Genomic DNA, 72,089 nt, shown 5'->3' on the forward strand with positions numbered 1-72,089 from the left:
TATGACTTTCTTTAGAATAGTAGCTCTTATGTATCTCTAGTATATGAGTACTTTATTTAATCTACACATTTTAGATGAATATTCAGCTTCATATTTTTAAAGTGTTTTGCAGTCATTAAGTAGGTTGACTTAAGTGACTTCTAACCCACGCTTCCATTACATAGGCTTGTTTGTTCTTATTCTGTAAAGTGAAGTCATACACTTTGCAGTTTGGGGTCTTGCATTCTTTTATCTTCCAATTATTTTAATACATAAATTCTGGTCAAACAGCCAATTTGATCATTGTAATCCAGTAGATTAATTCATTGAGTCTACTAATAATGCACAGATTAACTTGTATATACTATTATACTCCCATGTAAAGACAAAACAAGTTAGTCATGTAGAAATTAAATTGTTTATTCTCATAAAATATAAAATCATTATAGTAGAATAATTTCAGTACAATAGAATTAGGGTTGGGTTACAAAAATAGAACTTGTTGCCTACTATCAGATAATCCTCAGAATCATAAAGATACACCTTGAGTCAACACTGTTTTTCCACATGCTTCTTATTCCCCCACATACCACCTACCTTCACAGTTCCGAAATAAGTAAAGGTTGAAAAGAGGACTATTCAATGAGATATTCGAAAGACATCAATGAGCAGTTAAATTCAACAAACACTTATGTGGCTGTCGTGTATCCATCATTATGGTAAATATTAGGGATATAAAAATGATTTACACAGTAGCGACACAAAAATGATTCAGACATAGCCCCTACTCTTAAGGAACTAGAAAGGAAGGAAAGAAAGGAAACGAATATTTGTTTAACACCTACCATGTATAGTACAGTATCTCATTTAGTGCTAACAATATTACCTCAATGTAGCTATTATTTAAGCCCACTTGTGTGTCAGAGGAGACAGCTACCTTAGTTAGTGTGTGATCTTAAGACAATTAAATTCTAGCTCTATTAAACCTATGCTTAACATTACTTAGAAAATAATGGCAGGGTTAATGGAATTTTGGGGAAAGATAAGACAGTCTTTTAAATGTTTTTAAAATAAGGTGAAGCAAACAAGAAAGAAATTGAAGATATTTAGGAGAAAGAGGTAAATCATAAAGCAAAACCTTATTGTAAATGAGAGGAGATGGGCTTAAGTTAAGTACAAATGGAGAATATGATCCCAACTGAGGGGTCAAATCACACCCTGAAATAAAAGATAAGAAGGCAAGAATGAGGGATTTCCCTGGTGGTCCAGTGGTTAAAACTCTGCCTCCTAATGCAGGGGGTGCAGGTTTGATCCCTGGTTGGGGAACTAAGATCCTACATGCCACACAGTATGGCCAAAAAACTTAAAAATAAATAAAAATTTAAAAAATAAAAGAAGGCAAGAATGAGGTATAGGTATAGATTTTAAAAGAAAAGAAGTTTGTCTTATGTTGGGCGTAGAAGCAGACTAGGATCAGAAATTGCAAGAAAGTTCTTGCATCAATTTCCTCAGTAAGATATGATACCATATTCTTAGAAGGAGATGACCAGATTTGAAGAGATTGGCAAAGCTGTGGGATAGCTCTTTAGGTTTATAGAGAATGAATTAAACAAACAAACAAACAAACAAAAAAAGGAAATGGGACTGATGAATAGTGCCCTGTAGTTCAACTGATGTTAGAGTTTATGAATTTGCATTCATGTCGTATTTTCGAAGATAGGTAGATTTTATCCAGAAGCCTCGGTATAGAAGGTTGCTGTATAATTGACTCAGGACTGAGGGGTTGGTAAGGCTCATAGAAAAGTGAGCTATAGAGTTGAAAGTGAGAGTTGAAAGCTCTGAGAGTAAAAGTTGTTCTGAGAGGTATTCTCAGTACTGAGAGAGGAGCTAAGAGTAAAAGTAGTTCAAGCTACAGATCCTGGTGTCTATCCGGCATATGTTGGAGGATAGAAGGATACTGATAACCTGCGTAAAGTGCAGGGCTCAAGTGGCTGGATACCTGGAAGAAGCTAAACAGCAGGTTTAATGGGAGTCAACATATAAGAAAGTGAGAAGGCCAAGCAGCTCCAGTCAGAAATTAAGATATTAAAAGTGGAGAGAGAGAGAGAAAGTTCTGGTAATTTAGAAAGCTAAACTGTGACCATCAAAGAGGTAGTAAGTGTGAAGCAGAAATGAAAGTCACAGGAGTTGAAAGTCAAAGAAACGTGAGCCTAGTTGATAGAGTACATGGTCCAGCTGTGCCTCACAATTACTTGAGAATGATGGCAGGAATTGGGATGGAGAAGAAAACTCTCACATAGATGGCAATGTCTTCAATGAACATGGGAAAATGACATGGACATATTTGCTATTACTAACAATAAAAGGGGTATAGAGGATGGGTAGTCATATGAAATGATCCTGACCTAGAAGAGATTTTGCAAGGCAGGGATGATCATTACCCAAAAATGGAAGTGAAGGTTTAGGGGGAAATAGTAATCCTACTGGTCAATAAATATGGTGCATGTCAGTGGGAGAGGTATTGGAATGACTATCCTAGAATTCGTGTAGGGAAGCTGTAACCTATGGAGAGAGCCATGTTTCATTTAAGGCAAGAAGTAGAGGGAATTTTCCATGAAGACTTTAAAGATCTAAGAGGGTTTGTTTATAACTGAACAGAGGGCAGAGGAGATGCCAGCAAGCTACATGAAGCAAGGAGCATGGAACAATGAGCAGACAAATTTGCTACCAATCTTGCACTACCTGCATTGTGTCCCATCTTTTTAATATTTCTCAATTCTGATTAACAGACCTGTATTGTTGCCAAGCAACAGTTAAGTTTTTCCTTAATCACTCTGAGACTACCCCATCTCTCCTTCTGGTAATCAGACATGAATAGGGCAAACTTGTAGCAAAAGCCAGCTGGGGAAGGACTTACCCTGAAAAGGGAAAAAGTGACTTTAGTGAAGGAGCTGCAGAACCTCACCAACATGTACCAGCAGAAACAAGGAGAGTGCTTATCAGACTATATTCTGAGAATGCTAAACAAAGAGCAGATGGAAAATAATTTTGGATAAGGGAGAGTTTATTGATTTGATAACACTCTCTAGGGAAAGAGAATTTAATACTGGCAAGGACCTGAGGAAATATGTCTATCATTCTTCCATGATGGCTCTTAGAAGCTTGAAGAAAGTGGTGGACCACACTAAGAGAAGTAGAAATGTCAGAATTGTCATAGCAGATGGTAGATGTCAGGAGCAAAATGCTCAGAGAAGCATGCATGCTAGTGTGCTATACCATGTAAGACTGGAAACTCCACCAGTTAACAAAATTCCAATACAGATGCTCCATTTATCAAAGTGACTAGGAATTCTCTCGTGAGAGGGGCAACAACATCACTGAGAAGCTCAGTGGTGGCTCTCCTCGTAGGTCATGGTTAATGATAAAAGATGTATTTACAGAAGTGGGTTCATAGATAAGTAACAAGGCCAACAGAATCCTGAAACAATACAAGCCAGGTGGCAGCATTTAACCATCAGAAAGGTACAAGCACAGGTTTCCAAAGGAGTGGCAAATAGGAGTGACAGAGATCCTGACCTCTGAAGATGATTAATAGAATATTGCATTGGGGGAAAGATAGAGGCTAGCCAACAAGGGCATGCTCAATCTATATAATGACAAGAAATCAAGAATGGGTGACATAAGGCTGAGAACAGCAGTCTCAATAAAAAGTCAGTCTCTAATCCTGGTTTTCTAACTTGAGCCAATTTACCAACCCAGAACCCAGTTACTGAAGGAGAGGCAGGATTGCCAGGAAGGGGGACTCTGCAACACCTTGGTGAGAATATATGGTAGTGATTTTCCCAACCATGCCCACCCCACCTTCAGTCTTTCACTAAAAGGACCTATGCCCATTCCCTTGGGAAATCATACATTGAGGAAAAAGGAATGCTCAAATATTTTGAGGATTGTTGGACACATGATCATTGATACCCAGGAACCCAAAGTATTACTATGGCCTGCTATTAGAGGTATATAGGAGCCAGATAATAAATGGAATTTTTGCCCAGGTGTGGAAGAAGCAGGTCCACTGAGCACAGAGACCTATCTAGTGGTCATTTCCCCAGTTCCCTAATGTATAATTGAAAAGGACATATTTGGTAGTTGGTACAACACCCACATTAGTACAGTTCTTTGGCCTATGGAGTAAGAGCTATTAAAGTGGGAAAGGACAATATGGAGCCTCTGAAATTGCACAGGCAAGATAGTAAATAAAGAACAATATAGAAATTTCCAGTTGTAATGTACAACATGACTATAGCTAACAATACTGTTTCGTATATTTGAAAGTTCGTATGTGTGTGAAGTATAGGGTCAGTCTTCATATCTTCTGCAGAGTTAATTAATAACCCTAGGACCATTTATTGAAAAAAGAACTTTCTTCCATTGCTCTGTAATATCACTTCTGAAAAATCAAATTACATGTACAGATCAACATGGTTGACCTAAAACAGGTTAGGTCTATTTTGACACATTTGCCTATTTTCTAACCTTGTGTCAACAGAACACTGACAATAACTATAACTTTATAATACATCTTGATACTTGGTAGTTGTAAGTAATCCAGCTTTATTCTTCTTCAAAATTTCCTCGGCTGTTCTAGCCTTTGCATTTCCATATAGATTTTAGAAACTGCTTATCAATTTCCACTCAAAAAAATTATCTGGAGCATTGTATTAATTTCATTGACTGTAAAGGTCAATTTGGGGGAGAAATGGCATCTTAACAATCCATGAACATGGTATATTATCCTGCATTTGTTCAGAACTTACTTTAATTTCTGTCAGTGATTTTTTTTGCAGTCAATGTTTTGTATCACAACTTTTGGTAGATTTATTATAAGATATTTGATGACTGTTGGTGCTATTATAATTATCTATTTAAATGCCATATTCTGGAATAAAGGTATACAACTGAATTTTTAAGACATTGTGTTCAGCAAACTTATTAAATACACTTTTCAATTTTTTTAGATTTTCAATGTACATAGTCATGTCATTTGTGAATAGTGACTTTTATTTCTTCCTTTCCAATCCATATGCCTTTTCTTTATCCCCTTTACTGCATTGGTTAGAACATCCAAGACCATGTTTAAAATAAGTGTTAAGAGCCAATATGTCCTTATTTCATTCCTGATGTCAGGGGGAAACATTCAATAATTTACCTTAAGTATAATGTAAGCAGCAGTTTTTTGATAGATGCCTTTTATCAGATCAAGAATGTTCCCTTCATTCCAATTTTTCTGAGAATAAATGCACAGATGTGGAATTTTATCAAATGATTTTACTGCCACTACTAAGATGATCATTATTTTTCTCCCTTTTTCCTGTTATTCTGGTGAATTACATTTATTTTTTCCCAACCCTTCTATTTCTGGAATAAGCCGCATTTAGTCATGATTATCCTTTTTATATACCACCTGATTTAATTCGCTAATTTTGTGTATAGGATTTTTGCATCTATATTCATAAAAAAGCGTTTCATAAACCAGCCTTTTAAAGTGACATTTTTTTTCCTTCTCATTTCAGAACGCTTTTGAAAACCAGAAATTATATAATCAGAAGTGTACTCAGGGTGTTTACTTTGTAGTGTGTAGACTATAGAATGGATTAGTGCAGGAGGTGGGTGGTGAAGGAGTAGGAGGCTACTGGAGTATTAAGAGAAGAGCTTGTACTAGCTCGGTACAAGCAGATATGGAAAGGATGGATAAACTCTCCAGTATTCAGCTCCTGATTAGATGAAAGCGCAACATTATGAAACAGAGAAGTTAGGAGAAGTTGATTTTGGCTTGGAGAAGAGTAAACATGATGAGTTTACTTGGGGTGAAATCCTTATCTTCACCGTAATTATCACCATCATTAGGATCCGTACAAAGGAATGACAGCAACTTAAATTGAAAATTCATGGAAATACATAACGTTATGTCTTTAATCAGAGACTTTCCTTACGTTGCTTTGAAGCTGATTTTTAAAATCATTTCCATTCACAATTAGAAAAAAATTTGTAATGTTCTGTATCCGTCGTATTCTTGTACTCGTTTAGCACCTTGAAACGAGATCTTTCTAAAACTGCGCGTTTCCGTACAGACCCCGCCCTTCCTCCCCCGGCCGCCGGGCGGCCTCCAGGCGCCGACGTGGCATTCGCGTCCATCCCTCCGCTCTGCGGGCAGGCGCGGCTTCCGGGAGCGCGCACGTCCCAGAGTCCGGGCCGATCGCCGGGGCTGCGGCCGCGCACGTCGGCCCGCGCTGGTTACTCTTCCGCGCGTCGGCCCGACCCTGGGGACCCAGGCCCATGTGGAAGTTGCTCCCCACTGCGGGCCCGGCCCGAGGTAAGGGCGTGAGGGAGGTGTCCGGGGGCCGGTTTCCCGGCAGGAGCTGCGGTGGGCACAGGGTTTGCGGAGCGTTACTTCCGGCCCGTTTTCGCTTCTTTCGCCGCCTTCCGGCGCGGTCTTCGTCCTCGCCCCGGGAGGCTGCAGGAGCAGCCGCGGGAGCGCTGCCGCGAGAGCCGAGCGTGGGGTGTGTGGGGAGCGCGTGGTCGTCCTCGGCAGGGGCGCAGCGCTTGCGAACCAGGCTCTGGCTGGGCGGGTGGGGTGGGCGCGTGGAGTAGGTGAGCGCCGCTGGCGGGACCGGCCCTGACCCTGGCCTAGGTGGTCTGCCGGATGGAGTCTTGGCCCGGGTACCTGTTGTGACACCTAGTGTTTTAAGCTCTCGAGGAAACACCCAGAAAAAGTGAGCACAGTCTAGACGACACGGTGGCGATCTTGCGCTACGTGTAAATGGCAACTACGGGGAAGCATTATTTCGGTTTTGTTTTTGTTTTGTTTTATTTTTCTTTTTGTCATCACAACAAATGAAAAAGTGCTTTTTTCCCCCTTTATTTCTAGCAATGGAAAATGGTAATTGCATGTAAATTGGTTGCCTAGTGTATGTAAGCACTTATTAGTTTGTTTTTGCCCTCAGGAAAGTTTACATTGTGATTGAAAAAAGGATCTATGTGGAGGGTAAATCGACTGCCAGTGTAAGGAAGTACGGAGAGGGCCAAACGAAGGAAAATAAATACTAATACTGTAGATACTAAACAATATTAGGAAGACTCAAAGATCAAGGCTCACTGTGGACCTGTAGCATTGCGAGATCAAACAGTAGGAAGAGTTTCCGGAAACGGTTGTAGCTGTGGCTGGCTCTTTGAGTTCCCTTAAGGTGTAGCAGAAGAAAAACGCCCCTAGCGCCCTTGGGTGGCCTCCTTAACTTTTGGGGGTTTTGAACTCTTTTCAGAATCTAATGGAAGCTGTGAGGTGCCGTCCTTCTAGGAAAAATGTAAGGAAACCAACACAAAAGCTTTTCGTTGAAAGAATCCACTCTAGGTTAAGAATCTGGTTAATATAATGATATAATCCAGGTCTGGTCAAGGCTTACCTGGACTCCTTTCTACTTGTCTAGTTTATCTGCCCTAATCACTCTACCAGTCCATTGGTCCCAGACTAAACTGTAAGTCTCCAGCATACATGCTGTTCCTCCAACAATTGGTGATTTCCAACATTTTTTAAAAACTAATATCCCTTTCCCATTGTTCTAAAAGCTACCTACCTTTAACATAAAAAAATTCCCCAAATTATGCACTTGAACCTGCTCTGGACTTTTCTTGCATTGATATATTTTTTTTTACTCTTGATCCAATACCATACTTTTAACTGCTATTGCTTTGTGGCATAGCTTACTACCTGGAAGAGGAAGTTCCCATAATATCCACATTTTTCTGGACAGTTTTTCACATTATATTTTCCTGATAGAATTTTGAATTTGTTTATCAAGCTCCAAATATAAGTGTTGTGATTTTATTTGGTAATGCATTAAATGTGTAAGTTAATTTGTGCAAGCGACAAAATTGTTTTCCCTTTAGGAAGATGGTGGAGCTTTCTGTCTGTTTAGATTTGCCTCCTTCGGTGAGGCTTTCCTAGAAAATACAAGTTTGATTTACATAAAGTTGATTATTAGCATTTAAATAGCAGAATAAAAATATTTAAATATTTGCCATACCTATATCTTAGATACATGTTTATGTATGTGTGTACCTGTTAATTTACTTCTTAAAAAAATTCTCTTAGAACCATACAGACTTTTGGTTGGTGTTGAGTACATTGTTGGAAGGAAAAACTGTGGCATTCTAATTGAAGATGATCAGTCAATCAGTCGAAATCATGCTGTATTAACTGCTGACTTTTCTGTAACCAACCTGGTAAGTTACTAATTTTATTTCTCTAGCTGACAGTGAGGGGGTTGAAATCACAAAAGTTTACCTTGGTGTATGTGTTAGAGTTTGGGAGACTTTTCATAGGGCTGTTAGTTCTCTTTAAATGTTAACAAAATTAAGTACATTTTGGCAGTGGTACTGGTGGTATTTGTTTATTTCGAGATTTGATGTTTCTGTTTCAGTATTTTACTGTTTTAGTGATTTAGAAACTCAGAGGAAGTAGAACATATTTGTATTTATTTACTTGAACATTTGTTGAGTGCTGTGTGTCAGTCACTGTGCCAAAGCCTGGGAATAGAGCAGTCAATAGACCATCATGAATCCTGCCTTAATGAGTTTGTGTAGCCATATGAACACTGGTATTTTCCTGTATATCTTAGGTTTTCACAAGGGAAATTGATTTGCTTTACTAGGGAAAATAGCTGTTGTATATGCCCCACAGATCCTTTAATGGCTTTGAGTTTGTTTTGGTGTGTGGGTTGTTTTAATAATAAAGGTGGATTATAAAAGTAATATAAATGTATACAAATAGCTGTGCTCATGGTAATGCTGGTGGCAATTAAGAAAGAAAAGCCATTGTTTTGAGCAAAGACTGCATATTGGCAAATGCTGGATTTGTTCAGTAATATTTAGATTGTGTGTCTGTATTCTTTTGGAAAAACGTTGTTGAAAATCCTAAAGAAAAAATAAAGTTGTTACTGCAAGTCAGACACTCTGGCCTTTTCTCATTGGACTGATTTTTACTATGTGATTTTGATAATGTAAAAAATATAAACCCTTAGGAATGAAGCTGTCATGTTATACATGAAACAGACTGTACAGAAGCAAATAATTCTCAAATTAAGGGGTCAGAAAAATCTCCACTGACTTACAAAAATAAAGAAAATGTATCTTCTAAGAGGAGTGATTCTGGAATTAAGACATTTTTCTCTTAATTGCTAGTTGAGTGATCATTCTTTGCATACAACCAAAACAATAACTGTATTGCCTGCTGTGTTTGGAGTTAACCACCTATTGCCTATTTCAAAAATTATCAACCATTTCTTTTGAAACTTTTCCCCTTAGGAATTGTATTTACTGAGTGGTAAGAGACTTTAGATTATTTATTGATCTTTTTTTTTTTTTTCAGAGCCAAACAGATGAAATCCCTATATTGACAATAAAAGATAATTCTAAGTATGGTACCTTTGTTAATGATGAAAAAATGCAGAATGGCCTTTCCCGAATTTTGAAAACAGGAGATAGAGTTACCTTTGGAGTGTTTGAAAGTAAATTCAGGTAAGAATTTTTAAATTGATATTAAAATGGACAGCTTTATTTTGCACTAGTCATATTCTAAAGGAAAAGAATATTTATGGATAATAAATTGAAAGTAGTCTGTTTAATTCCTACTTAGCACAGTAGTGAACTTTGCACCACACGTGGTTAGTGCATTTTATTAATCACTTTATTAATCATAGATAGTGACAAGAGTGAATGAGAGTTTGGGTCCTGAGAACCTTGGCAGGAGCTACTTTTGTTTGATTCTGCATAGGTCAAAGTATAATGTTAAATTTTGATCATTGTTATTTTCTTAATTGCAATTTAAGACATAGGAAGTGGTAATTTCGTAAGTTAGAAGGTTTAGTAATACATGAAAATCAAAATAACAGCATGTGATGTGAGCTTAAAGTTTAAAGTACCGTAAGTTGCATCTCTATAACTATGATAATTTTGTATATCTTATTCTTATTTACAGAGTAGAGTATGAACCTTTGGTTGCATGCTCTTCTTGTTTAGATGTCTCTGGGAAAACTGCTCTAAGTCAAGCTATATTGCAACTTGGAGGACTTACTGTAAACAATTGGACAGAGGAATGTACTCACCTTGTCATGGTATCAGTTAAAGTTACCATTAAAGTAAGTTAAATACCTTGTTATTATGTTAAAATAAGTTCTCTGAATTTAGGTTTATTCAGTTAGCCACTATACACAGATGTTTTAAAAGTCATTTACTTTAAAACTGTCAGAAGTGTTAGTTGTAGATATATATGTATGCCAACCAATGCCGTATCTACCATGTAAGCTAGAATGGTTTTTCAGAAACACTGTTTATTATCTGGGGCAAGCAAAAGCAAAAGCAAAAGCAGGTTTTGATTTAGCATGTAAATGATTTATATTATCTTTTCACCAAGAAGTTCATTACAGTGCATAGTTTGTGTTTCAGTCTAAAAGCAAAGCAGTTAGAGATCAACTGCCAGTCTTCAGAGTTAGCAGCTCATGTCTTTTCTTCCTCCAGTCTCTGGTATCATCCCATGGTTTCATGCTTTTTTTATATAGTTTTTAGCTGGCGTTAGGCCCTAATCATGAAGACTTTAAGTTCTTACGGTTTAATGTTACCTTAATGTATTGTCACAATCTGGAGATATGTAGATATATGCCTTTAGAAGATGCTGTTTGTTGAAACTGATATATTTTGGCATGTTTTCAGATTTTGCGTCTTCTTCAGATTTGGTTAATCCAAAGCTAATTGAAGAATGACATTAGGGGGTAATTTGTCTCCTTTCAGCAGGTTGACTATAAAACAACAAATGTTTAGAATCCTTTATTAGATGATACAAAAATCCTTTAATATATAATTAATTAAATTAGAATATGTGTATTATAGCTAAATAGTTGTCATAGAGAAAGGCTTGCTGTTCAGATTGTATCTCATGTTAAACTTGTATCTTAGTGGGGTTATCTCTGATCAAAGATCGTTTCGTCTTTGTAAGTTTATGAAATTGATTTATAAATTCAACAGAGTGATTAGCCTCCTGAGTCCTAATTTATACTAATAAATCCAGATAATAGATTCATAAATCAAAATGTCCATTTATTAGTTTACAGTAGGGATGTACCTTTATAGTGACCAGAATATTTATGTGTGGACTCCAACATGATCCCCTTAAAGATATCAAGGTACCTTAGAAATGGGATAGGTAATCATGCCGTTGCTTGATGGGTATGAAATAAAGTGCTTAGATGGACTTGAAAGATATTTTGCTGAGTCTGTGACAGACCTGGAAACTAGCATCCGTTTTACAATAGTACACACTATTCCAGTTACTAGGATACTAATGGCTACTCAGTCCCTGGATGTTAGAGAGTACTGTATATACACCAACAGAGGCTTGCAGAGCAATACTCCTTTTTCAGTATTTCTGATCATGTGCCAAAACATTTTGTCATTATATTATTTTTTTAGTAAATTTTCCAAAAATACAAGTTCGTTTATGTTTAAAAATTGTTGAATGTTAGAACCAAAAGGGAACCTAAAGAGCATTCAGTTGTTTTTATTTTCCAAAGAGGAAACTGAGGCATGGAGCAGTTGACTCCTTTGTCCAGGATCACATGTATTGGAGCTTACTCAGTCCAATGTTGAATTGCACATTACTGCTTCTTGGAGGAAGTCAGTTATTTCATTCATGTTTGAGGTTCTATTTCATTCATGTTTGAGGTTCATAACTTTCAGATTCCATTCTCAAGAGATACCCTAAATTGCTTGCTCACATTTAGGTAATCCCCCATGTTTATGAGAAGCATACTTACAGATTCTTTAGTTGAATTATTTCCTAGAATTGTGCTGAATCTTCTTTATTTTCATTGCCAATGGTAGTATTTTTTAATATTTCTCAAATTTTGTGGATACATCTTATTTGAGGCTTATAGCTTAATTCCCTTGCTAGCTGGTTTCTTCCCCCCACTCCATTTGTATGTACTTATTTTTAGCTTTTATCCAACACCAAACAGTTATTCCTTTATTTACTTTCTTTAAAAGATTTTATTCCATAATTACAATCAATTTGAAAAGCAGTTAGGCTGAAAGATCTCTCTCATGTTTATCTCTTGATACTGTCTTCTCTAAGGCAGATGTTACATTGTCTTAATTCTAAGATATACATTTTAATGTTTTTAAAATGGTATACATTTTTAAATTGACTTGTATTTTATGTTATGTTGTTCTGCCCCCCCCAGCAGTTTTTAAATTAAAAACCTTATAAATTTGTTATAAATTTATTTATAATATAAAATTTCAATTATTAAGTAAGTAACAATATACTATATTATAATATAAGTTTTATATTATATTTAAGTATATTTTTAAATTTTAATTATAAATTTTAAAATTTAATTATAATATTTAAATTTATTATAATAAATTTAAAGAGAGGAAGAAAAACAGAACAGCCTCTTTGTAGTCTATAACTTAAAACTTTTCTTTAAAAAAGCTACAATATGAATATATGTATTCACATGTTTTCTTCTTTTTAGACAATATGTGCACTCATTTGTGGGCGTCCGATTGTAAAACCAGAATATTTTACTGAATTTCTTAAAGCAGTTCAGTCCAAGAAACAGCCTCCAGAAATTGAAAGGTATATTGTGTATTTTATATATAATAAAATAAGACATACAAAATATGATAGCACTGGTTTTATGTAGGTTAATTCCCTCTCTATTGACTGTTTCAGGATATAATATTACAGTTCAGTGTTATTAATGAAGTTTTTTTGTTAGTGTGTGAAGAAAGTTTCCCAGACAGTTCTTTGCTGATTGTTCCTTATCTCGGTGAAACAAATGTTACATATGTGCTGACATTTAAAGAAAAATATTGAAGGATAGTATGACTGTAGAGGTAAAATCAGTAGAGCACACATGCCAGTGCTCGGCACCATGCACGCAGGACACCAGTTGTGTGGTGCAGCAGCCCTGTTCTGGAGCCACAGAGTCCTGGGCCAGAATGTTAACAGCGCTGTGGCCTTGGGAATTGAGCTTATTTCTTCTAAGTGTCAGTTACCTCCTTTGAAAAATGAGACTAATACCTGTCCTGCTGAGTGTTTAAGTATTTAGTATTATTAGTATAAGTATTATTTATTTTAACCAGTGGTAAACCCAAGGTCTGAGCATATTGCCTGGCATCATAATAGGGGCTTATTAAAAGAAATGTAGCTAATTGTAATATCTGGGAAGATTCGTAATAGCTTTATTATTTATTTAATTTTTTGGTTGCTCTGCTAAATTTGTGAACCACCAGACTAAAGGATCTATCTACTGTGTGTATTGTATTAGTAAAGTTTGCAGTAATGTAAACTATGGTTGAGGAGGAAAATATTTGTGATTTTTCTTTTCAGGTTGCACGGTTAAAACACTAGTGACTATAAAATAGTGGGTGTTTTTAGTCAACATAAGAACATGCTTGCTTAAAATGTATGTCAGCAGCTTATAGTCTATATGGCATAATAGATTTGAGGAGGTTTTAAAAATCTTAAATTCTATGCAAATTAAGTATTTTATTACCAATTTAAGTAGTAGCTATTCAAGCTAAGTATTTTATTACTAATTTAAAATTATTACTAGGTATTATAAGCTAATTTGCCCAGTGCAGATATTTTTAGAAACTATTTATGCCTAGTAATATGTATCTGCTTCTAAAAGTAACTGAATATCAGATTTTTCTCTTTGTTTTTAATTTTCATTTGGGAAGTTTCTTGTGTTTTATAATCTGGTTAACAGATAATATGCTTTCCTTTGGAAAGAGATCATCAGAATTTATTTTATATTTTGGCCGTACCAAGCAGCTTGAGAGATCTTAGTTCCCTGATCAGGGATTGAACCCAGGCCCTTGGCGTTGAAAACACGGAGTCTTAACTGCTGGACTGCTAGAGAATTCCCGAAATTTTAAAATACGTGATTCTTAACCTTTTTTGAGTACTAGACTCCTGAGAACATGAAATACTCATTTCTCCTCTACAAACTTCAGTTACTACTAAATTGCATAGTATTTCAACAGAATTACATTTTTCCCTGAAGCCTATTTATGAACCTCCCTAGAAAAGTCGATAAATCCTATAAATAATGACTCTTGTTATAGATAATAAACCATTCTTAATTCTAGATTACTTAGGAGTAGAGGGGTCTGATAAGTTTTTACTACTGGTGGTATGTTTTATGGTCTTGGAGTTTTTACAGTTAGTCATTGATTCTTACTTATTGTTCAGATTCTCAGGTGTATGTAACCTGGGTTTTGTTTTTGTTTTTTTAACTTTAGGTTAGGCATAGTTTTTTTTTCCTGACTTCAATTTGTGACTATATTAACTTAGATGGCTATAATAAAACATCCCTACTATAAGATTGTTCAGTAACTTCTAATTCAGTGTTAACCAGGAAAGACTATTACATTAGTTCATGTTTGATGATGGCAGCTGATAATCAAGTTTTTAATTCTGTTTTAAAATACATAGTTTTTGGCCTTAATAGATTCCTATACCTATTGGGATCCATTTTGATATATTTATTGAAGACTAATTTGACTACGTACTCAATTATTAAACAGAAAAATGCTTAAGATATTAAATAGTAGGATGGATTATAAAAGGGATATGGGATACATTGTGGTGGCTCTTTTATTACATAACTACCTGTTCTTTTAGTTCTGTAAAAGCATTATCACTAGTCCTGAATTTAAATTAGGACGCATACTGTACTATTTTTACCTAACAAAAAGTGTAGTCCTTTTTGGTGCAGTTATATCTGCATCTCTGCACTGTTATCACAGAACACAGTAAGTCATGGGTAAGATAGAGTACTTGACATGGTTTGTGATATCTAATTTTCCTATAGTGTTATCAAAGTACCAACGTAGATAAAGTCATTTTTAGAAGAGTCCATTTGAAAGAAGTACTTAATTTTGATACTCTATGCTCTAATAAAGGAAGTTCATTAAAACACTGTATATGTCTGAATGTAAAAAAAAAAGATCCCTCAAGAAAAAAAAGGGAGTTTCTCTTGATTTGAAATTTTACAAAGTCTCTCATATTGTCAAGTGCTTTCTCAATTTATTTCAAACATCAGGCATCGTTTTGAGAAAACACTGTTGGGAAAAGTCCTTACGTCATACAAAACTTGCTGGACATACCAAGAATGGAAGGCCCTGACTGCCCTATACCCAGACCATTTCTCAGGGTTATGTTTGCAGTGAGAAACTTGGAGGGATGAGGTAATATCTCCTTCCCAGAACAAAGAGCAGGCCTGCGTATAGCATGTTATAAAATGGGTGAATTCTCAAGTTCAGTGTAACACTACGCATGGTATATGTCTCTCCTACAACACAACCCACAGTATGCACCTTCTGTGTCATCCTCATGAGACTTGGTATGGAAGGAGACCTACTGCAAACACAGTGAGGCTTGCTACTTGCTTTGTCTCTGACCTAGGAGTCTTGTGTCTTCTACCAGCATCCATGAAACAGGAACAGATTAACTTATTAGCTTGTAATAAAATCTCAGACCCAAGAGACGCATTAGCCTGAAACAATCTTGGTAAATGAAAGTTCAGGAAGCTTATAGAATTGACTTTAAATAATTAAAATTCAAAGCAAAGAAATGTAGCACACACTAGAAGTTTTTTTCCTGGAGGTGCAAGGTCAGTTTTACAAGTTGCAGATGCCAGTGTAACCTTTTAGAGATCACCAAAAAAACAAAACAAAACAGTGTAGTAAGTATGTAGTTCTGGATATCATAAACATATACCTTTGGGACTAATGAAATAAGCACCTGTCCAGATGTTGGTCAAATAAATACTGTGGCCTGGAATACAATTTCCAGGGCCAGAATTATACATGAATTCAGAAAAATTCTGTATTTGAAAAATCTTGGGACAGAAGTGAAGATGATGTGCTCTGAGTTGGATGAACTTTATTTAAGATCATGTGAAGAATTTAAATAAAGTTATGAAATGGCACAGGAAAAAGTCAATATTTCTAGGTTAATAGTGTATAGAATTTGTGAATAATATGTAGCAGTTAACTACATAATAAAGCATAATTATTATATTTGTAGCTCGAAGTTTCTGTGTAAGTATGGCAAAAAATATTTTAATTTTTTCATTATAGAAGTTAGAGGTCACTTTATATTTGTGGTATCCTTGTATTCAGGCAGTGTGCCTCTAACCTAGGTCTCTGCCTAGTTAATTTACTGTTTTCCAATTTTATTACTAGCTGTCAAATCACTATAGCCTTAGAAATGCTTTACAACTCATAGGGTGTAATTTTTCAGAAATATTGATTTTTTAAATGATGTTTTCTTCACATTTATCACTAGTCTCTCCTTTCTTGTTCTCATCCTTAATACTGCTAAAGAGAGAAAGATTTTTCTAGGTATATCAAGTTCCAGAACATCATCTATTATTTATATGTATGTGTATCTATGCATGACTTCAACATTTGATTTTTTCTTTCAAAATCAGCCTTATTGAGTATTGGGGCTCAAATTTACCAGTGTTTTTAAAAGAAAACCATAATACATTTTTCCAATCCTAGAATTTTAATATACAAATTTGTATTGAGGGATGTTTTTACTTTTGGTCGACTTTTAATTTAGTAGGTAAAATTTTTATTTGTTTTATACTATGAATTTATTTATTACCAAATATTTATTGAATCAAGCAAGATAGACTTGAGGGTATAATGATAAGCCAAAAAGCATTACAGTTTGTGCCATTTTGGCACTTAATAGAAGAACCAAACACGAAAGAATCACACAAATAAGTTAGAACTCTGGTCTGTGCCATTAAGGAAAGCTAACGGTACATCATTCTCACAGAATGTGACTTGGTATAACAAATGTTCACTCTTTATCAAACTAAACTGTAGTTAACTGTTGCCTGTTGTCTGCGGCAAAATTAATCATGACGGTGTGAATAACACAAAAGCTGTAGATAATTTTTAAATGCTATTTTGGTCATTGGAAAACAGTAGGAATCTCACATTTACTGAGTCATATGTATGTGTTAAACATTTACATTCTGTTTTTGTCTGACTGGCCCTGTAGTCTAGTGTTGTTACCTTACTATGTAGGCTAATTCATGAACAGCCATTTATATATATGAAGCCTTTTTCACTAAAAGAAGTATGAGATATGAAAGAATTTTCTTGAAAGGTATGTTAGGTGTTTGAGGAAGAGATAGTAAAATTTATCCTATTTATGAATTAGAACGTCTACTAATTTTTTAGCACTATTTTCTCATTGTAGATTTCATTAATAGTTAAGATTGTTTCCACCATTCTCTGTATATCTTTAAAAGTAGAATAAATAGAATTTTAAAGTTATTTAGAAAACTGCAGAAACTCCACGGATGCATTCCATCCTGCCAACTAAATCTGCTCTTACCTGCAGATAACTCACTTATTTGAGGTTGCAGATTCTAGGAATCACTACTTTAAAATAGACTTAAAACATCCATTGTAGCAGATTAAAACACATGCATTTGTGATTTAGCTATAAAAGTTTTTTAAAATTAATAAAATTTTAGTCATGACTCAGCTTACTTTATGAAATATGTATGTTTCCAAGGAGAAGTCTAGGGGGTGGGAGGAGGGAAATGTAGGGAAATTAGTTCTGAAATGCTGGATGGTGACTCTTATGACCGAAACATTTTTGTTATATTGCGCGTTGCTCTCTGTGGATAGGTAACTCTAGTGATTGACTGTTCAGATTCCCCCCATCCTACATTGTCCCTTCATCATCACCATTATGTTTTAGTAATTTTTTAAAAATCTTTTTTAAAGACTTCATTTTTCAGAGCAGTTTTAGGTTCACAGCAAAATTGAGAGGAAAGTACAGGTTTTCTATATACCCACTGCTCCCAACATTTGTAGCCCACCCCATTATTGATATCCCCCACCAGAGTGGCACATTTATTACAATTGATGAGCCTACATTGACACATCATAATCACCCGAAGTCCATTGTTTACACTAGGATTCAGTCTTGGTGTTGTACATTCTATGGGTTTAGACAAATGTAGAATGCACATATCCATCATTATAGTATCATGGAGTATTTTCACTGCCCTAAAACCCCTCTGTACTCCACCTATTCATCCCTTCCACTTCCCCAGCTCCCAGCAATCATTGATCTTTTACTGTCTCCATAGTACTGCTGTTTCTAGAATGTCATATAGTTGGAATCATACAATATGTAGCCTTTCCAAATTGGCCTTTTTCACTTAGTAGTATGCATTTAAGTTTCCTCCCTACCTTCTCATGGCTTGATAGCTCATTTCTTTTTAGCGGTGAATAATATTCCATTGTTTGAATGTACCACAGTTTATTTATTCATTAACTACTGAAGGACATCTTGGTTGCTTCCAAGTTAAGGCATAAGTTCATCTCCTCTGGGTAAATAAAGCACAATTGCTGGATCATATGGTTAAGAATGTGTTTAGTTTTGTGGGAAAGTGCCAAACTTGTCTTCCAAAGTGGCTGTACTATTTTGCATTCCCACCAGCAATGAATAAGAGTTCTACATCTTCACCAGCATTTGATGGTATCAGTGTTCTAGATTTTAGCCATTCTCATAGGTGTGTAGTGGTATCTCTTTGTTTTTATTTGCATTTCCTTGATGATATATGATATTGAGCATCTTTTCGTGTGCTTATTTCCTCTATTTCTTTGGGGGGGGTATCTTTTAAAGTCTTTGGCCCTTTTTAAAAATCAGGTTCTATATTTTTGATAACAGTCCTTTATCAGATGTGTCTCTTGCAAATGTTTTCTCGTAGTATGTGGTTTGTCTTCTCATTCTCTTGACATTATCTTTCACAGAGCAGAACTTTTTAATTTTAATGAAGTCTAGCTTGTCAATTATTTATTTCTTGGATCAAGCCATGGGTGTTATATTTAAAAAGTCATCTCCATGTCTAAGGTCATCTAGAAGAGCATAAGATCTGAGTCTAGATTAAATTTTTTTTGCATGTGAATGTCCATTTCCATCACCAGCTGTTGAAAAGACTATCTAAGCGCCATTGAACTGCCTTTGCTCCATTGTAAAAGATCAGTTGACTCTATTTATGAGTCTGTTTCTGGATTCTTTGTTCTCTTCCACTGATCTGTTTGTCTGTTTTCACCAGTACCACACTCTATCTTACTGCTGCTTTACTGCCGGTAGTATCAGCACTCCAAGCTTGTTCTTCCTCAATATTATGTTGGCTATTCTGAGTCTTTTGCCTCTCCATATAAACTTTAGAATCCATTTGTTAATATTCACAAAATTACTTGCTGGGAGTTACTGGAATTGTGTTTAATCTATAGATCAAGTTGGGAAGAACTGACATGTTGACAATATTGAGTCTTTCTATCCATGAACGTTACTAATTTTTACTAGAAGTTAGAGAGAGAAACTAAAAGGCTGGTCAGTTATGAATAGGTGTAACAAAAGATCTGATTATATAGAAAGTTGAAGTTATGGACTGATGAGAGATTTAAGAATTCTCTGTTGATTTTACTTCTCTATTTTCTTCTTTTCCCAAATCTCTATGGATGATTAAGATGTGTTTATAGTATTACATTAAAGAGCTAAAAGATTGTGTTTTTAAATCTTTGGAAATTTTTTTTAAGCTGACAAAATGTAGGTTTTAAAATTTCCTCAGCTTCTCCAAAGAGATTTATAACAAAACATAGTAGTAGTTCATAGAATTACAATATGAGCATTATTGCTAACACTTACTGGTTCCTAAGCAAGCACAACATGTTAATGGATGATGATTCAACCATTTGGTTTTTTGTTGTGGGGGTTTTTTGTTTGTTTTCACTTTTTTTATTGCTTTTTCTCTCTTAACCATTTGTAATTCACATAACTTGTTTGATTCATATGTTTAATTGTATCTTGTTATGATTGTCTACTCTTGCATTATATAGTTTTAGAAAATACAGAACAGTTCTACTGTTCTGTGTGGCACCTGCCACCATATTTCTAGAAAAAGCATTTAGGCACTTTCAGTCCTTTTGTCCCATGTAAAACTCTTAGTTTTTTAATAATATGATATTATGGAAATTAAGCTTTTCTGGTGTCTAGATTGCCATTCCATTTGCAAATTTAATGTTATACATACAGTGTAGTATATAATTAGAATGTACTTCATTTTATTTTTTATAGTTTTTACGCACCTATTGATGAACCAGCTATTGAAAGTAAAAATATTGATCTGTCAGGACGACAGGAAAGAAAACAAATCTTCAAAGGGAAAACATTTGTCTTTCTAAATGCCAAACAGGTAATGCTATAAGCTGAATTTTCCTAAAAAAAAAAGTTATAAACCAGGATAAATTATTACTGTTATCAATAGTTGTTAATGCATTTCCTTTTGAGATTTTGTATAGAAGTGTGACGTGAAATAAAAAACTGCTCAGGCACCAGAACTTGCCCAGCGTTCATGTATATGACTGTGGCATTTCTTAATATCTGTTAACTGGCTTACTAATTAAGTTTATGTAAATAAGTTCGGGAAGGAGACCAGAAACTTTGGTTTAAGTTCTGACTTGTTTGTTTAGTAAGCAGCTGTTGAATGTCTTCCATGTGCTGAAATGAGAGCTCCAGGAGTTTATGTTGTAGGTGAAAAAATCATGTGAGTAAGCCCACAGTTACAGTACTGTGTAATGAGGAACTGTAGATGATGTAAGGATTCCAGGGCTGCAGCGGTACCTGGTGAAGAAGGGATTTTCTCAGAGTGAAAGCTCAGATTGTCCTCTCAAGAAGTATTACAGAACCAATTTGACTTCAATTCTACTTATATTTTACTTCCCAGATCAAATTCTTATAATTTTAAGAATGTATTCAAGGAATTAATTATGGCTATTTCATTACTTTTTTTCTTTTTCTTTCCATATTTAGCATAAAAAATTAAGTGCAGCAGTTACATTTGGAGGAGGACATGCTAGGTTGATAACAGAAGAAAATGAAGAAGAAGATAGTTTCTTTTCAGCTCCTGGAACTTGTGTTGTTGATGTAGGAATAACAAATTCACAAACCTTAATTCCTGACTCTCAGAAAAAATGGATTCATTCAATTATGGATATACTCCAAAGGTACAGAATTATTCTTTATTAGTTAAAAAAAAAGGGGGGGGGGGCAAGTAGTTGATTTTATATGTAACTTGTTTTGCACTCCATGTAATAATGTAAAGGTATATATAAGAATTATTATAAAGATTTTATTGTGTATGATACTTGAAAATTTATTGTGACTTAGTATGCTAGAAATAGAATATATCCATGACGATTTTATATCAATATTTATTTTCTGCCTCTTTTTTTGTTACTTCTGTAGAATTTGCAGAATATACCTCTCTTAATAAAGTAGTATTTGTAGAAAATGTAGTTGAGAAAGTTAAAACTAAAATGTAAAATTTTTTCTAAAATAGCCTAGAGCTGAAATGTATTTTTCCCTTCATTATTATTACCCATTGAAAATTCGTATAAAAATTTGTATCCCTCTTATATATATATAGGCTATTATGGGAAAGCAAGAAAAAGTATCAATTATTTTAGAATAGTGTTTGTAGTTGCAGAGGGGGGCACTTTAAAAGCACTAAAGCAAAGATTTTTTTCCTGGATTCTTTATTGGTATTAATAAAATATTAGCATTTTTGAAACACAAAGTGAAAAATCAGCCTTGACAGTCTGTTGACTAAATTCCTGTTCACCTAGTAAACAGGAATTTACTGGACCATCAGGGCCGGGACTTCCCTGATGGTCCAGTGCCTAAGACTCTGTATTCCCAATGCCAGGGGGCCTGGGTTCTATCCCTGGTCAGGGAACTAGATCCCATATGCCACAACTAAAGATCCCATATGCCACAATCAAAGATCCTGCAAGCTGCAACTAAGACCCAGCACAGTCAAATAAATAAATAAATATTTTTTAAAAATTAGGGCCTATTTATATGTCTAAAAAGTCCATATAAATAAGCTGTTTATACTATTCATTTTTCCTGTCCCAGGAATCCTGACCATAAAGATTGTTTTTTTTTTAAATGGGTTTGCTGAAGTAAAAAGTAAAATTTCAGTCCTGTATCCCATAAATATTTCAGTTAATGGAGATATATTAACTGCTGTGAAAAGAAAATACTTGTGTAACAAAAATACCATATTACTACTACAACCAAAATATACTGGGATTCTATTATGTTTTAGGCACTGGGAATATAATAGTAAACAAGATAGCTATGGTCCCTGCCACCATTGGAGCTTACTGTCTAGAGGAAAAGACAGATAAAGAAAAGGAAGCAGATAATCACAAATGTGTATAAGGAAGCAGAATAACAGGGCAGAGGAGAGAAGTTTATTCTAATAGAGAAGGCTTCTTTCAGGCAATATTTTACTTATGACCAGTCTACCAGTCTTTAAAAGCCATGTGAAATAATAGCAATAATAGCTTACTTACATAATATTATATACTGTAGCAGGTCCTATTCTAAGTTTTACATATGTTAGGACATTTAATCCTCATAGAATCCTGTGTATTTTTACTGTTATGGCTCCCATTGTGCAGATAGGGCAAAAGCGGGTTTGAGTAGAACATGGGGAGTGAGCAGAGGTGCCAGGATGTGAACTCAGGCAGTCTGGTTCCAGAGTCCATGCTCTTTACCATTGCATCTTGCCATTACATCATGCCTTTCATATACAGGGACCCTGAGATAAGAAAGTAGCTATAGAGTGTAAGGTTGCTCAGAGGCTGGTGGCTTGATCATGAGGTGACATTTTGTTCTGTAGTCTTTGGCTCCTGTTTCAGTTTGGTTTTGGAGAGAGGACAGTTTTATAGTTTGAGAAAGACTATCGCTTAAAATAACACCTGTCCATTTAGTCGAAGCCATTGATAGCCATTAAAGGTGCAGTCATGTCAAACTAGTAAAGTCAGCTGTTGACTTTTCATACAACAGGCTAACATTGGGATTGGTTAGTGTCATGGTTCTATTGATTAGTTGTCAGAAATGGGTATAGAATATCAGTGATTAAAATTAAATATTTCTGAAAAAGATTAGCAGTCTAGGGCAACAATATAACCCTGATTTTTGTCCTTGTTAAGATATTTTCCCAATATCTTAGCCCAAATTTGGGAATTCTTCCTGTTACTAATTTAATTATTTTCTCTTTATCCTCTCCTCCTTTGCCTTGTCCTTCTCACCTCTTCCAGAGCTTTGCATAAAATTTGAATGAATCATAATCTTTGGATCGTGATAACTGTCATCATTGAACTATGAATAATACACATTCATTTTGTTCACTAATTACTTAGTTATTTTAAATAAATTTTTATTATTGTAAACTGCTACTGAGATTATCTTTGTATGTTTCCTATTGGTACTTGTGCAGGATTTTCTTGGGATATATTTCTACATTAGTAGGGTTAGAACACTCAACAGTATCAAACTGTTTTCCACTTTACACTCCCACCTACAGTACGTAAGAGATCGTTAGATGCATATCATTTTCAACACTCGGTATTTTCAGACTGTCATTTTTGCCAATTTAATGGATCTATAATCATACCTTGTGATTTTGATTTGTGTTTCCCTGATCATCAGTGATGGTTAACATTTCTTCAAATGTTTATTAGATGTTAATTTTTCCTCCTTTGTGAAATACATGTCTCTTGCCCAGTTTTCTATTGGGATAATTGTATTTTTTTTTAATACAATTTTCCCTAGTTTTATGTGTTCTTATGTGTGGTCTGTGTGTATTCAGTTCTGTATAATTTTATTCCAGGGTAGGTTCGTGTATTCACTATACTTAAGATACAGAACAATTCCATCACCACTAGAATCTCTCATGTTGTTCTTTTATAACCACATACCCCTCCCCGCCTCCCACTCCCTGTCCCTAAATTCTGGCAACCACTAATTCTCCCATTTCTAAAATTTTATTATTAAAAAAGTGATACATAAATGAAATCATACAGCATGTAACCTTTTAGAACTTTTTTTGTCACTCACCATAATTCCTTAGAGATTCATCTAGATTTTGTGTATCAGTAGTTCATCCTTTTTTATTGCTGAGTAGTGTTTCATGGTATGGATAACCATGGTATGGATGTTGTCTCTTTAATTACATTTTCTAGTTTACTGCTGATACATAGAAATTCAGGTGACATGGATTTTTTTTTTTTTTAATTTTTTGGCTGCGTTGGGTCTTCATTGCTGCACACGGGCTTTCTCTAGTTATGGCGAGCAGGGGCTACTCTTCATTGCAGTGTGAGGACTTCTCAGTGAGGTGGTTTCTCTTACTGCAGAGCATGGGCTCAAGGCGCATAGTAGTTGCAATATGCAGGTTCAGTAGTTGTGGCACGTGGGCTTTAGGGTGCTCAAGCTCAGTAGTTGTGGCACATGTGCTTAGTTGCTGCATGGCATGTGGGATCTTCCCAGACCAGGTAGCGAACCTGTGTCCCCTGTATTGGCAGGTGGATCCTTAACCACTGTGCCACCAGGGGAGTCCTGACATTGATATTAATTACATATCCCACCACCTTGTCAGACTCCCTTTTATTTCTAATAATTTATCTGTAGTCTTTTTTGTATAAACCATATCATCTGTAAATAATATATCTCTCCACCTTTTTAATCCTTATGCCTCTGGTACTGCTCTCTCTCTCTTTTATTCTCTTTCTCTCTTGGTTTTGGACCAACTGGGACATCCAAAGCTGTTGGATAGAGGTGGTGATAGTAGCCACATTTATCTCACTATTGACTTTAAAAGGAATGTTTCTAGTGTTTCCTCATTTAACATGATGTATGTCTGTATAACATTATTAAATGTGTATTTTGTTTTATATAGCCAATCTTTATAACTAACTTTCATGATATATTTATAGTTTCAAAACTGTCAGTAGAGTAGTAAAATAACAGTTTTGAATTGTCTGAAGATAGGTATATGTGATCACTAGATGATACTTTTTAAAATCCTTTTTTAGTGTTATTATAATTGAACAATGAATGTTAAGCATTTGAAAAATACCTTTTAAACTACTACAGCCACTTAAAATATATGTATATATTACATATTCTGTGGTATGGGTATATTATGGTTTGTTGAGTCATCCAACCATTGAAGGACGTCTGCATTTTTTCAGCTTTTATTACAAATAAAGCTGCTGTGAACATTCATGTACAAGTTTCTATGTGAACATAAGTTTTCATTTCTCTGGAAAAAATGCCCAAAAGTGCAGTTTCTGGATTGTATGGTAATTGCATATTTGTGTGCCTTTTATTTTTTAATTTGTAGGAGTTCTTTATATATTCTTGACATTCATCCTTTTTTCACTTTCATGTGATTACATAAAAGGTTACAGAATCTATCACCACTTTGTAAATTATCTTTTTATTGTGTTTATGAATGAAAGCCCTTAGTTTTAATATCCTAAAAATTAACAGTCTTCCGTAGTCAGTACTTTCTGTATTTTGTTTAAAAAATCTTTTTCTACTCATAGATTAAAAAAACATTCACCTACATTTTTTACTAATTTTTACTAGTATTTTGATATTTTGTTTTTGAAATTTATTTTTAATAAATTTATTTATTTATTGGCTGTATTGTGTCTTCGTTGCTGCGTGGAGGCTTTCTCTAGTTGTGGCGAGCAGGGGCTGCTCTTTGTTGTGGTGCACAGACTTCTCATTGCAATGGCTTTTCTAGTTGCAGAGCATGGGCTCTCACATGGGCTTCAGTAGTTGCAGGATGTGGGCCCAATAGCTGTGGCTCGTGGGCTCTACAGAATAGGCTCAGTAGTTGTGGCGCATGGGCTTAGTTGCTGCACGGCATGTGGGATCGTCCCAGCCCAGGACTCGAACCCAGGTCCCCTGCATTGGCAGGCAGATTCTTAACCACTGTGCCACCAGGGAAGTCCCTGAAATGTATTTTTAATCTATCTGGAATTGATTCTGTTTTATACCAAGGGACCTTACATGTATGGGAATGTTTTTGGCTTTCTTTCGTTCCATTGAGCAACATGTCTGTTCTTATACCAATACCACATTTACCATATTGTCTTAATTACTATAACAATTTAAATCCTCATATCTAGTAGGAGAAATATTTTCTTTCTGCTCTTCTTCAAAAGCATCCTGGCTATTCTTGGCTTTTTAGTTTTCCATATACATGGTAGAATCATCTTTTTAAAAACTTAACAAAAAACCAAATGTTAAGCATTTGAAAAAGACCTGTCAAGCTACTACAACCACTTAAATTATCTCTACAATAACTATTAAAAAGAGTTTTAAAGCTCTTAAAATTTGAGGTGTAGTTTCTATATAGCATTATTGTTATGTTAAATTATCTTTGTCTTATAAAATCATTCATTATTCACATTACAGAATAACAGAAGATAGGTTTGCCATAAGATTCCTTTAATAAGATTCATTAATACATGTAAATTTGGTAAAATGATTTGATTTACTAAACTTAAATTATAACACATATATAGATGTAGCTTATTTATAGTTCTTTGTACTTTTCTCTCTCCTTCTCCCCTTTTTCTTTCTTTCTTTCTTTCAAATTTTATCTTAGGATTCTAGTAATCATAGATTTGCTTTAAAAATCTATTTTATTGCTTAATCTGGGAATTACTATTCTTATTCTGAAAATTATAGAGTTTTAAAACTGGAAAGATCTGTATCCTTTACTCTAGACTTTTATTTTACAGGTGAAATGACTGAATTACTAATAGGTGGTGAACTTGCCCAATATAGCATTGCTCCAGGAAATAAGCTAGCACTATAGGTATTTGCAATTCCCTCTGTACCATAAAATTGTGATATCACTTTGGGGGAAAAAAAGATAGATTCAGTTTGACATCATCTTAATAAAAGTTGTTAGTTTTAATATATTATCATACTTAAACTATTTTATTCTAACAGGCAGGGTCTTAGACCTATTCCTGAAGCAGAAATTGGATTGGCAGTTATTTTCATTACTACAGAGAATTACTGTGATCCTCAGGGCCAGCCCAGTACAGGTAATTAAAACATTATTTTATTGATTCTTTAGGAGCTTTATTATGTAAATTGATGATAGGCTGTATGCACATTATACTTGCCAGGGGTGACCATTTTCACCATCTTTTAAAAGTAATATGTTTATCCATTCATTTATTCTTTTGATAAATATTTGTGGCTGCCAAGTACTAGGCACAGTTGTAAGTACTGAAGATACAGTGGTGAATAAAGTAAAAACAAAATACCTGTTGTTGTGAACTTTATATTCTGCAAGTCAGGAATCAGACAGTTAACAAGCAAACAAACACATCTGATAAGTTCTGTTAAGGCCAAGTACAAAGATAAAGCTAAAACAAGATGATGTGATAGGAGTAGGCTATTTTAGATTGGTAGTCAGGGATAGTCTCACTTAGGATGTCATATTTGAGCCTCATGTGACCTGAATGATGAAAAAAGGCAGCCATGGGAGGATCTGGATAGCAGAATTCCAGGTAGAAGGAACAGATCACAATCATGTCTGTGTGGAGAATGGATTCCAGGGGTCCAGAATGAAAGTGGGGAGATGAGTAGAAGCTATTTTGGAGGTCCAGGTCAGAGAGAGCCTGGTGCCTTGGACCATGGTGTTAGTAGTAGAGATGCAGAAAAACAAATTCAGGCCAACTTTTGAAACTAAACCCAGCACATCTTGCCTGTGGAGGATTTAGAAACAACTCCTAGTCTTTTGGCATGAATAACTGGTTGGATGGTGGTGCCATTTACTGAGATGAAGAATATATATTATAATCATCTCAGTGTTGACTCTCACAGAAGCCAATTTACTCAGAGCAGCTATTACCCCTTTGCTTTTTAAAACCCATTCCCCTACTTTTCTTGATAAGCTGCTGATGCCATCAAGAAGATGGTTCATTTATTCTTTCCTTCTTTTTTTTTGTTTTCAGAACTTTATTGGAATATAATTTCTTTATACTGTTGTGCCAGTTTCCTCTGTACAACAAAGTGAATCAGCTGTATTTATACATATATCCCCATAACCCTTCCCTCTTGAACCTCCCTCCTCCCTTCCCTATCCCACCCCTCTAGGTCATCATCAGTCATGGAGTTGATCTCCATGTGCTATGCAGCAGCTTCTCACTAGCTGTCAGTTTTACATTTGGTAGTGTATATATGTCATTGCTACTCTCTCTTCATCCCAGCTTCCTCTCCTCCCTTCCCATGTCCTCAAGTCCATTCTCTACATCTGCATCTTTTTTCTTGCCCCGCCACTGGATTCATCAGTACAATTTTTTTAGATTCCATATATATGCATTAGCATATGGTATTTGTTTTTCTCTTTTTGACTTACTTCACTCTATATGACAGACTCTAGGTCCATCCATCTCACTACAAATAACTCAATTTCGTTCCTTTCTATGGCTGAGTAATATTTCATTGTATATATGGGCCACATCTTTATCCATTCATCTGTTGATCTAAATGACACATTAGACCAGATGGACTTAATTGATATTTATAGGACATTCCATCCAAAAACGACAGAATACACTTTCTTCTCAATTGCACATGGAACATTCTCCAGGAAAGATCACATCTTGGGTCACAAATCAAGTCTCAGTAAATTTAAGAAAATTGAAATTGTATCAAGCATCTTTTCTGATCACAATGCTATGAGACTAAACATCAATTACAGGAAAAAAAACTGCAAAAAATACAAACACATACAGGCTAAACAACATGCTACTAAATAACCAAGAGATCACTGAAGAAATCAAAGAGGAAATCAAAAAATGCCTAGAAACAAATGACAGTGAAAATATGACCCAAAACCTGTGGGATGCAGCAAAAGCAGTTTTAAGAGGGAAGTTCATAGCCATACAATCCTACCTCAAGAAAAGAAAAATCTCAAATAAAAAACCTAACCTTACATCTAAAGCAATTAGAGAAAGAACAAGAAGACCCCAACATTAGCAGAAGGAAAGAAATCATAAAGATCAGATCAGAAATAAATGAAAAAGAAATGAAGGAAACAGTCGCAAAGATCAGTACAACTAAAAGCTGGTTCTTTGAGAAGATAAACAAAATTGATAAATCATTAGCCAAACTCATCAGGAAAAAAAGGAAGATGCAAATCAACAGAATCAGAAATGAAAAAGGAAAAGTAACAACTGACATTGCTTCTTTACCTTAGATATTTTTACATTTACTCTCCCTCATAACTTTTCTTTGTCTAGCTATGAGTGCATCCATTCATACATTTATTTGCTTCCTAGGTTCTTTTTATAGTTATTTGTCAGTTGTTATTGGACTTTGGCTAAAAGACAAGTTAGGACAGCACTGCCTAATTATACACTCCACAGGGTATTGTTTACATTGTAGCCCACTGCATGGCACCTAAAGAACTGGACAGTGTACCTCCTGATTAGTAGTAATAGCTGCTGTCTCTTGAGTTTGCAGACACTGAAATAAGTGCTTTACGTACGGCATTACAATTTCATCTGCAAAACAATCCTTTTAAGATAGATGACATTGTTTGCATTTTATAGATGAGGGAACTGGTGTACAGAAAGGTTAAGAAATTAGCCTGAGGTCACATAGCAAATAATTTGTTTCAGACTGACTCTAACTCAAAGCTATTATATTATTGTACTGCTATTATGATTGATGGTATGGGAGTAACTGGGAGCAGATGTAAAAGGAGAGACAGGCTGGTATTTGGATTTTATGATTTGGGTAAGAATGTGTATTCACCTAATATCTCTACCATTTCCCATGAATACATTAGATCTGTTTCTGTCTGTACATGGGTAACCTGCAAATGCAGTTTTAAGAGTTTGTGAAGTCTCCATTGTAATTGTGATATGGTGGATATTTCTTCAGAATTCATGACTAACGTTCTCAGAATTTATCCTTCGAGTCAGAAGTTAAAGACCAACTCTTCAGCCTCATAGAGAGAAAACAACTTTGATGTGGATACCGGAATTGAACCGTAGTCTTAGAGAAGCTGTCCCTTAGAAAGCTCCATAACTCTTTAGAAATAGCATGTGCTGTGGATACTATTTTGTTGACAGTGGATTTCTGTTCTGTTATAGAAAAAACAAAAACCCTATGTGTAATTTCAGACTTTAACAACACAACACAAAATATGTAAAAATAAACAATCATTGGGTCTATATGAGTAGCTCCCCTTGTCCCAGTCCCTAGTTGGAACAACTATCCTTTGTTTCTCTTTTAGAAAACTAGGTCTCAATTAGATATGTGCTTCAAAAATAATTTTTTTTAAATGTAAATTCACATTCTCTATTATTCAGAATATTCTGGGATGCAGCCAAAGCATCACCTTTTTTTGGTTTGTTTTGCTTGATTTTAACCTCCTGTTTGTCATATAAACTCCCAGAAACTAGGGAAGGACTGAACTCTAGAGAGAAGCCTTCCTTTATATAAATGGAGGAGGCACTCAGACTATAAGCTTGTCATTTTTTTTTATTCCTACAGACCTGAAATTCTTCCTCTGTAGCTTCTGCTCAAGAGGTCTGCTTACCATCCCTTTTCACAGCCACTGCTCTATTTGAACCCTCCATGTCTTTATTTCCCGTGGGCTTACAACTGCCTCCATTAATTGTCCTGCCTCCATATTCATCTCTTATGTAATAAATTTTATGTTTACTCAAGTTAATATTCCACTTTGCCACTAGAATCACCTTCCCTTCTCCTAAAAACTTTTACTAGTTCTCATTATCTATAGAGTAAATCCCTAAGCCCTTTGTCTTGACTTTCATGCCTTCAACAGTTTAGCTATAGCCTGTCTCTTCCCATCCTCACCTTTTTTTTAATATACTTCCCTACAGAATACATATGCCATATTTTTATATGTGCCATTCTTGACCTTGCTCATCATGGTCCCTGTTCCTACAATGCCAACACTGCTCTTCAAAATCTGACTCATTCCACAATTGCTCACCTCCTTTGTGAAGTTTTTCTAAGTTTTTTTCCTCCCATAACTCTTCTCCAAGGCAGGTTAATTATTCTGTTTTTTATACCCCAATAACTTTTTTTTTTGGTCTTCTAGTTAGAATTTCTTCCTACTTTGAAACATAACCAGTTGTTTCCATGCCTTTTTTAGCCACTAGATTGTAAGCTCTTGTTAATTTTGGATTCTCTGACATCACCAAGCGTAATAACTTGTTTGTAGTTGGTATGAATATTTGCTTAATTGAACTAAGTTATTGGTACACAAGATTATCTTTGCTAGGGTGGAGCAACAAAAATTAATGAATGTGTTAACAGTTAGTAGAGTGATGTAAAGGATAGTATGGGAGCCAAAATGAGGGCATCTAATTCAATGTGAGAGGTTCAAGAAAACTATTCCAGAAGGGTGGCACTTGAATTAAATTGCTATTCTGATGTATAAAATGATGAAGTAATCATTATGGTTTTCTGGAGTAGCCAAAAAGTTTATGTCTAAAACTGTTTATTGCTTCTTTTCAAATAGTGTATTCCTTCTAAAAATTAAGTTCACATTGATTTTGATTTGTGACAAATAGACAGTAGAGTAGATATACTTTCTGTGGGGGGAGAAATTTTAATTTTTTGGTCTCCTGACTAAAAACATAATTTGAATTAGAATTTGAGTTTATTTTTATTTAAGTTGATAATAGTTTAACAGGAAAGATTTGATGTAGCTTTAAAATGATTTGGTTTAGATAAGCCCATCACAGATGCCAACAGGCTGCTGCTTATAGGCTATTTTGTTAAGTATTTGGAGACAACAGTGCGCTGTAGTTAATTCCCTTGATGTGGCACAGTCCTAACAATTTTAAGTGACCGAATGTCCATCTTGTGCCTAGCAGTTGTGATTCTTTCTTTCACTTCTTTGATTTATAGGATTGAAGACAACTTCAGGTCCAAGCCTTTCCCAAGTTTTACCAGCTGATGAAAACTTAATGCCAGGTGTCCCTGTGAATACCACAACATATGTAGCTGATACAGAACAAGAAGATACATGGTAAAGCTTCATTGTTAACGAACTATTGTTCTTACTCTATCAATAAATTAATAGCATATTCAAGAAGTAAAGTCAGTGCCTGTATCAAGTCATCTCTTGGATGATAAAGTCTTGGGAATGTGGGATGCCAGGGGAAATATTTTGGGATGGAGTTCAGCAGACTTTTTATAAAGCACTAGAGAATAAATATTTTTGGCTCTGTGGGCCATTGATCTCTGTTACAGCTACTCAACTCTGTATGAGTGTGGCTGTGCTCCAGTGCAACTTAATTTATAAAAGCAAGTGGCAGGCCAGATTTGTCCTGCAAGCCATAGTTTGCCAACTCCTGAAATGATAAAGTGTTTTGTTTTTTTTTTAAATGCCTTGCAAATGTACATTGAAGACCACAAAGTATTATACTGTTTTATTTGTGACTGGTAAATCAGTTTGAGATAAATTTGTTTGTGTTATATGATGTTGCCTGTATGTGAACATTACTTACAGTTTTGGAGATACTTTATATGTGTGTACCTGGCTATCTAAGTAGTCAATATTTGTTCATAAAGGTAGGGTTTTTTTAGTGGTTCTATATTTGAAGAGCATTTTTTTATATAAATTTATTTACTCATTTATTTTATTTATTTTGGGCTGCATTGGGTCTTCATTGCTGTGCGTGAGCTTTCTCTAGTTGTGGCGAGTGGGGGCCACTCTTCCCTACAGTGTGCTGGCTTCTCATTGTGTTGGCCACTCTTGCTGCAGAGCACAGGCTCTAGGCACACGGGCTCAGTAGTTGTGGCTTGCAGGCTCTAGAGCACAGGCTCAATATTTGTGGCGCACAGGTTTAGCTGCTCCATGACATGTGGGATCTTCCTGGACCAGGGATTGAACCTGCATTCCCCACATTGGTGGGTGGACTCCCAACCACTGCACCACCAGGGAAGTCCCCTGAAGAGCATTTTTTTTAAATTGTTTTTTTGATTTTTCTTTCTTTTTTTTTTTTCCTTCTTCTTTTTTTTTTCTTTTTTTTTTTTTCGAGAGCAAGGGTAGCTCAATGTATCCTGTGGCATTTGTCACTTAAGACAGTGTATTTTAAATAATCCATGATGAATTATTCATATTGAAAGATACTTATGATAGCACTATATTAGACCATATTTAAATTTTCCCTATACCTATATTTTGTATTGAAACCATTGAGACTTAACTTTTAAAAGAGAAATTATTAATTTTTTGAAAGTTAGCTGATTGACAATTTGAGGTTTTGGGGTGAAATAAAAATAGCAAAGGTAGTATATATTTAAGCACACATTTTAGAACTGTGTGTTTGTGTGTGTGTGTATTTAAAATATTTTTCTGATGATCTAGAGTTCTGTTCTGGAGACTGCCATCTGGTTGGAATATCACCATATCAGTTCATCGAAAGTTATCTAAATACCCCCTTATATTTGCTACTGGAATGATAGCTTATTCTTTTTCTGAATTTACAGTTTCTGTTAATTTTTTTACGTGAAAATAATTTAAAAACAAAGCAAAAATCCCTTAGGAATATGATCTGGTTTAATTTATAATAGGATACTATGTTACTATTCCATGTGTGTTTGGCAGTTTTTTATAAAGCATGCCTGACAGTATGTGCTACAGGGGTTGAAGAAGAGAAGGGTATCATCTCTCTTCAGAGAGCTATGATGACAAAGGAGCTACTTTCTTGGTAAAGTGAAATATATTCAGTAAACTATTGTCTCAATATAACTATGTTTTAAAGCTGTATTACATTAGTACTTGGTAAAGGACTTTGTTTCTGGATAAAAATTGCTGTAAACTTGATTGTATACCTTGCATTCTTTTCTTTTGCTACAGTATGGATTTGAATGAAAGGCCAAAAGAAATCAAAATCTTCAGAATGGAACAAAAATACAGAATACCTTCACAAGAAACATCCACTGTGAAGGAACCCCACAAAATAAGCTCTAGTAATAATAATATAGTATCTAATACTCTGGTTAGGATGAAAATCCCAAACTATCAGCTTTCACCAACTAAATTCCCAGGTGTAAATAAAAGTAGAGATCTGGCTTCTCAGCATCAGCAAACCAACTCCATCAAAAACTACTTTCAGCCAGCTACCAAAAAGAGGTATAATTTTTAATAATACCACTCTGTGTCTCTAAAAATATAAATATTTGTTATATGATTGTAGAATGCTACTAAGGTTGTGTTCTGCTTAAGTATGCTTCTGTGGAAAGCTGTGGCCCTTTGAGCTTATTCCTGCTCAGAAATGTCCACATCTTCTTCACTAAGGACCTTAGATTTTCCCTCATCTTTTTCCTTCTGTGGTTTCATTTGCTGCACTTCTCTTGAAGAAGAAGTTTCCCACACCTGAGTTTTTTTGACTTACCTGTTTCCCTTGGTCACATCTCTCATTTCTTCTAGGACCACGCTTCATCAATTATTCTTAACTTCTAGGACCTTTAAGATTATCTCCTAGGTCATTTTCTTCTATATTCAAAGGCTCTGTCTCATTTTTAGTTTTTAAATACTTCCCTTGACTTGATTTCTTCCTCTAGCTACTGCCCTTTATCTTTCACAATCACTGTTAAGCTTCTCCTAAGAGGAGATAATTGTTACTGTTCCCATTTCTGTATGAAATATTTCTTAACTCGCAATATTTCATCTTGACACAACATCCTTGAAAGTAATTGTTGACACAGTTGCCACCTCGAGTGTCCTTTTGGTAACACTCAACTCTTGAACTTTTGTTCTCCTTGTGGTCTCTTTTTGATTTTTGTGGTAGCATCCTTTCCTGGTTTTTTGTTTTGTTTTTTTGTGTGTTTTTTGTTTGTTTGTTTGCCTCTCTTTCCTTTGCTCCCTTTGAGGACTTCTTTTCCTCCTACTGTGTATACTGTACTTAGGTTATAGATGATCAGTATATTTGGTCCTGACTTATTCTTTAAGCATCACTTTTACTTTCCCACAGAAATCTCCTGCTTTTTCCTTAATCATAGGCCTAAAACTTTTTTTCCCCTGTCACTGCGTTGCATATATATTTTTGTTAGTAGTTTACTTTGTTAGAATCTTTGACTCTTTCTCCTCTGCCTCCCAGAACAGTAGTGCTGATTCTTATTTTCATTGTCTTGTAAATTCCTCTCTTTCCATCTGCTTGTGTTGCTAGCTCTCTGATTCAAACGCTGATCATTTACATTATTACAAAAACTTCTTTATTGGTTTATTTAGGACACTGACATTAGATTAGTATTATTAAAATATCACTCTGTTGCAGTTCAACATGAATCCAGTAAACTGGAGAGCAGAGACCCATGTTTTCATGCCCTCTATGGGCCTCAGTACAGTTTAAATGAGTCAGGTATTCAGTACTTATTGAATTAATGATACAGTATTGTATAGAATACCCTTAATCATATATTCACATATTCCTTGCAGTATACAGTCTATACTATATGCTGGATTTAGCCGTTTTGGGTTACCATCTTGAATCTGGCTCTCATTAACCCATCAGGTTTTAGTCCCAGGGTAATTCTTCCCTGCCCACAGGTTCCCTACATTATAAAGTAAGCTATTGTTTTCTGACAACAAGTCTTTTGTATTTTATATTTTTCTACCTTTTCCTCCACACTGATTCAACAACTACTGCAACTTCTAGCAAAGAAGGTAGACATCTTCCTGTTGTTTAAGCCATGGGATTGATCAGTCCTCTCAAAACAGTGGAGTGTGGATGAACTATGCACTGTTTTCAGATGTCTATTTTTTTATTTCTGGTTAGATTGTTAGCCAGTAAAATCAAGAATATTGTCAGTTAAATGAAGAAGGGGGTGAATATTGCTGAACTAAAAATTATTTAGCTGTGTTCATTTTCTGTTTTTGTTTTCTTCTCTCCTTTTTTGAACCTAAGGGAAAGGGATGAAGAAAATCAAGAAATGTCTTTATCCAAATCGGCAAGGATAGAAATGTCTTGTTCTCTTTTAGAACAAACACAACCTACTACATCTTCAATATGGAACAGTAAGGAGCAGCATCTGTGTCAGAATGAGCCTGTGGGGAAAAAAACAGATAATTCATATGCAGATACAGATTTCAAATCCACTGTGAAAAAATCTGCTAATAAATCTCTTTCTACAGAAAAGCTAATATCAGAAAAAAGAAAAGAAATTGATGATTTAGCTATAGAAGATGAGGTACTAGAACAGTTATTCAAGAACACAGCACCAGATTTAGAAGTTGAAGTGAAAGTTCAAAAACAAGAGGAAGATGTCAATATTAGAAAAAGGCCAAAATTGGATATAGAAACAAATGGCATTTCTAATGATGAAGCAGTACCAGAAACTAACAAAATCTCTGTAAGTAACATTTTTTTAATGAGAAGTATCGTAAATAGGAACTTAGAATGTTAAAAAAGTACTTTAGATATTTGTATTGAAAGTATGAGAGGTTGTAATGTTTACTAAAGGAAAAAAATTAGTATCTTCTACATCTAGTATTAAGTATAGGAATTTGTTGGTTGATAAGGTAAATGTTAAAAATACAGTGATTCTTTGATGATATATAATAAATGACAACAAATAAAACTATTATTCATGATTGTTTTTATAGATTTCCAGGCTGTACTATTATATCAGACATTTGGCCATGGTGGGAAGTATAAGAGGTGCTGTAAAGAGTAAACAGGCACAGAGAGATGAAGAAAGTTAGTAAAACAAAGTATCTACTAAATAAATTTTTAGGCTAGAACATGTATAGCATCACTAGGGATTTTTAATTTTCGTTTTTATCTTTTATGTTCTGTCCTCTCTTCATGGGTGTTGGTAATTTGTCTTACCCATTTTGGTCTAAGAAAACTCTTAGATTATTTCGTATTTTATGCATCAAGTCGCCTACTATTTGTAAACTAGTTACCTCAGGTGAGAGCACAGATGTGATGATTTGGTAAGTATTTGTTGAGAACCAAGTATCTATCAAGCACTGTATATAACTATAACTACTATTGAAAAATCAAAATATATGTCCTGTTTAGCCCATATGCTGTCATCTTCGTATGAGAGAGAAAATCCTCTTTGTTTGTTATTTCTTATGAGTAAGTACTTAATGCCGTTTTGTGGACCAGCTGCATCAGAATCACCTGGTGAGCTTTTTAAAAACAGGGACTCCCAGACCAGAGCCCCAGAGATCCTGATTTAGCACATCGTTTTCTTCCCAGAAAAAGTTCCCTTGTTATATTAGTTAAGAATTCCTTCTGCTGTCTTTAAAAATTCTAAAATCAGTGGCTTAAATAGGATGGGGTTGTTGTGTTTTTTCCCTATAAAAGATGCCCAGAGGTAGGTAACCAAAGCTACTTGACAGTTCCATGGTATTAGTTTCCAAGGTGTCTGTGTTTTTGCTCTGCAAGATGGCACCTCTGGCCATCAGGTCATCTTGCCTATGAGGAAGAACAGGATGGAGAGGGAACAGGGTAAAGGCCTTTCCGCTTGAGTTCCACATTCTAAGGAGCTTTCTCAGAAACCCCACTTGATAACTTTTGTCGTTGGCCAGGATTTTTAGTCATGGTCTCTGCCAACCCCAACCCTTACCCTCAATCTACAGGAGAGTCTGGGAAATGTTTTAAACTTAGTACATCGCTGTCCCTAACAAACTTATTAGAGTTATATTAATATGGAAGAAAGAGAATGGATACTGAAATATCTTTTAGCCAAATTGAGAACTTCAGAGACAGAGGAGTCCTTTATTATCAAAGATTTAAGATTGGTTATCATGGTACAGAAAAGATTAATTGAACCAAGTGGTTTATATACCTTATAAGTCACTTCTGTAGCAGTTTCCACTGTAGTGGAGAACTAGGGAAGTTAGTTTAATATGGCATTTGGTGAAATCCAAGGGATGATTTCGTAAATTTAATAAATTTGTATCTCTTTATAAAGGTACGTTTACTAGATATGTTTATTCATCTTACATTCTGGGTTTTCATTGTCATCTCAACTCCAGACTGTTCCAGAATCTGTGTGCAGGCTAGTACTTAATAAGTGTTTAGTCTTTAGAAAATTAGGCCCTATTTATATTAGTTTGGCCACGCCTTTGGAAATACCTTTGCCTTGTGGGACCCTATCCTCCTATATTATTTCTAATTTTTCCTGATGTGTTCTTTTTTTTTTTTCTCTAATCTTCTTGTCCTTTTTCATAGTTTATATCTTTTCTAAAATAGCCTTTTTTTCTTTTTCTTAAATTCTATCCCAAATTGATCCACTACTTGCAGTGGCCACAGCTCTGTCTGGCAAAGTTGTAATTTTAGTCACAGAATGCTTTGGTCATTGCTATCTGCTGCTAATTAATTCCTGAGTGCTTTTGACCACACATTCTCCCAGGGCTCGTATCACCCAAGGAATTGGGCATTAGAGCCCAGACTGGGAGAGAGAAGAAGTGAGCACCATATACCCACCAGTGGTATGAGAACCATTAAACAGTTTTTTGTGGACCTGGAAAGACCTTTCATTTAATGCCAAGGTTTATCTGTTATATAATGAAATCAGGGAATATAGTTATTTTACTTTGCTCTATGATTCTGCAGTATAATTCCTTTGTCCTTATTTTACTATTTTAGAATTCATGACATTCTGAATAAAAATATGGTACAACATAAATATGTTGTAGTAGACTTTTGGAGAGTGAATAGCAACTTGATTATGACACTTCTGGATATACTAAAGTTAAATCACTATCTTAGCACTGTACTTTTTTAGTAAGAACCTTGTTAACAAAAGTAATTTTGCTATCAGTGTAAGATAATTTTTTTTAACTTTTTATTTTGAAATAATTGCTGATTCACATGGAGTTGTAAGAAATTATGCAGAAAGATTCCATATACCTTTCACACTATTTCCCCTAATTGTAACATCTTGCAGAACTTCAGTATATTACAACCAAGAAATTGATATTGATACAATTCATCAACCTTACTCAGTGAAATTATTTTGAATTCTTTCGTTTTTACTGTTTTAAGAATTTTTTGTCTTAAAGTCCTTGTGGATTCTCATGGATTGAAAGAATTACAGTTAATTTTTCTAGCTACAAAAATGTTTATTAGAAAAAATATTTCTTAATATTTCATTTAAAAAAATTCTTTCAGTTTTAAGAAGGCAAAGATGTGATACTTCTCTTTGGCATTGGACTCCTTAGCTGTATATCAGAAGAGCATTTTCTAAAATATGTTGGTAGAACTAACTTTTTTTTTATTTGGGGATTAAACATGGATTCTAGCATGTCTGTAAGATTTTATATAAGCTGAAATAGAAAGCTATTGGCTAGATACCCCTGGCTAGGAGTTTATCCTGATGTAAATGATAGCAATGTCAGACTCTTGGCCTTACTTTCAATTTCCCAGTCTCTATAAAAGGCAAACATAACTCCACATCCTTGTCAACATTCCTCCTCTTAACAGCACCCACTATCTACAGAATATCTCTTTGTCACCTGTTTCCACTCTTCTATTCTAAGGTTTACTCTTCTCTTACAACCATAGCATCTTTGAAAGCCTGACAGTTAATACCTGCCGCTTACTGGATACCATCATGCTCTTTACAGCAACCTGCAGTGAAGTAGTCCTATACACATTGAACACATTTGGAAACTGACAGTTGGGAGTTAAGTAACTTGCCAAAGTGACTGAGCTAGGTTTTGACAACTGAGACAAAAACACAAGGTCCACCCTGTTCCTTTGGCTGTTCCTTTGTCAGATTTTTCCGACTATCCGTTTGTTTGTTTGTTTGTTTGTTTGTTTGTTTATTCTAAGCATTGGGCATGCTAACATGAAAGGCATTCTGAGAGGATGTTTGACAGGGCTTTAGGAGATAGAATCTCTAGGACTTGGTGATTGACTCAATATGAGAAATGAGGAGAGAGGAAAGAGTATAGGAAAATTCCTAAGCTTACAGTCCAAGGGTCTGGGTAGGTTGTAGTGTGATTCTCTGAGATGGGAAATGAAAACTTGCTCAAGGGGGTGAGCAACTTTGAGGGAGTAGGACAGGATGGGGAAAATGTTCTGCTTGCTGTAATAGCTTCCAGTAGGTGATGTATGTGAAAATACTCAGTAAAAGCATACATGGTAGGCTTGGAATAGAAATTTTTAATCTTACTACTGATACATAACATTAATTTTCTGTAGTCCCTAAGCAAGCACAGAGTACATTTTGGTTTTTCTTTCCAACTTCCTTATTATTAAAAAATTTCTGAATTTTTATTACTGAATCATTGAAACTTTTATGTAAAATGATGTGCCCCCCTATTGTATCCAAAGGGATTATAGTTTTTATTGAAAGTATTAGAAAGCTGTCTGTGTAAATATACTTTCATCTAGTATGTGGTCTGGATATATGAATATGAAGGATAGTATGATTTTATACAAGGCAGTCTCCATTTTATTACAGATAAATATCTTGAACAATTAAAATAACTTCTTGGATTAAGGGTGATTTAACATTCAATTCTAAATAAATTTAGACTTCTTTAAAAGTTTGTTTTTATTTTTTATCGTAGAAGTAATACATGATCATGTAGAAATATGAAAAATAAAGGAAAATATAACAGTTTGTTGATAATCATACCATCTGCAGATAACCAGTTAATATTTTGGCATTTTCTTTTTTAAATCTTATTTTTAAAATTGGACTCAAATGTTAATGCAATTTTATAACCATTTTGAATTCATTTGTATTATGATTATTTCTCATAAATATTCTTTAAGTATATAACATATTAACTTAGATTGCTTCTTGTTCTTTACTCAGTTCATACTACAGAGTCTTTTTCTACATATCTTTCTATTCTCATCTCATAGTTTCTCTAGGAAAAATTCTTGAAAGTCAAATAAGTGGGTCAAGAACATGAATATCTCTAAGGTTTTCAGAAAGGTACCATCTTAAAACTCTATGAACAATATTTTTTATTTCTTTAGCAAGAAAGTGAAATTGGGAAGAAGTGTGAGCTCAAGAAAGAATCACTCTGGTCAACTAAAGGACTATTTGTGAGGAATTTTTATTTTATTTTTGTAAAGATTTGGCTTATATGAACCATTATTTCATCAATTTCTGTCAGTCTACATTCTTAGGATTAATTGATTCTCTTTCTATAATTTTGGTCTGTTTCATAATTATGCTTCCTCTGGAAATGGATAGATCATATTATAACCATGGTATAGCAAAAAGAGTATGGACAAAGCCTCTACTCCATAGATATGTGACCTTGAATAAGTCATTTCACATTTGTGAACCTCAAGTCTTTTGTCTATAAAATCAGGTTGACACTTCTGCAACAGGAGTTGTTTATACCAATTAGAGTAATGGATATGAAATATTTGTAAACTCTAAAACAAAATACAAAAGTATTATGTCATTGTTATTTTATTAGAGTTCCTGATTATATTCTGTCACTGTCACATGAACCTTTTCTTTTGACTTTTCCCTTTTTTCTTCTCTCCCTGACTCTCTTTATCTTAGTCCTGTTAGCAACTTCCAAATGGATACATAGTAAAGCAGTTTAAAAAACTAAGATGGTCAGCCTTGAGCAGCTGTAAGAATGTGGACATGTAACTAGCTAGTTAGTTAATAGTAAATGACATAAAGAATCTCTTCCAACAACAGGAAGGAATCTTCAGGGTGATTTAATAACTATTAATTTGGAATAAAAACATGGCTTTCAGTTAGTGAGGTGGTGTGCCCAGAATAGTACTTGAGTAATTTTCTGGTTTTGAAATAGATATGATTTGATTTCAGATACAAAGTTCAGGTGCCAGAAATAAACCTTTTTTTTTTTTTTTTTTTACTGTTTTTTCAGGTATTTGAATTTTTTTCTGTAAACTCCTAAATGACAAGTAATATTCCTTTTCCTTCTGATTTCTTCTGTTCATCTTAACACCATTTAAGAACAATGATGAACTTCAGGATGATGGGGAGATGCTTCCAAGGAAGGTGTTGCTGACTGAATTTAGGTCACTGGTGGTTCGTAACTCTACCTCCAGAAATGCATCCAGTGTAAATAATGATTATGGTGAGCGAAAGAATTTCAAGAAGTTCAAAAAGGTATGTATTCTTTTAACTAAAATATCACAAGAGGCCAGTGTTTGAAACATTTTTTAAAATATGCTAAATAGTGATAGAAGCAGTTTATGTTGAAAACTGATGCTATTTCTTCTGCTTAAAATAGTTAAAAAATTACTCTAGTAAGCACATAAACTGACACTTAAGCAAATATATAAAACAAACTTTATTAAGGTTGAATTCTTTAAAGGATGCTGTTTTCTTGTTTACCTTAAGCAACAGTCTTTTGGCTATATTGACAGGGTCCTCCTAGGGGCTTTTTGTTGTTGTTGTTGTTGTTGTTGTTTTTGTCTTTTGGCTGTGCAGTACAGCTTGTGGGATCTTAGTTTGCAGACCAGGAATCAAACCCATGTCCTCTTTGGTGAATGCATGAGGTGCTAACCACTGGACTGCCAGGGTATTCCCAGGTCCTCCTACTTCTACTATTGATCTGTGACTACCTGAAGAGGTTCTTTAACTCAGGACTTTGTGAAGATAACAGATTTGTTCAAAATAACTGAGCACATTTAATAATGAAAACTAAGCATTTATTATTACATGTGTGTATAAAACAAAATATAAATATGTATACTGAATATCAGACCTGAGTTCCTCCTCCTATAGGAACTGATAAGGTATTTTATCAGTACGGTTAAAAGAATATTTCTGATCCAGTCTGTATTCTTTTTGTTGTCTATTCTGGGATGCCTGCTTCTTGCTCAGTACTGCTACTGACTGCTAGGTTTTGCTTATGCATTTGATCAGAAAATAGTAATGTTTTCAAAAGTGATTCTGTAGAAGACTCCTTTTGTCTGGAACATGATCTATATATGATACTTGCTCTGACTACAAGGTGTTGTAGCTTTTTCTCTCTAATGTGAGCTACTGTTAACACTTTTCAGTTAAATTAGTTTTCTGCCTATGACTTTAGAATCACTTAGAGTATTATAATGTTATTAAAGGGTTCTAAATTCCATTTAACAGGAAGAATCTCTTAGAGTGGACATTGGAAAATATCTCCCACTTACATGGCACCCACTTCACTCTTTTCCACCCCACAGCTGTGGCTCATGAACAGCATGGGGCATTCTTCTTACTGCATGGTTACTTCATGTTCAATATCGCATTACAAAATCTTTGTTAAGTCAAAATTCAAAAGACATACTAATTTTTTAATTAATGAAATTACCAAACAAAAAGCAATAATAGTCAATAAAAAAAAGTTTAACTGGATTGCCTCCGGTGAAAGAATTTGAGTTTTTATGTATGTATTCAAATCAGTGAAACAGCTTTGTTTCCTCTCTTACACTCATTTTCATTTATAATATATAAACATATTTATTACCTGTGTTATATGTGATTTACAATCTTTGGGGTGTTTTTAAGCTTTTGTTTTTTTTTCTTTAAATGATTGTCTTAATTTTTTAGTGCATTTAACAGGGTTTACTGTTTAACAGGTCACATTTCCTGGAGCAGGAAAACTTCCACACATCATTGGAGGATCAGATCTAATAGCTCATCATGCTCGAAAGAATACGGAATTAGAAGAGTGGTTGAGGCAGGAAATGGAGGTTAGTAGGAAGTAAGACCAAGTAACTTGTTTAGTTTGTATTTTGACCCCTTGTAATTTCCTTAGAACAGATTCTTCTTAAAACTAAACTTAAGATAAGTGACCTAAGGTTATTCACTCAGAAAAATTCTTGAGCTACAGAACATTAAGATTAATTTGTACCTTTCCCATAACACTTCTTTAAGTGGCTTCTATATTTATTTTTTTTTAAGCTCTTTATTGGAATATAATTGCTCTGCACTCTTGTACCAGCTTATGAGGTACACCAATATCCCCTCCCACGACTCCCCCCCACTCTCCCTGTCCCGGCCCTCTAAGGCATCACCCATCATCAAATTGATCTCCCTTTGTTATACAGCAACTTCCCACTAGATATCTGTTTTACAGTTGGTAGTATATATATGTCTATGCTACTCTCTCACTTCGTCCCAGATTCCCCTTAGCCCCCTGCCCCCCCCCAACCCCGTGTCCTTCAGTCCATTCTCTGCATCTGCATCCTTATTCTTGTCCTGTCACTGGGTTCATCAGTACCTTTTTTTTTTTTTTTAGATTCCGTATATATGAGGTAGCATACAATATTTGTTTTTCTCTTTCTGGCTTACTTCACTCTGTATGACAGACTCTAGGTCTATCCACCTCATTACATATAGCTCCATTTCATTCCTTTTTATGGCTGAGTAATATTCCATTGTATATATATGCCACATCTTCTTTATCCATTCATTTGTTGATGGGCATTTAGGTTGCTTCCATGTCCTGGATATTGTAAATAGTGCTGCAATAAACATTATGGTACATGTTTCTTTTTGAATTATGGTTTTCTCTGGGTGTATGCCCAGGAGTGGAGTTACTGGGTCGTATGGTAGTTCTATTTGTAGTTTTTTAAGGAACCTCTAAACTGTTTTCCGTAGCAGCTGTACCAGCTTACATTCCCACCAACAGTTCAGGAGAGTTCCTTTTTCTCCACGCCCTCTCCAACATTTATTGTTTCTAGATTTTTTGCTGATGGCCATTCTGACTGGTGTGAGGTGATACCTCATTGTGGCTTTGACTTGCATTTCTCTGATGATAAGTGATGTTGAGCATATTTTCATGTGTTTGTTGGCCATCTGTATGTCTTCTTTGGAGAAATGTCTATCTAGGTCTTCCGTCCATTTGTGGATTGGGTTATTTGGTTTTTTGGTATTAAGCTTCATGAGCTGCTTGTATATTTTGGAGATTAATCCTTTGTTAAGGGACTTCTGTATTTATTGATCATATCTACAACTAATATGCTGCCTAAGCCTCAGGAGCCCAAACCTCGGTTATAGCATTGCTCTTTTGGGCAAACATGAACTGCTTTACAGCTCTCTGTATTAGAATGCAGTTTCCAAACACTCCTTGTTTTACAGAGATCAGCTACATGTAAATATTTATAAACTGCTATAATGAAAACTCACAGGGAAGAATACAAAAATATGCATCTTTTACTTTCTCCCTGGGTGCTTTGAGTCCTAGTGTATGTTTTATACCAAGACTGTCGACCGGATCCGTAATTCTTTCAACCCCTTCCTTTCTCTAAACTGGAAAGTTTAATAAAAATTCATTGAAGTGAGGAGCATTTTAATATAGAAGTACTACATGGAAGTTAAGGATCCAGAAACACATGACCATTGAATTGAGAGATAATCAGAGTCCGTATCTGAAGTTAGAAGGTCTTCATCTTAATGTTCTGTTGCCTGATTATCCAGTGCGACTGGAACCCAAAGGTGGGCTCCTTTGGTCATCTCAACAGGCTGTTTGAAGTAGGGCTGTTCGTAATTAGGGGTTAGGAGTGGTATCTCTTTCTTGCACTCTGATGTGACATAAGTTAAATCCCACTTTCTCCTTAGTGTATCTTAGCTCCTTTCTGTATATTTCACTGCTTTGTTTCTTTGCATTGTACTTTTAGTAATTTCTTCAGATTGTCTTCCAGTGTAGTACTTCTCTCTGTAGATCTGTCTGGTTGGTATTTCATTCATCCATTGAGTTTTCATTCAACCTATTGCATTTTTTCATTTCTGAAAGTCTGTTTCATTTATTCTAAATTTTGTTCCCTGCTATTTTATTTAAAGCTCCTCTTTTGTATTGTTTTCCTAATGATACCAATACCTAAAGTGTTCATCTGTTTAATCTAGTTCTCTCTTATGGTTCCTTGTTTCTAAGTACATATTTTGTGATCTTTGAATGTGAACTGCTCATTTTCCTTGAAACTGGATATATGAAATTAGGACTTAAGTCTTACATTTATTTCTTCCAGAAAAGATATGTTTGTGTCTGCCAGTCTTCTACCGATATGAGACTACTTTGTGATGTTTTTGGATCATTTGGATAGTTAACATGTATTTGGACAAAAAGCTTGATTGAAGGTTAGCTTGTCATTATAAACTTAGTGAGATTTTTTCTTTCTTTCTTTCACCCTGTGTCAGGGTCAAGACAGGCAAGTTTCTTCTTTGCTGTCTCCTATTGTGTTGTAGAGTTTGTTCCTCTTTCATCTGTTAGTGCTGAAGTCTTTTATTCTATTTCCTATCTTGAGTTTTCTTTCATGATGCTCATTTCCCAGACAGACATCAAAGGAGAGCCTGGGTTTTTTGTGGCTTGAAGATCGTCACAGGGCAGGGCAAAAGCTGGCATTGGTACTTGGTAACATCTCAGGATTGATATTTTGCTTTATTGTGGGTTTAATGTAGTATTCAAAAATTTGTTTTTAAACGTGCTTTTTTTTAATCAAAAAATTGTTAGGTCACTCAGAAAAACAGGGTTGTCAGGATTATTTACTGTCAGAAAATGGAAGAATGGAGGTACCATCTTTTACTTCTCTCTTTTTTGAAAGAATAATTGGCTTTATTTTATAAATGTGCATTCCAAATAATTATGGTAGTACACAAAAGAATGAAGAAGTTAAAATCCTAATTACCTATTTAAACTTTAAATGCATAATGTTCCAGACATCTCTTTATTGAGGAGTGGAGGCAGGGATTGTGTAGGAAGGGAGGGGGAGAGATTGATGGAAAGAAGTAAAACTGACAGCATTGCTGAATTCGTGTAAATGTTTCTTCCTTCCAAATATTTCCTGAGATCCCTAAATAAGAAAAACACTATCAGGTTAGAATCAGTATTTGTTTCAAACTGCGTATTTTGATTTTAGATACTGTTTGTTGGGTCCTTGCTGTAGAGAGTGAGGAAATTATTTGTGATTCCTCCATTTCTCCACCCCCACCTCATGCCAGTCCCTTTTTTCCTCTTTTTTAGGTGACTTGCATGCCTACAGTATTCCTTCTTAGGCTTGAAAGTCAGTAACAATCAGAATATATCTCAGTGTTGATCATTCTCCCTTCAGTTTTCCTGGAATACAGTATACTATTTTAATTTGTAGATGCAGTTCTTTTTTATTTCAAGAAATTTTTCTGTTGCATCTTTAAAAACATTTTTATGTTTGCTGAATTCTCTGCATTTAAAACATAACTCTCCTTTATTAAATCACCTTTGCCTTTCACGTATATTACTTCTACATTCATTGTGCCTTTCTTAAGCTCTTTCACTATGTTAGAAATTCAAATTTCAGTTGTGTCTGTTCTATTTCTCACCAGCTGTTATGTGACCTTGAGAAAATTACTTATTTATGCCTCTGTTTCCTCTGCAGAATGGGAACAATAATAGTACCTCCATTTCACAAGCTTTTTGTGAGAATTATATAAGATACTACTTAATAAAGCATTTACTATAGTAGAAACAGTGTTAGCTCTTTCTCATTTATTTAAATTCTGAAATGGTGTTATTAGAGTTCTCAGTTTGTTTACTTAGCATTCATTCCCATTTCATTTCATTGTGTTTTTTCTATCATTTAACTTTTTTGTTATTTTATTGCTTTCATGTTCTTACTAATTTTATTTATTTTTTATTCATGGGTTATTATTTCTTTGCAGACTAGTTTAACTCTCTTTTACATGTGCTATTCCAGTCTCTCTCTCTTTTTTCCCATCTGAATGCGGAGTGGCTTTGCTGTTTTCTTTCATCTTGCAGCTATTTAAAGTAAAATACCCTGTCCAGATATTGTTTGCTGTGTGAAGCATCATATGACATCTTATGCAGGGATTACATTCTAAAACCAGTTTGTGAGGCAGAAATTGAATGTAGTTGAAATCACTCCTACCCTTCTTAGCTTACTTGTAAAGAACAGAATTATTCTGATGCCTCTATACTGTCAGTATGACAACATGTTCAGTCAGAGACACATTGCATGTCCCATCTAGTTTCTCTTGCCTGAAAATATTGAATTGAGGAAAGCGGTGGGCGGGAGGGGCTCAGGTAAAGCTATGTGCAGCTCTTTCTTGGGACTAGAATTAAATATATACCAGGAAGTGTATCTTATCCCAGAAGATAATAACCTAGGTTATTTGCCTAATCTGTCTGGAATGCCTGGAGTTTATGCCTTTGGTCAGTGTCAGTCCCGCTTATTCACCTCTCCATGCCATTAGTCCCCTGCCAGCAGTCCGCCAGCAGTTGTTTTCTCTTTCCTGCTCAGGCTGCTTTTTCCCAAGTTTGCATTACTAGTAAGAATTCTCAGGTTTGGACAGTTCTGCAGCACCTTTTAATGAGTTGGGGGAGTGTTAGGAATCCGTTCCGTTAATCTGTTGGTTCTTTGCACAGCCACCTGTTTGAAGTCTATGGCATGGGGTTATGCTCTTCTTGATTAGTTATAGCTGTCAAGTGTTATTTGTTCTTGGATGCGGAGGAGTTGACAGAATGATGGTGCAGCTGCTGACTTTTTTTTCTGTCTTTATTTCATTAGCATTAGTAGAGAGGCTGTGTTCTAGATTTATTCTGCCAAATCTCTCCTTTTTTTGCTCCAGCAATTTTAGGTGGTCTAGGTAGGATTTGCTTTCTAAGATGATAGAGTTGACTTTGTTCTTCCTCATGGCTACAGCTTCTGTGTATAAATGTGCTACTGTCTTGATGTTTCATTTCCCTAGGCTTGCTCTAGCTACTCTTCTGTATTCCCTGCCTTATGTTCCTTTTCAGCCCTTCTTTCTCTTCTTTTGCTGCAGACCAGTCTTAGTTTTCATGATCACTTAGTTTCTGTACTTTCTTAGAATATAGGATATTTTTATTTTGTGCATTAAACATAATAACTCTTTGAACTCTACCCAACCTGATTTGAATTTAGAAGACTTTGATTTGTAGTTCTCCCAAGCCACTGAAAAATGCCAGTAATAGGAGGATTTGTTTTTTAATACCATTTTACTTAATGATTTTACTAAGATATATAAGATAAAGCTGATTTTTCTTTATTAAATTTTAAAATTAGCACCTATTACTAGGAAACCTTTAAGAATATTCAGGAAAATGACACCAGCAGCTTTTTTGGCAACTGCTTTGTGAAAATCATGTGCCTGTGTTCTGCTATACTTATTAGAAAATGTAAAAAGATGTAATTTCATTTTGACATTTCACTGTATGAATAGAAAATCATTCTATAAGTTTGAATCCCTTCAAATCTTCTTCTAGGCCCTTTCCAAAGACTCAGAAGCAGTGTAACAATAGCCTGGTTAATATCCTGGTGCTCATATTCAAGTAGACCTGGTCAATCCCAGACAGCTTTTTGATTTTCTACAGCTTACTTAACCTAAATCTCTGTCCCCTTATTGGTTACAATTGGGATAATAGTGTATGAAGATTAAATGAGTTTTTTTTTTAGAAACAGTTTTAAGATAGTATCTGGGAATACACAACTGTAAATTACTTACAGTAAACAAACAGTATCTGCATTCAGAGAACTTACAGTTTTTTAGTGATGTGATATAAATAATTATAACAGAAGGTAGAAATTGATAAGCATCTAGGAGTCACATAGCTAAAGTTTTGTGGGAGTTCTTCCTAGACTTACTTTTAAATGAAGAGGATCAAAAAGCCATGGTTAAAGAGGTAAAGAACACGTTCCTTGACACATAGTAGGTACTAAATAATTACTGAGTGAATGCACCTTGAAAGATGGTCAGATGTGGAAAGAGGAGGAAAAGGAGGTAATTTTCTGGGTAGAGGGAGAAACATTAACAAAAGCAGAGAGGGTCCCAGTATATTTGTTAGGAGGTGAGTCTGGTTTTTTGTTTGTTTTGTTTTTGTTTTATCTTTTTGTATCATTGAGTTTAACTGGCATACAGGGTTCATGAAGAGGAGGGTGAGAAGCGATTGAGAAAGTAGAATGGAACCAGATTATGAAGAGCCTTTCCCATTTAAGGGTCAGACTCAAAAGTTTATGTTTTCTTTGGTAGGTGGGAGAAATCATTGAAGGGTTTTGAATGGCGCATGATAGGATCATAGCTGGACTTTAGGAAGATGCACCCAGCACAGGGTATTTCTAGTCCTAACTCTCAAAGGTGCTTTAGGAGTCTGGTGAGTTAGTGTTTGCAGTTATTTTGTGGGTGAGGTGATTCAGCAGCAACTTCTGAGCTCTGATTTGGGACTGTGAGAAAGAGAGCCAGTTTACCTATAGAGCTGCTCTGGTTGAAGGTGAGGTAAATATTGCCCTCTCAGCCCCTTCATCAGTGGTATGATCTCCAAACTACGAAATTACATTTAGTGAAAGAGTTCTGCTGGAAAAAAAATGCTTAAAAACTCAACAAGCTAGCAATATGTATGTTGGTTGCCTTTGAGAGGAGATTGGCTGGAGAAAGTTGTTTAATTAGAGGACTTTTGTAATAATCTTGGCATGAAGTGAGAACTGAATGGATCTGTTAAATGGGCAAGAAGTCATAGAGGCAAAAACTTACAGACCTGGTAACCTCTGGGATGTGATCACCCAGCATGGCAGTTTCATTAACTGTGTATTCATCACTGAGCAAATGTTTGAAACTGTGTTAATTTTGACAGGTGCAGAATCAGCATGCAAAAGAAGACTCTCTTGCGGATGAACTCTTCAGGTAAAGTTTAATTTTAGCTTTCTGGTGAATCTTTGTATATAAAATGCAGTTCTATTGATAGAGTTTAAATATTTGTTTCTTATGTCCTTAGAAATAGACACTTAGTACCTCCACCTAAAGAATATTTTGTCTTATTTTTAATATATGTATTTCTTTTTACTACTTGAGCACCTCTTAATGGGGTTTATAGCTTCAAGGTTTGGGCTTAATTCACTTGTGCTGTATCGCAAGATATTAAAAATTTATATGGGGTATTTAGGCAAAAGAAGGTTCCTTACCTGGGTGAATTTGGCAGATAAATTTGTGAGATTTTCAGCTCTGAGTAGAATTACGAATGAATGGGTTTTGAAATAAGACAAGTAAAATACCAGACCATTTGTTAGTTTTATTTGGTACATACGTGAAAATAAGAAGCTGAATTAGAGTTTCAAAGCAGGTTTTTGTGGGCAGGTTAGAGGAGATATAAAGGATGATTATAATTTAATTCTGATTTAACATTTTCAGCGTTCCTGTACGCCCAACAAACTTTATAATTATTAGCTCTCAAATACTCATAAAATATAGTATTGTAGGTAGACACTGGCTAGGGGAGAATAACATTTTCCTAAGAAATACTGTATTTTTTAGTCTGTTTTGTAGCCAATTTGATTCTTTAATTTCATTATTGACAGTATGAATCATTGATGAAATTGTTGACAAATGGTGCTGAATTTTCATAAGTATAGTCAGATGAGAATAGTTGCGTGACTACATTTGTTTAATTGCCATAGGAGAAGAATTTATAATGTAATTTATATTTTAGGTTCATTATGCTCTTTTGTGAAAATGATGTAATTTAATTTAGGAGTGGAGAGGTCTGTTTGCAGCCATCCTGGAGGAAGTATAAAAACATGTATTAATTTTTAAATTGTTGTTTTCATTAATTTAATGCTTTTACAGGATTTTTTGATGATTTTTTACTTTTACCAAGTATCATCAAAGCAACATCAAAAGGATAAATGACAGTAAAAATGTCAGTGCTTAATATCTGATCCTAAGGATAAAATTCTCATTCTGTTTGCCAAAGTGGGTCTATATTTTGAAAGCCCTTTAACTTGAAAAGTGAAAGGAGTGCTATCATTTATCTAGATATTACTTAACTCTGTTGCTTTCTTTGCAGATATAATCCTAATGTAAAAAGGAGAAGATGACAGGGTTTTATGAAGAAGCCATGGAAAAACATTTCCTATCATTCCTCTGGAATACATACATATAGTATTTAGAAGATTTAAGTTTATGGCCTAAATTTGTTAAATAAAGTGCACAAAACTCCATTTCTTTTGTGTGTGACAATTAGTATTATTTGTTCTGTTTTCAGTCTTTGTCATCTCATCTTTTATAATAATTTTTTTTCATTTTTAAATGTTATTTTAACTTATTGAATAGTTAATATAGTCACAGTTCAAAATTCTAAAAGTATAAAAGGGTAAAAGTTTTAAAAATCTCCCTTCCACCACTGTCCTAGCTATTTGTTTCCCCTCCTCTGAGAAAAATCCATGATACTCACTTTTTATGAGTCTTTACAGAGATTTTTAATGCCTATTCAAGTTTCTCTGCATATCATTTTTCAATAATTTTCTATAAAAATGATAGCATAATCTATACAGTGTTCTGTACCTTATTCTTTTTCACTTACTGGATTGGAAGGTTATGGTCATATCAAAACATAATTTTTTTCTTTTTATTATTTTTTTCTTTTACAATATGCTGTAGTCTTCCCTGAGCTGAAATAACCCAAGTGAAGTAGATTTCAGTGTTGAAGATGTCATCCACATGTTCTAGTACTGGAACGACAGTGGAAGACTTCATTAAGCTTGTGGATGTATCTCACTAGAGTAAGATAAGGCCTATTTGGTGGTCTCACTGAGCTGGATGTTTTGAGCTTTTTAGAATCCTAGTTTTTGTGTCTGTAAAGTAGAAATAGTAAGATTATCTTCTTTTTACCTTAAAGGGAGATAGTAAGAAAAAAAATATCTTTTTCCAAATTTTGTCATATAGACAACTTTGGCTGTGCATTATAATTAAAGTCTTTTTATCAACTCTAAGGACTGCTGCATTTTGTCTTAGGAGATAGAACATGCTTTTTATACTTATAGACTGAAAACTTCCTAGTTTCGCATAGGTTGCCACTCGGAGGAGCTTACCTTTCTAGGTTGTGAGAGGTAGCCTAGCATGAAAAGTTATAAATTAGTTTGCAGTGTTGCTAATTCTTCATGGAAGATTTTGTGTTCCTCCATATTCAGTCAAGGAAAGTCACCACATTTAAGTATCTGGCTAAGATACTTTGCATCCTTGACCAGCCTTCAGAACATGTTATTTCCTTTCAGGAGATAGTTTGTAATTGTCCTAGCTTTTTCTTGTTTGTTTCTTTGTTTCATTATCCCTTCAAATTCTTTGTTTAGGAAACATTATTAAATGTGTATTTTGTATAAAACATTGCCCTCCACAACACTGAAAGAATTTAAAGATAAATTAATGATGCTCTCTGTACTTTCTGGAAGTAGTCTAAAAGCTCAAGCACTCCAGAACTGACAGTCTGAGTTTTTTTAAATTCCCTTTAAAAGTTCTACTTAGAAAGTATTGTTAAATAGATGGAAAATGTTTGCCATTGCTTTGCATAGATCCTTCAGTGCTGCACAAATTTTGTAAAGCTGTTAGCCCTGCCCTGAACAACTTCAGTCACACCCATGCTTGGGTAGGATGTGTACCTTTTCCTTTGGATTTTTGGGGGACTCTTTTCTAAGCCTTTACATGTTTTAGGAGAAAGAGGGAGAGGTGTAACTTGACACCTCCCTTTGTTAGTCAAATGAATGGGAACTCTGCCCCCATTTTTGACCTGGGGCTTTAGGTGGTGGCAGGGAAGAGGTAGCCTGGTCTTTGGCCGTAATCTCACAATTGGCTGTTGCCCAGCAGCACTTTGGAAGTGGCACACCCCTTTCCCTTTCTTTAGGTATAATGCTCTTTCTACCCAGAAGTATCTTCCTTACAGATTTCTTCCTAATTTGACAACTAAACCTTGCGGCTGCTCACGCTGTAGAGGTCTACGTTTGCTGATTTGAATGATGATGATCCATATTCCTTCCTAAGAGATTGAAGCACCCTGAGACTTAGGTAAAATTTTCTCCTCCCTCAAGTTTAAGGCTGCTTGTACAACTTGCTTTTGAATATTTTTGCCCTTTTTTGTCAGGCTGTTATCAACTGTGAATTGATAAACATAATTCTGTATAATCACTCTGGTTCCCTTTATAAGAGGTTGATGTGGTGTGAGCAGACTACTGGAAGTTATTTTACTGCTCTAAACCATGGAATTGAATGTCACTGTGATTTTTCTGTCACTGTGTAGGCTAGCCTCCCAAACTAGGAGAATAACACTTCTTTAAAATGGAGTGTTGATTTTGTTAATAAATTACAAGACCTTAACTGTGGGCCAAGAGGCCTGGATTTTATTCAGTAGGTAGTGGGGGAGCTGCAGACAACTTATGAATCAGTATGTTGATTGTGTCTATTAAGAAATGGAAGCTAGAGACATTTTGACACTGAACTTTAATTGAAGTAAACAGAAACCAGTGTAAGTGTTTTAAGCAGGAAATGATTTAATACAGGGAATTAGATGACTAAAATGGCTAAACTTGGAGCAGGTTCTTATGTGGGCCTCCAAGGAAACTGCCAGAACAATTTAGAGGAGACCTATTTAGTTTGCTTCTAACTCTGAGACCTCACTGGAGCTATGTGCCAAGAATACATCTGTGTACCTGTGATTCTGAGAGCAGCAAGCTGAAGTCACAATTACTGCAACTGCTCAATTGTCTGGAGAATAGGAATGGAATAGTACTACAAGGGAAAACATCTTTTCCATGACTTCGCTTGCAAGCAGGAACAGCAAAAGGGATAGGAGGTTGGACTCTACCTCACTCTCACCCTCCAAATCTTGGGAGAGCACATCTGCTTGGCAGAACCTAATTAACATACTTGCAAGTTCTGCCTACTTGCATGTGGGACTCCAGCTGCAAGGGAGTTGGGAATGTAGTTTTTATAGATTCTCAGCCTCCCTAGGAAGTGGAATGGAGTGAGCCAATCTACAATATCTAGTGTAGGCATCAAGTTTAAGAGTCATTTTAAAAAGATAAAGAGATTATTGAAATAGCATAAGATGTAAACATGTAAATTATAATAGTGGTAGTGATACTGGAGAGAACATGGACACCTTAGAATTAACAAGGCTTATTCATTGGTAAAATAGAGTCATTTGATTCTCTTAATAATCTTGCTTCATAATTGGGTAGTGAAACTGATGGAATATATATGGTCTCCTTTTTTCACCTGAGGAATATAATGGACAGACTAATATAATGGTCTCTGTCATGCCAGCAGCCCCTTTTTAAGGAAGATTGCCCTACCTATACCATTAAAAGAATTCTGGTAGCTCCAATCTGCAAGGCTTGGTATGTTCAGTGTTTGTCCTTTTTAACCATTTATAATGGAAGTGTAGTGCTATCTCATGGTTTTAATTTGCATTACTCTGATAACTGTAATTGAGTTATAGAAGTTCTTTGTATATTCTGGATTTAGGTCTTTGTCAGATACATGTATTGACATTATTTCTTCTAGCCTGTGGTAATTTTCATATTTCATTGTTTTTCATAATGATGTCTTTTGAATGGATACTTTAAATTTTGATAGTATCAGATTTGTCAGTTTTTTCTTTTATTGATGTTTTAGTTTCTTGAAATATTAGATTCAATATCAAAATTTCAAAAATATTCTTTATTTCTATGAACTTTATGTATTTAAGTCTGATCCATTGTGAATTCATTTTTGAGTATGGTGTGAAATGTGGATCAGGATTCATTTTATTACCCATGTAAGTATCCAGTCTAGCACCATTTGTTGAAAGAACAATCTTTTCCTCATTAAGTTGCTTTGGCAACGTTGTAAAAAAATAAATTTACCATATATAGATGGGTCTGTTTCTAGACTCATTGATCTGTTTGTCATTTCTTACATACGTACCACACTGTCTAGAATTACTGAAGCTGTTCAGTAAGTCTTAAAATCAGGTACTGTAAGTTTTCAAAGCATGTCAATTTCTATTAAAAAAATGCTAGGATTTTAATTGGGATTATACTGAATCTAAAACTTGATTTGGGAAGATGACATCTTAAAAATAAATATAAATAAATCTTCTAATCCATGAGCATAATACATCTATTCATTTCCTTAGATCTTTAATTTCTTACAGCATTGTTTTATAGTTTCAATATAGAAGCTTGTACATCTATTGTAAATTTATATAATTTAACTATGTTTAATATTTTTGATACTGTTGTAAGTGGTACTTTTAAAAATTTTATCTTTCAATGATTTATTGTTTATGGAAATAAAGTTACTTTTTTATATTATATTTTTATTTAGAGACTAAGACCATGCTAAACTCATAAAGCTTAGTAATTTTTTGGTAGATTCCTTAGAATTTTTATATACCTGTCAGCTGTGAATGAAAGAAGTTTTGCTTTTTCCCTTCTAATTGTTTTGCCTTTTCTTTTACTTTATTACACTGATTAGGATTGTCAATACAATGTTGAATGCCTTTGCTCTGATCTTAGGAAGCTATTAATATTTCCTCTTTCTTGTGGCAGTTTTGGTAGTTTATGTCTTTGAAGGACTTTGTCTGTTTTAATAAATCATGAAATTTACTAGTATAAAGTTGTTCATAATATTCCTATATTAAACTTCTAGCGTCTACATAATATATAATGATGTCTCTTTTATTCTTTTTAGAGATTTGTGTTCTCTTTTTTCCTTGATCAGTCTAGTTAGAGGTTTATCAATTTTTAAAAATTTTAAAGGATGTTTAGTTTCATTGATTTTCTCTCTTTTTTGTCCTTTTTCTATTTTATTGATTTTCACTCTTTGTTTCCTACCTTCTATTTACTTTGTGTTTAATTTGCTCTTATTTTTCTAGCCCCTGTAGATGGAAACTTATATCATTGATTTTAAACCTGTCTTCTTTTCTAGTATTAGAATTTAAAACTATAAATTTTCCTCTGTGCACTGCATTAGCTGTATGTGACAACTTTGGATATTTGTGTCATTATTCAGTTCGAAATATGTTTTAATCTCCCTGTGCTTTCTTCATTGACATGTGGATTAGCTATTTAATTTCCAAATAAAAGTTTTCTATCCAAAGATATAATATAGCTAATTACCAGCTTCTAAATTAATTCCACTATGATGAGAGATGTGTTTAGTGAGAATTTCAGTCTTTTGAAAAGTTTTTTGAAACTTGTTTTATCACAAGCATATGGTTGGCCTGTTTGTGTTCTATTTGCACTTAAAAATAAAGTGTATTTTGCAGTTTGTGGGCGTAGGTTTCTGTAAATGTCAGTTAGGTCAGTGGTTAATAGTACTATTGAAATCTTTTATATACTATTTTTTTTCTCTTTGACAGTTTACTGAAAGGTGCATATTAAAATCTTCAACGGTAGTGGATTTGTCTGTTTCTCCCTTTAGTTCTATCCATTTTTGCTTCGTATATCTTTTTTTAAGTTTTACTGAGATATAAATTAAAGGTGTACAACATAATGATTTGATATATGTACATATTGTGAAATGATTACCACAATTAGTTAACATTGATTACCTCACATAGTTACAAACTTTTTTCTCTCTTGTGATGAGAACTTTTAAGATCACATCTTAAAGATTACTAGCGTTTAAATATACAATACAGTATTCTTAAAGGTAGTCAAGATACTGTGCATTCAATACCCAGAATCTCTTTATCTTATAACTGGAAGACTGTTGTACCTTTTCACCACCCTGACCCATTTTCTCCACCCCCTGCCTCAGGCAGCCACCAATGTGTTCTCTGTTTCCATAAGTTGTGTTTTTTTAGATTCTACATGTGAGTGAGGTCATACAGTATTTTCACTGCCATTTTAGTATAATGGCCTCAAAGTTCATCCATGGTGGGCTTCCCTGGTGGCACAGTGGTTAAGAATCCGCCTATCAGTACAGGGGACACACATTCAAGCTCTGGTCTGGGAAGATCCCACATGCCACAGATAACTAAGCCCGTGTGCCACAACTACTGAGCCTGCACTCGAGAGCCTGTGAGCCACAACTGTTGAGCCCATGCACTGCAACTACTGAAGCCTGTGCGCCTAGAGCCCATGCTCTGCAATAAGAGAAGCCACTGCAATTAAAAGCCCACGCACTGCCATGAAGAGTATCCCCTGCTCTATGCAACTACAGAAACCCCGTGCGTAGCAACGAAGACCCAATGTAGCCAATAAATAATAAAATAATTAAAAAAAAATTTTCATCCATGTTGTCACAAGTAACAGGATTTCCTTCTTTTTTTATGGCTGAGTAATATCCCATTGTGTATATATACAACATTTTCTTTATTCGCCCATTGACCTAAGTTTTTTCCATGTCTTGGCTATTGTAAATAATGCTTCGGTGAAACATAGGTGCATATATTCTTTTGAGATATTATCTTTCTTTCAGATATATAGCCAGAAGTGGAGTTCCTGGGTCATATTATATATTTTTTAAAAAAATTTTTGAGGAACTTCCATACTGTTTTTCATAGTAGCTGCACTGTATACATCCGCACAACAGTGCACAAGTGTTTCCTTTTCCCCCCATCCTAGCCTGCACTTGTTACCTCTTATCTTTTTGATAACAGCCATTCTAATAGCTGTGTGGTGCTTTTGATTTGATTTCCCTGATGATTAGTGATGTTGACCACTTTTTCATGTACTTGTTGGCCATCTGTGTGTCATTGGAGAAATGTGTATTCAGTTCCTCCGTCCATTTGTTAATTGGATTGTTTGGTCTTGCTATTGAGTTCTTTATATATTTCAGCTATTAACCCCTTATCAGATACATGGTTTGCATATATTGTATATATTTTCTCCCATTCCATAGGTTGCCATTTCATTTTGTTGAATGTTTCCTTTATTGTGCAGAAGCTTTTTAGTTTGATGTAGTCCCCCTTGTTTATTTTTCTTTTATTGGCTTTGCCTTTGTTGTCAAATCAAAACAAAACAAAATAAAATCATTGCCAAGACCTATGTAAAGGAGTTTACAAGGTTTCTTAGAGGAATTTTATGCTTTCAGCTTTTACATTCAGGTTTTTAATCCATTTTGCCTTGATTTTTGTACATGGTGTAAGACAATGGTCCAATTTGTTTTTTGCATTTGGCTGTCCAGTTTTCCTAGCACCATTTACTAAAGAAACTATCCTTTCCCCATTTTATATTCATGGATTCTTTGTCAAAAATTAATTGACCATAAATGCATAGCTTTAAATCTGGGCTCTCTATTATGTTCAGTTGATCCAAATGTCTTTTTATGCCAATACTGTCCTATTTTGATTGATATAGCTTTGTAATATACTTCAAAATCAGGAAGTGTCATGCCTCTAGCTTTGTTCCTTCTAAAGATTCCTTTGACTTTTTAAGTTGTTTGTGGTTCCATACAAATTTTACAGTTATTCTATTTTTGTGAAAAATGCCACTGGAATTTTGATAAGGATTGCATTGAATCTGAACATTGCTTTGGGTAGGAATGATATTTTCAGTCCATGAACACAGATTAATGCTGGCTTCATAAAACAGGGTTGAAAGTGTTCCCTCCTTTTCAGATTTTTTGACTCACTTGAGAAGGATGGGTATTAATTATTCCTTAGAATTTTTGTATAATTCACCAGTAAAGCTATTTAGTCCTGGACTTTTCTTTGTTGGGAGGTTTTTGATTATGGATTCAGTCTCTTAGTAGTAACTAAAATTGTTTTCCATAGCAGGGTATTGAATGAAGTCCCCTACTGTTATTGTATTGCTGTCTATTTCTTCCTTCAAGTCTGTTAATATTTGCTTATATGTTTAGGTGCTATTATGTTGGGCATGTAAATATTTACGTTTGCTATATCCTCTTGTTGGATTGACCCTTAATATTATGTAATGACCTTCTTTGTTTTGTATTATAGTCTATTTTGTCTGATAAAAGCATAGCTACTCCTGCTTTCTTTTCATTTTCATTTACATGGAATATCTTTTTCCATCTCTTCACTGTCTATGTGTATCCTTAAAACTAAAGTGAGTCTCTTGTAGGGAGCATATAGTTTGGTTGGTTTGTTTGTTTATCCGTTTGGCCACTCTATATCTTTTGATTGGAGAATTTAGTCCTTTACGTTTAAAGTAGCATGTGTGAACTTACTCTTGCCATTTTGTTGTTTTCTGACTAATTTCTGTAAACTGTTTTGTAATTCATTTGTTCCTTTCTTCTTATCTGTGCTCTTCCTTGGTGATTTGATGATTATCTGTAGTGGTATGTTTAGATTCCTTTATCTTTTGTGTGTGTAGTGTAGGTTTTTGCTTTGTGGTTTCCATGAGGCTTACATAAAACATCTTATAGTTGTCATTCTATTTTAAACTGACAACAACTTCAAATGCATACTAAGCTCTGCATTTTTACTCTTCCCACCCCCATGTTTAATGTTTTTGATGTCCCAATTTATATCTTTTTGTCTTATGTAACCATTAATAAATTATTGTAACTATAATTATTTTTTTCTACTTTTGTCTTTTAACATTTATACTAGATTTTTAAGTGATTTACTCATCACCATTACATTATTCAAAATTTAACTGTATTTACCTTTACCATAGATTATATTTTCATATGTTTTTCTGTTACTCATTAGCATCTTTCTTTTCAACTTGAAGAAGTCCCTTTAACATTCCTTGTAAGGCCAGTTGAGTGGTGATGAACTCCTTCAGCTATTGCTGTCTGGAAAATCTCTCCTTTTGTTCAAAAAGACAGAACAATTCAGAATGTTGCTGGGTTGCGTATTTTTGGTTGGCAAGTTTTATTTTATTTTCCAGCAACGTGATTATATCATTACATTCCCTTTTTGCCTGCCATGTTTATGCTGACTAATTTATTCACTTTGTTCAAACATTGTTCTGACCTCAGTGGTCATCTGTATGGCTATTAGGCTGATCTCTTTATCAGCTAAATAAATCACTTATCTCCATCACTACTCTGCTTCTGGATTTTTATCTTGTTCTTCTGTTTGGAACCTATTCGAATCTTTCTTTTTCTTTTCTTTTTTTTTTTAAGAACTTTTATTGAGATACAGTTAAGAGACAATAAACAGCATATATTTAGAGTGTATAATTTGGTATCCCAATCACCCAATTTATTCTCCCACGACCCTCCCTACTTTCCCCACTTGGTGTCCAAATGTTTGTTCTCTACATCTGTGCCTCTATTTCTGCCTTGCATTTCTTCTTTCATAGTTGTTAGCATTTGCCTTATGTATGGAGGTGCTCCTATATTGGGTGCTTATATATTTATAATTGTTTTCTCCTCTTCTTGGATGGATCCCTTGATCTTTATGTAGTGTCCTTTCTTGCTTCTTGTAACACTTTTTATTTTAAAGTCTATTTTATCTGATATGAGTATTGCTACTCCACCTTTCTTTTGATTTCCATTTGCATAGAATATCTTTTTCCATCCCCTCCCTTTCAGTCTGCATGTGTCCCTAGGTCTGAAGTGTGTCTCTTGTAGACAGCATATATATGGGTCTTGTTTGTGTATCCATTCAGCCAGTCTGTGTCTTTTGGTTGGTGCATTTAGTCCATTTACATTCAAGGTAATTATCGAGATGAATGTTCCTATTACCATTTTTTTAATTGTTTTGTTTGTATTTTTGTAGATTCTTTTCTTCTCTTATGTTTTCCGCTTAGAGAAGTTCCTTTAGCATTTGTTGTAGGGCTGGTTTGGTGGTGACAAATTCTCTTAGCTGTTGCTTGTCTGTAAAGCTTTTGATTTCTCCATTGAATCTGAATGAGATCCTTGCTGGGTAGAGTATTCTTGTTTGTAGGTTCTTCCCTGTCATCACTTGAAATATATCATGCCACTCCCTTCTGGCTTGCAGAGTTTCTGCTGAGAAATCAGCTTTTACCCTTATGGGAGTTCCCTTGTATGTTATTTGTCATTTTTCCCTTGTTGTTTTCAAAAACTTTTCTCTGTCTTTAATTTTTGTCAGTTTGACTACTATATGTCTTGGTGTGTTTCTCCTTGGGTTTATCCTACATGGGACTCTGCACTTCCTGGACTTGGGTAGCTATTTCCTTTCCCATGTTAGGGAAGTTTTCAACTACAATCTCTTCCAAGATTTTCTTGGGTCCTTTCTCTCTCTCTCTCTTTTCCTTCTGGGACCCCTATAATGCGAATGTTGGTGTGTTTAACATTGTCCCAGAGGTATCTTAGGCTGTCTTCAGTTCTTTTCATTCTTTTTCCTTGATTCTTTTCTGCATCAGTGATTATCACCATTCTGTCTTCCAGGTCACTTATTTGGCATTCTGCCTCAGTTAGTCTGCGATTGGTTCCTTCTAGTGTATTTTTCATTTCAGTTATTGTGTTGCATATTTCTGTTTGTTTGCTCTTTAATTCTTCTAGGTCTTTGGTAAACTTTTCAATCTTTGCATCCAGTCTTTTTCAAAGTCCTGGATCATCTTCACCATCATTATTCTGTATTCTTTTTCTGTACGGGTGCCTATCTCCTCTTCATTTAGTTGTTTTTCTGGGGTTTTAGCTTGTCCCTTCATCTGGTACAAGGTCCTCTGCTTTTTCATTTTCTCTGTCTTCCTGTGGCTGTGTTTTTCAGTTCCACAAGATGAAATATTGCTGATACTGCTTGATTCTGCTGTCTGCCCTCTTGTGGAGGGAAGCTATCTTGGAGGCTCCTGGGTGCTTCCTAATGGGAAGGACTGATGGTGGGTAGGGCTGGGTGGGCGGAGCTCAATAAGACTTTAATCCAATTTGGTGGGTGGAGGTCAGTAAAACTTTAATCTGATTGTCTGCCAATGGGTGGGGCTGTGTTCCCACCTTGTTAGTTGTTTGGCCTGAGGCAACCTAGCACTGGAGTTACAGGCTCTTTGGTGGGACTAATGGCAGACTCTGGGAGGGCTCACGCCAATGAGCACTTCCAAGAACTCCTGTTGCCAGTGCTTCTGTCTCCTTGGTGATCCACAGCTTCCCCCCACCTCTGCAGGCAACCCTCCAACACCAGCAGGTAGGTCTGATTCAGTCTCCTATGGGGTCACTGCTCCTTCCCTGTGCATCCTGGTGAGCACACTGTTTTTTGTGTGCCCTCCAAGAGTGGAGTCTCTGTTGCCCCTAGTCATGTGGAGGTCCTGCAATCAAATCCTGCTGGCTTTCAAAGTCTGATTCTCTGGGGATTCCTCCTCCCATTGCTGGACTCTCAGGTTGGGAAGCCTGGTGTGGGGCTCAGAACCCTCACTTTAGTGGGTGGGCTTCTACAGTATAACTGTTCTCCGGTTTGTGAGTCACCCACCCAGCATTTATGGGACTTGATTTTAATGCGATTGTGCCCCTCCTACTACCTCATTGCAGCTTCTCCTTTGTCTCTGGATGTGGGGTGTCTTTTTTGGTGAGTTCCAGTGTCTTTCTGTTGATGGTTTTTCAGTTAGTTGTAATTCTGGTGCTCTTGCAAGAGGGAGTGAGCGCACATCCTCCTACTCGCCATCTTGATCCTCCTCTCGGAGCCCCTATATCCTTGATCATTATTTCTTCCTATTTTTCTTCATTGCCTTGACTCTCTGTGTTGGTTTCTTTGTATTAGTTAACATAGCCACCTCTTCCAGTATTGACAGAGTGGTCTCATGGAGGAGATAAAGATAACCATTCAGTCAGACCCCAGCCCTTAGTTTGTCTCTCAAACCTTTGTGATCATCGAAGCCACAAAATTTGTACTTAGTGGTTTCCAGTAGTTGAGGATGTGGCAAGTTCTGTATGTGTCCTAAAGGGGAAGAACTCAGTCAGCACTTATATGAAGGCTGATTAGAAGCTGGACCCTCAGGCAGCAGCTTTTTAAAGCATTCAAGTAGATCTCTTTCACGGAACTGTGGCTGGGAGTTTCTGTCTTCTGCACTGGGCCTGGGGGAATAGCAGTTAAGAACAATTTATATTTTGCTACAATCCTATGTGATCTGTGAATGCAAATTCCTTCCAGTGAGATATTGGTAATTTGGATTTGGCTACAGGGAGAATGCAGATATAGTGTCTGCTGGATTCCCTGATCCTTGGGTAGGATGTCAGTCTCTACCTACATAAGAGCCAAATTAGAAGTCTGACCCTAAGGCTGTAGCTTTTAAGATAAGCAATAGGCCTCTCATGGAAAGACTAGGAGAAGAGAATTTCTGTTTGCTGCCTTTGCATTGATCCCTGGGGGACAGCTGGTTAAGAACTGTTTATTTGCTACATCCCTATTGAATCTGTGAACCCAGTCTCTGCTGGCCACCAAAGCCAGAGTATCAAGGAGTGTATCCTCTGGGTGGCAGCCACAAAATTGAGGGTACAAGACGTGCATCATTTTCTTTTGGGGTGACACCAGTAAGCTGGAGTGGGGCAGAAGGGAAATGCAAAACATGACAGCTGCTGGTCTCCAGAGAAGGTAGCACTCTGTCCCTAGATGTGTGCTAAATTAGGAAACTGACCCTCAGGCTGCAGCTTTTAAGTTATGCAAATAAGCCTCTTTTAGGGAAAGACAAGGAGATAGGCATTTTTGTCTGCTGCCTCTGTACTGAGCCCTGATGGGATAGCCACAGCAAGTCTAAGCCAGTTAAGAATTGTTTCCTTTTCACTATAGTCTTGTGGGTCTTGTGGACACAAGACTCATTGGCTTTCAGAGATATCTGTTTTGGGGGGCCTGTCCCTCAGGTGGAAGTCTTAAAGTTGGGGTGCTTGATATTGGGTCCAAACCCTTCATTTCTCAGGGAGTTCCTTCCTAATTGTCTCCATGCCAGAGGTGGGTTTTCTAGCAAGAGAGTTTCTCAGCCTTTCCTACCAATTTTTGATATTTTTTCCCTAGTTCACTGGATATATATGAATAATTCATCTAATTTCTGGATTTCTTTCAGAGGGAAGTGTTCTGTGTGTAGCTTTAGATTCAGTGTGTCCACAGACGGATGTGAATTCAGGGATCTCCTAGGTTACCATCTTGGATCAGAACTTCACTTTATATTGAAACTCAGAAAATAGATGCATGTATTTTTAATATTGGTATGTCTTTTGGAATTACTAAATCTTTTTTTTTTTATTAAATCCTTCCCTTTCTCTAGTAATACTTCATCTTGAAGTCTTTCTCTTAAATTTGTATGCTATGTCTTTTTACTTATAATCTATCAGTATCTATATTTTATGAGCCTCTTTGTCACATCTCTTCTTTGTTTCTTTTTTCCCTCCTTTTCTGCCTTCCTTTGTTAATCAAGTATTTAGGGGGAGGGAGTGGCCAAGATGGTGGAGTAGGAAGGCCCTGAGCTCACCTTCCATCGGCACACCAAAATTACATCTGTTTCCAGAGCAACTATTGATGAGAACAACATGAAAACTAGCAGAAAATATACTCCACAACTGAAAATATAAAGAAGGAACCAGAGCAAAACAGGTGGGATGGGCAGAGATGCAATATAGTCAAGACCCACACTCTCAAGTATGTGATCCACAAACAGGAGGATAATCACAACTGCAGAGGTTCTCCTTGCATAATGAGGGGTCCAAGGCTCACATTGGGCTCCTCAACCCACAGGTCCTGCACCAGGAGGATGAGCCTCCAGAAAATCTGGCTTTGCAGGCTAGCAGGGCTTGTTTATGGAAAGCTGGAGGACTCTAGGAAATAGAGACTCCTCTCTTAAAGGGCACATGCAAAAATATCACTCACTCTGACTACCAGCACAGAAGCAGTAATTTGAAAGGATCATGGGTCAGACTCACTTGCTGATATTGGAGAGACTCCTAAAGAAATAGGAAGCAATAGGGAATTCACCTGAGGTCATAGACACTAGCAGTGTCTATTTGGGGGAGCTCATTGTACCACAAGGACACTGGTGCTGCCAAGTGCCATTTTGGAGTCCTCTCTAGCTTATTAGCACTGGAGTTTTACCTGTGCACTGGCCAGTTGGTGTCTACCAGCAGGATGGCACCAGCCCTGGGACTCTCCTGGGCTTAGCCTACCCAGCAAGGGGCCAGTTTCACTTACCTGCATGCCAGTAGTAGTTGGCCCTGCCACAACAAAAGAGCCTATGCAGCCCACGTGCGTGACATCCCTAGAGGACATAGCTCTAGTGATTAGAGGGGTATGTGTTGCTGTGCCCAATAGAACATCCCCTACATAAGGCCACTTCTCCAAGATCAGGAAATATAACCAACCTAATACATAGAAATGAAAACAGACGTAATGTGGTGACAGAGGAATAAGTTCCAAATGAAGGAATAAGATAAAACCCCAGAGGAAGAACTAAGCAAATTGGAGATAAGAAATATACCCAATAAAGAGTTCAGGGCAATAATCATAAAGAAGCTCAATGAACGCAGGAGAAGAATGGATGAACAAAATGAGAAGTTTAACAGCTATAAAAAGAAGAACCAAACAGTTGGAGAATAAAATAACTGAATAAAGAATGCACTAGAAGTAATCAATAGAATAGGTGATACAGAAGCTTGAATTAGGGAACAGGAAAAGTAGTGAGAATCATACAAGCTGAGGAGAAAAATGGAAAAAGAAGTTTTAAAAATAAGGATAGTTTAAGAGACCTCTGAGACAAAATTAAACCTACTAACATTCGCATTATAGGAGTTCCAGAAGGAGAAGAGTAAGAGAAAGGAGCAGAGAACATGTTTGAAGATGTAATAACTGAAAACTTCCCTAACCTGGGAAAAGGAAAAGACATCCAGGTCCAGGAAGAACAGAGAGTCTCAAGCAAGATCAACCCAAAGAGGTCAACACCAAGGCACATTATAATTAAAATGGTAAAAATGAGAGAGAGAAAGAGAATCTCAAAACAACAAGGGAAAAGCAACTAGTTATTTACAAGAAAATGCCCATAAGACAGTCAGCTGACTTTCAGTAGAAAGTTTGCAAGCCACAAGAGAGTGTCACAATATGTTTAAAGTGATGAAAAGAAAAAAATCTATGCAGCAAGGCTATCATTCAGATTCATATGACAGAGAAAGAGTTTTACAGACAAACAAAAGCTAAGAGTTTAGCACCACTAAACTGGCTTTATAAGAAATAAAGGAACTCCTCTAAATGGAAAAGAAGAGGCCATAATTAGAAATAGGAAAAATTCTAAAAATACTAAAATCATCTATTTCCACAATAAGTTGTTAAGGGATACATAAAAAAATATATAGATATAGATATATATGCACACACACCCCCCTCATGGTAAGCATGAACTAAAAACCTACAATAGATACACAAAAAAGAGAAAGGAATTCAAACATAACACTCAAAATAGTCATCAAATCACAAGGAAAGAGTACAAAAGAAGAAAGGAACAAAAAATAAGTACAAAAACAATCCCAAAACAATTAACAAAATGGCAATATCTACATACCTATCAATAATAACTTTAAATGTAAATGGACTAAAAGCTCCAGTGAAAAGACATAGAGTGACTGAATGGCTAAACAAAACAATACCCGTATATCCTGCCTACAAGAGACTCACTTCAGCTCTTAAAGACACACAGACTGAAAGTGAGAGGCTGGAAGAAATTCCAAGCAAATGGGAATGAAAAGAAAACTGGGGTGGCAATACTAATTTCAGACAAAATAAAATTTAAAATAAAGACTGTAACAAGAGACAAAGTAGAATATTACATAATAACAAAGGGATCACTCCAAAAAGGAGATGCAAGAATTGTAAATATAGTGAACCCAACATAGGAGCACCTAAATACATAAAGCAAATATTAACAAAGATAAATGTAGAACACAATAATAGTAGGGTACTTTAACATCCCACTTACATCAAGGACAGATCATCAAAAAGAAAATTATGAAACACTGGCCTTAAATTACACATTAGTCAGATAACCCTAACATGTATATTTAGAACATCCCACCCAAAAGCAACAGAGAACACATTCTTTTTCAAGTGCATTTGGAACAGTCTCTAGGATAGAACACATGCTAGAACACAAAGCAAGTCTCAATAAAATCTTAATTAAGAGCTTTCTAGGTGGCGCAGTGGTTGAGAATCTGCCTGCTAATGCAGGGGACATGGATTCGATCCCTGCTCCAGGAAGATCCCACATGCCATGGAGCAACTAAGTCTGTGCACCACAACAATTGAGCTTGCACTTTAGAGCCCATGAGCCACAACTGTTGAGCCCATGTGCTGCAACTACTGAAGCCCACGCCCCTAGAGCCTGTGCTCTGCAACAAGAGAAGCCATGGCAATGAAGAGCCTGCATGCTACAACAAAGAGTAGCCCCTGCTCACCACAACTAAAAAGAAAGCCTGTGCACAGCAAAAAAGACCCAACACAGCCAATAAAATTAATTAATTAATTAATTAATTAAAAAAATCATAATTAAGCTTTTCTGACCACAGTGGCATGAGACTGGAAATCAACTATAAAAAAAACCAAAACAAACAAAACAAAACAAACAAAACTTCTGCAAAACACAAACACATGGAGACTGAAGCAATGGGGAAAAAAAGAGGAAATTAAAATTAAAGTAAAAAGTACCTAGAAACAAATGAAAACAGAAACACAAATGATCCAAAATGTATGGGAAAGCAGTTCTATAGCAACACTTGCCTTCCTCAAGAAACAAGAAAAACCTCAAATAACCTAATACACCTAAAGAAGTAGGGAATAAAGCAACCCCCTCCCCCAAGATTCATAGAAGGAAAGAAGTCATAAAGATCAGAGCAGGAATAAATATAATCGAGACTAAACAAACAAAATAAATAGCAATGAAACTAAGAGCTGGTTCTTTAAAAAGATAAAATGATAAAATTCTGGTCATACTTATCTAGGAGAAAAAAAAGAGGGCCCAAATAAAATCAGAAATGAAAGAGGAGTTAAAACTGGTGCTACAGAAATACACAGGATCATAAGAGATTAAACATTTATGTGCCAATAAAATGGAAAACCTAGCAGAAATGGATAAATGCCTAGGAATGTACAATCTCTCAAGACTGTATCAGGAAGAAATAGAAAATATGAACAGATAAATCACCAGTTATTAAATTGAATGAGAAATAAAAAAATTCTAACAAAAGTCCAGGACCAGATGGCTTCATGGGTGAATTCTACAAAATATTTAAAGAAGAGTTAACACATCCTCTTCAAACTATTCCAAAAAGTTGAAGAAGGGGACTTCCCTGGTTGTCCAGTGGTTAAGACTCAGTGCTCCCAATTCAGGGCACAGGGGTTCCATCCTTGGTTAGAGAACTAAGATCCCATATGCCACACAGTGTGGCAAAAAATAAATAAATAAAAAATTTGAAGATGAAGGAACACTTCTGAATTCTATGAGGCCAGCATCACTGTGATACCCAAACCAGAGGCACCACAGAAAAGAAAATTTGAGAACAAAATCATTGACAAACATAAATGCAAAAATCATAAACCAAATATTAGCAAACCAAATTCAACAATACATTAAAAGGATTATACATCATGATTATACACCATGATTAAGCAGAATTTACCCCAAGGATGCAGGAATTGTTTGATATCAATGTGATACACCATGGTAACAAAGTGAAGGATAAAAATCATGATTATCTCAATAGATGCAGAAAAAGGTTTTGACAAAATTTAACATCCATTTGTGACAGAAACTCCACAAAGCAAGTATGGAAGGAACATACCTCAACATAATAAGGTCATATATGACAAGCCAACAGCTAATATCATACTCAAAGGTGAAAAGCTGAAAACAAACCCTCTAAGTTCAGGAACAAGACAATGATGCTTATTCTCACCACTTTTATTCAACATATTATTGGAAATCTTAGCCACAGCAATCAGACAAGAAAAAGAATCCAAGTTGGAAAGGAATAAGTACAACAGTCACTGTTTGTAGATGACATGATACTATATTTAGAAAATCCTAAAGATGCCCCCCCACACACAAACCCAAAACAAAGAAAAAAAACCCAAAATATTAGAACTACTAAATGAATTCAGTAACATTGCAGGATACAAAATTAATACATGGAAATCTGTTGCATAGATTTCTATATCTAACAACAAACTATCAGAAAGAGAAATTTAAAAAACAATTCCACTTTTGCATCAAAAAGAATAATATACTTAGGAATAATTCTAACCAAGGAGGTAAAAGACCTATGCTTAGAAAAGTATAACATACTGATGAAAGAAACTGAAGATGATACAAGCAAATGGAATGATATACCATGCTTGTGGATTGGAAGATTTAACATTGTCAAAATAACCATACTACACAGAGCAATCTACAGCTTCAAAGCAATCCCTATCAAATACCAATGGCATTTTTCACGAAATTAGACCAATAATCCAAAAATCTGTATGGAAACACAAAAGACCTCAAATAGCCAAAATAATCTTGAGAAAGAACAAGGCTGGAGGAGGTATTATGCTCCCTGATTTCAAACTATACTACAAAGCTACCGTGATCAAAACTTTCATGGTACTGGAACAAAATAGCCTAGAAATGAGCTCATATTTCTATGGTCAATTAATCTATAACAAAGGAGGGAAGAATATACAGCCTCTTCAATAAATGGTGTTGGGGAAAACTGGACAGCTGCATGCAAAAGAATCAAACTGGACTACTTTCTCCCACTGTATACCAAAATCAACTCAAAATGGATTCAAAACTTAATAACAACTGAAACCATAAAACCCTTAGAAGGAAACCTAGGTTGTATGCTCTCTAACATTAGTCTTTGCAATATCTTTTGGTGGGGATATGTGTCCTCAGGCAAGAGAAACAAAAGTAAACATAGGGACTTCCCTGGTGGCACAGTGGTTAAGAATCCATCTGCCAATGAAGGGGACAGGGTTCAAGCCCTGATCCAGGAAGATTCCACCTGCTGCAGAACAAAGCCTGTGTGCCACAACTACTGAAGCCCATGCACCTTAGAGCCCATGCTCCACAACAAGAGAAGCCACCACACTGAAAATCCTGTGCTCCACAACTAAGAGTAGCCCCTGATCTCTGCAACTAGAGAAAGCCTGTGTGCAGCAACGAAGACTCAACACAGTCAATAAATAAATAAAATAAATAAAATTTAAAAATAAAAAGTAAACATAAACAATGGGAATACATCAAATTAAAAAGCTTTGGAACAGCAAAGGAAACAGTTAACAAAATGAGATGTTCTACTGAATTGGGAGAAGATATATCTGATAAGGGGTTAATATTCAAAATGTACAAAGAATTCATAAAACTCAACTTCAACAGGAAGACAAGTAACCAGTGTTGGTGAGCATGTGGATGAAGGGAACCCTCATGCACTGTTGGGGGGGAATGTAAAATGGTACAACTACCATGGAAAACAGCATGGAGTTTCCTCAAAAAATTAAAAGTGGAACTACCAAGAAATCCAGCAATTCCACATCTGGATATTTTTCCAACAAGAACACTAATTCAAATAGATATATGCATCCCTATGTTCCTTGCAGCATTGTGTGTGTGTGTGTGTGTGTGTGTGTATGTAACTCAGTCATAATAAAGAATGAAATCTTGCCATTTGTGACAACAGGGATGGACCTAGAGGGTATTTTGCTCCATGAAATGTCAGAGACAGACATATATGTATGGTTTCACTTATATGTGGGACCTAAAAGCAAATGAAAAAACATTATCAAACAGATAGATTCCTACATGCAGAGAAAAAGCAGGTCATACTCACAGTGAAAGGAGGTGGGAGATATATGAAATAAGTGAGGGAGATTAAGAGGTACAAACTTCCAATTGCAAAATAAATTGAGTCATGGGGATGAAATGGACAGCATTGGGAATATAATCAATAATATTGTAATATCTTTGTATGATGACAGATGGTAACTAGACTTATCATGCTTACCATTTTTTATTATATACAAATATCAAATCACCATGTTGTGCACATAGAAAAGATAAAAATTTCAAAATAATTTTTGGTATTCTACTTTACACCTGCTATTGGCTTTATAGACACACCTTATAAAATTTTATATTTGATGTAAGGAATACCTTTATTGCAGTCTACCTTAAATAACATACCACATCCTGTGTAACATATACATCTTATAAATGAGTACTTCCATTCATCCTATTACTTGTTTTTTTTTTTTTTTTTTAGCTCCTTATTGGAATATAATTGCTTTACACTGCTGTGCCAAGTTTTGAGGCACATCAAAGTGAATAAGATGTATCTATATATATATCCCCATCTTGCCGCAAACCCCTCTCATCCTCCCTATCCTAGCCCTCTAAGTCATCATCCATCATCGAGTTTATCACCTTATGTTATGCAGGAACTTCACACGAGCATTATATTTTACATATGGTGGTGTCTATATGTCAATACTACTCTCTCACTTTGTCCCACCTTCCCCTTCACCCCTTACCCTGTGTCC

General features: G+C 35.4%; 1 protein-coding gene across 5 annotated transcripts; it reads left to right on the forward strand.

Annotated features, from left to right (window-relative positions):
- The first annotated feature begins 6,187 nt into the window (after nt 1-6,187).
- On the forward strand, nt 6,188-52,359 carry NBN (nibrin). Of its 5 annotated transcripts, none has more exons than XM_057735448.1 (16): nt 6,188-6,346; nt 8,123-8,253; nt 9,398-9,546; nt 10,007-10,166; nt 12,561-12,664; nt 20,219-20,336; nt 20,954-21,147; nt 26,966-27,063; nt 31,922-32,042; nt 33,879-34,154; nt 35,929-36,373; nt 40,975-41,043; nt 41,942-42,097; nt 43,552-43,665; nt 50,553-50,602; nt 51,762-52,359. In XM_057735448.1, the coding sequence occupies exons 1-16, from the start codon at nt 6,310-6,312 to the stop codon at nt 51,790-51,792; spliced, it is 2,253 nt and encodes a 750-aa protein (XP_057591431.1). In that variant the 5' UTR covers nt 6,188-6,309; the 3' UTR covers nt 51,793-52,359. The 5 variants fall into 5 exon arrangements, with proteins under 5 accessions (XP_057591431.1, XP_057591428.1, XP_057591426.1 ...); XM_057735445.1 differs by lacking the exon at nt 40,975-41,043 and having other exon boundaries at nt 35,929-36,038; nt 36,156-36,373; nt 51,762-52,356; XM_057735446.1 differs by lacking the exon at nt 40,975-41,043 and adding an exon at nt 7,293-7,334 and having other exon boundaries at nt 6,208-6,346; nt 51,762-52,205.
- The last annotated feature ends 19,730 nt before the right edge of the window (nt 52,360-72,089 follow it).

The sequence above is a fragment of the Hippopotamus amphibius genome, chromosome 5 (genome assembly GCF_030028045.1).
Source record: "Hippopotamus amphibius kiboko isolate mHipAmp2 chromosome 5, mHipAmp2.hap2, whole genome shotgun sequence".
Classification (NCBI taxonomy): domain Eukaryota; kingdom Metazoa; phylum Chordata; class Mammalia; order Artiodactyla; family Hippopotamidae; genus Hippopotamus; species Hippopotamus amphibius.

Bases quoted from the DNA above. Each gene is read 5' to 3' on its own strand.
- NBN (XM_057735448.1), top strand. From the start codon at position 6,310: ATGTGGAAGTTGCTCCCCACTGCGGGCCCGGCCCGAG. The intron at 20,337-20,953 runs GTAATGCTATAA...TTCCATATTTAG, and splicing joins TCTTTCTAAATGCCAAACAG to CATAAAAAATTAAGTGCAGC. The intron at 50,603-51,761 runs GTAAAGTTTAAT...CTTTCTTTGCAG, and splicing joins CTTGCGGATGAACTCTTCAG to ATATAATCCTAATGTAAAAA.